Source organism: Giraffa tippelskirchi, chromosome 10 (assembly GCF_054371585.1).
Source record: "Giraffa tippelskirchi isolate mGirTip1 chromosome 10, T2T-mGirTip1v1.2.pri, whole genome shotgun sequence".
Classification (NCBI taxonomy): Eukaryota; Metazoa; Chordata; class Mammalia; order Artiodactyla; family Giraffidae; genus Giraffa; species Giraffa tippelskirchi.
Window position 1 is genome coordinate 21,383,829 of NC_137284.1, and position 72,089 is coordinate 21,455,917.

General features: G+C 37.4%; 5 protein-coding genes and 3 pseudogenes across 5 annotated transcripts; 4 read left to right on the forward strand and 4 right to left on the reverse strand.

Annotated features, from left to right (window-relative positions):
• Positions 1 to 1,428: 1,428 nt before the first annotated feature.
• Positions 1,429 to 2,407, reverse strand: LOC145522405 (olfactory receptor 8G3-like; annotated as a pseudogene).
• Positions 2,408 to 10,695: 8,288 nt separating this feature from the next.
• On the reverse strand, positions 10,696 to 11,613 carry LOC145523110 (olfactory receptor 8G3-like). The gene has a single exon (XM_081532896.1). It carries the CDS (start codon positions 11,611 to 11,613, stop codon positions 10,696 to 10,698), a length of 918 nt encoding a protein of 305 aa, XP_081389022.1.
• Positions 11,614 to 20,421: 8,808 nt separating this feature from the next.
• LOC145522360 (olfactory receptor 8B8-like) lies at positions 20,422 to 21,354 on the forward strand. The gene has a single exon (XM_081531123.1). It carries the CDS (start codon positions 20,422 to 20,424, stop codon positions 21,352 to 21,354), a length of 933 nt encoding a protein of 310 aa, XP_081387249.1.
• Positions 21,355 to 22,437: 1,083 nt separating this feature from the next.
• LOC145522406 (olfactory receptor 8B8-like) lies at positions 22,438 to 27,328 on the forward strand (annotated as a pseudogene).
• A 9,716-nt stretch (positions 27,329 to 37,044) lies between these two features.
• On the forward strand, positions 37,045 to 37,971 carry LOC145523094 (olfactory receptor 8B3-like). Its single transcript, XM_081532882.1, has one exon. The coding sequence runs from the start codon at positions 37,045 to 37,047 to the stop codon at positions 37,969 to 37,971; it is 927 nt and encodes a 308-aa protein (XP_081389008.1).
• Positions 37,972 to 45,585: 7,614 nt separating this feature from the next.
• Positions 45,586 to 46,525, forward strand: LOC145522407 (olfactory receptor 8B3-like; annotated as a pseudogene).
• A 7,724-nt stretch (positions 46,526 to 54,249) lies between these two features.
• LOC145523248 (olfactory receptor 8G3-like) lies at positions 54,250 to 55,185 on the reverse strand. The gene has a single exon (XM_081533209.1). The coding sequence runs from the start codon at positions 55,183 to 55,185 to the stop codon at positions 54,250 to 54,252; it is 936 nt and encodes a 311-aa protein (XP_081389335.1).
• Positions 55,186 to 61,320: 6,135 nt separating this feature from the next.
• On the reverse strand, positions 61,321 to 62,299 carry LOC145523122 (olfactory receptor 8G2-like). The gene has a single exon (XM_081532900.1). The coding sequence runs from the start codon at positions 62,254 to 62,256 to the stop codon at positions 61,321 to 61,323; it is 936 nt and encodes a 311-aa protein (XP_081389026.1). The 5' UTR covers positions 62,257 to 62,299.
• Between the last annotated feature and the right edge of the window lie 9,790 nt (positions 62,300 to 72,089).

The window sequence follows — 72,089 nt, forward strand, 5'->3', positions numbered from 1 at the left end:
AGGCAAGAATACTGGAGTGGGTTGCCATTGCCTTCTCCAGTGCATGAAAGGGAAAAGTGAAAGTGAAGTCGCTCAGTCATGTCCGACTCTTAGCGACCCCATGGACTGTAGCCTACCAGGCTCCTCCGTCCATGGGATTTTCCAGGCAAGAGTACTGGAGTGGGGTGCCATTACCTTCTCCGATATAAACACTACAACTTCTTATATCAGATCAATAAGACAGCACATTATCCAAAGAACATGATCTTAATGAGTAAGATGGTTTATTCGGGAAAAGACAAAAGACAATTGAGTGTTTAAAATATGTGAATTCATAGTTACAAGACAAGTATTCAGAAGCAGAAAAGCAATAATTCAAGTGGGGGAGAAGAGATGTTTCAAAGACAAAACCAACATGAAATGGCAATTATTTGTAAATTATGGAGCAAAAAAGCACTAATCATGTCCAAGTGATAGAACTTAGTGTATCAGCAGTTGCTCTGTAAGTAGCTACAGCATTATTGCTGAGAAAAGTCCAGGCTGTTGAGGCTGATTTTATAAAAAAGAAATTTCTATCAAATATAGTAATTTGTCTCTAATATGAGACTATAGTAAGTCTCCTTTTTTATTGTTTTGATTATGTATGTTAGAAATATTTTGATTATTTTTATGATACCAGATGAAATAAAAATTAAAATAGTATTTAGGAGATCTAGAGGAAAGCAACACAGTCTTATAGGGAGCTGAGGTTGCTTGAGTGTAGACGAAAATTCCTAGGGAGGCCTTAGTGCATGCATACTCATACTGTATCTGATTCTTTGTGACCCCATGGATTGTATCCAAACAGGCTCCTCTGTCTATGGGATTTTTTCAGGCAACGATACTGGAATGGGTTGCCATTTCCTCCTTCTGGGAATCTTTCCAACCCAGGTATTGAACACTTGTCTCCTGTATTGGCAAATGGGTTCTTTACCACTAGTGCCACCTCCAATAATTATATAGAGCCAAAAATCATCTTGAGAAAAATCATGGGTCTCGGAAATAAACACTCTAGATTCTACATTTGCAATGTTTAGGACCGTGGGAAAATAATCAAACTAAATTTGACTAGGGTTTACCCTGATATAAGGCTGTGAATATAAATAAAGTTATCCATTTCAAGTGCTGAAAATAGTGCATAATATATCATAAAATATTAATACCATAGATTACTAGGATTATCTTCAAAATCTTCATTCCTTCCTCTATGTTTTCTTCTTTACGTTATCATTGAAAATAAAAGTAAGACTCCTTTAACTCTCAAGTGTTTTTAAAATATTATTCATAATCACAGTTTCTGACTTTATATATAATAAATTTAATATATGCTGAAGAAGAGGCCTGAAGTAGAATTTTGGATATATTTTTTATATGTCACTAAATTTCCCAACTCAATAAACCCAATACATATTATATTTCAGGGAACCAAATGACTTCTATGTCATCATGATGTTGGTTCAATTCATGCACATTTTTCAATCTCCAAAATTTTTTCATGGCAACTTTGACATCCTTGTTATGCAGACTGTAGATCAGAGGATTCAGCATGGGTGCAATGCAGGTATAAAACACAGAGGACACTTTTCCTTGATCCATGGAGCTCACAGATGATGGCTGCAGGTATGTGAATGTTGCAGATCCAGAGAAAAGAGCAACAGCTGAAATATGAGAAGTGCATGTGCTGAAGGCTTTGGACCTGCTGTCGGTGGAGGGGATTTGGAGGATGCTGGAGAGAATGAAGACGTAGGAAGCAGGCTGGTTAAGGAAAGTGTTAAGATGTTAAATGCACTCAAGACTAGAACCAATAATTTGTTGATGTAGATGCTAGAACAGTATAGCTCCAAAAATGGAAAGAAAGCACAGAAATGATTAACAACCTTGTTCTTGCAGAAAAAGTGTCTCAACATAAAGCCTGTATGGATCATAGACCTGATGAAGCCCAAAATATAAACTCCCACTGTGAAGTGGAAGCAGCTGTGGTAAGACATGATGACATTTTAAACCAAGGGGTTACAGAGGGCAACATAGTTGTCATATGCCGTTGCAGCTAACATGTAACCCACTGCAATGATAAAAATGGTAAAGAAACAGAGCTGAAGTCATGCATTCAGTGTAGGAGATAATCTTCTCTGTCACAATGTTCACCAGCATTATGGGGGTTATGACAGTGGAATGACAGAAATCAATAAAGGACAGGTTGATAAGGAAGTAATACATTGGAGTGTGCAGGTGAGAATTGAGCCCAATCAGTGTGGTCATGCTCAGGTTCCCCACCATTGTGACCACATATTCCTAGGAAGAGGAAGAAAAGTGGCAGCTGGAGTTGTGGCTGTTTTGTGAGCCCAGCAAGGATTAACTCAGTCACCAAGGAGTGATTTCCAGGGTCCATTATTTTTTCAGTCTGTTCTAAGTTTATAAAAGAAAATCAATATACATTAGTGTGCATATGCGCATGCATGTGTGTGCACATGTACGTGTGCGTGTGTGTGTGTGTGTTATAGGGGAGAGTAATTCTGGCGAAATCGTTATTTGATCCCTCCACAGAAGAGATTCACAATGCAGGGATCTCTTGAGACTCTCTTGCTTCTCTGGGACAAAAAAAAAATGATCCTGGTTGAATCAGCGAAGAAAATATAAACTTTATAATTCAAGAACTTCATAACTTTCTCAGAGGCAACCCCAACTTCTGGATTTTTAAAATCATCGGAATGGGCTTCCATCATAGCTCAAATGAGTCTGACTACAATGCAGAAGATATGGATTCAATCCCTGGGTCAGGATGATCCCTTGGAGAAGGGAATGGCAATCCACTACAGTATTCTGGTCTAGAGAATCCCATGGACTGAGGAGCTTGGCGGCTACAGTCCGTAGGGTCTCAAAAAGTCAGACATGACTGAGCAACTAAGCACTAAGCACACACTGCCATTTCTGAGTACTTTTTCTTTCCTTCCATATTCTGTATGTATATATTAACAGATGCATGTCAAATGGTATAACATTCATTTCACTCACAATGAGTAATAGCAGTGCCTGTCTTCTATAATTAATAAAGAAGAGTCATAAATCTTTGAAAAGTAATTGCATTAGTCTCAGTTACTTTCCTTACTATAATCCCACTTCAAAATATCTGAAGCACAGGGCAACTACCAGTATCATTCCACCTGAGGGCTGCTGTTTAATATGGCAGCTTCCTTCTCCCTGGACCATGACCCCAGAGGGCAGAAACATAACTTCTTAGCAGACATCATGCTTATATCTCAATAGCTTTCCAACTCCAGAAACCATCCTCCCCTGTTCTAATGTAGATGATCTTGTGCATGTGTGTGTGCATGCTAAGTTGCTTCAGTCGTGTTTTTGCAACCCTATGGACCAGAACCCACCAAGCTCCTCTGCCCATGGGATTCTCCAGGCAAGAATACTGGAGTGGGTTGCCATGCCTTCCTGCAGGGGATCTTCCCAACCCAGGGATCAAACCCACATCTCTTGTGTCTACCTGCATTAGCAAGCTGGTTCTTTACCACTAGCACTATCTGGGAAGCCCTAGATAATCTCAGGGATTAGAATACAATGTCTTAAACGTAGGCCAGGTATTCCATCACTGTGATCGAGGTGGCAGTATACTCAGACTGATCAATGCAACTTGAACTTCATGGCCTATGGTAGAGGTAAGAGAAGTATCCATATTCAAAAAATATTAAAAAAAAAACAGTTTTTAAAGGCAAACAGAAGATTGTCTGCTGGTCCTTGTGTGTGTGTGTGTGTGAAACCATGTATTGTGCATGTGCTCTCTATAGAATTCAAAGATGGTAGAGATGTAGGTTAGGAGAGTACATGCAAAATACAATTAGAAATTTTAGTTTAAATGCATTTTTGGATAATATTGGTCAGCTGTGTGATTTTTTTAAGAGATCAATGTATGTTTAGTTTACATTTGCAAAGATGAGCAGATTCTAGAAAATGGAAATTTATATTCTTACTTAAAACTCAAACAGTAGTTGGATTAATATGTTCAGTTTGAGGTACAATACTTAATGTCACAGAGAAACTAGACAATTTCAGAAAATGACCTAGAAGCCTGTCATTTTAGAATGTCTGAAAAAAACTGAAGATTTGGAGAGAAGCAAAAATTCATACAGCACAGAACAGTTAACTCATGGTTCAAAATATTGCTTTACTTAAGACATATTGGTGTCATTTTATATGTCATTAAGAGACTGAAGTAAAACTAACTGCTTGAAGCTGCAGGAGAAATATTTGGGTTCAAACTGAAGTGAGTATTCCAACTCTCAGAGGTAACTAGATCTTAGTCAAGGTGTTGCTTTCAGCCTGAATAACTAGTTACTTAGCAGATATATTGTTAATGACATAAGCACTTGATGGCTGATTGGATTAAATAGTCTTTTGCGTCTCTTCCAGTTTCAATGTTCTACTTCTCTGAAGGTAAAAATATTCTGATGATGCCGCTGGATAGTTCTGAGTACCAACCTTGCAGGACTCTTTAGTGTTGAGGGTCATAGCCTAAAAGCATCTGTGGTAATAATTTTGTGTCACTGGTCAATCTCTGATGAAGTTGATGGCCCTCTGCAAAAGTTAGTTGATAGATGGTGATTTTATAACCTGGGTACTGATGCTAAGTATCTGATGAGGAACAAACAATGGTAATTATCTCACATTAGAATCTTACCCCACAACTATGGCTCTTGGAAAAATAAACGATTAGAATTTCCCCTTTACCCATTGGCTCTCAAGTGTTGAACAGTGTCATATAGCTCTGGTTAGTTTTTCTTGTTAGGTTATTTATCATAAACAAGGATGTGATAGATTTTGGTAGAGAGCAGTGAATTTCATGCCATACTAATTACAAGTTCAAAATTTCATGAAATTATAAAGACATGCACTAAAATAATGTTTCAAAGTGATATTTCACAAGGAGAAAATAAAAATTGAGGGAAACAAAATTTATATGTAAGATTTGAAATTTTTGTTTTCGTATATAATACTAACTATATTTATATATGATGCTACACTCCTAAAACATAAGTACTTGGATATTTTAACTTGGGGCTAACTAAAAGCATCTTTTAGATACTGCCATAACCCTGTCAGAAGTTCCTAACAAGTCTAAAATGGAGGGATGATGACTAATAATTTTATAATTCCCCCCATAACTATAAAAAATATGTTGAATAACAACATAGAGATATATGTGTTATAAAATTATTTTAGTTTTTATACTACTAAATAGTTTTATTTATTAGGAAATAAAAATTATATTAATATTTTTATTCAAAAGACTTGTGCAAATGTGGTACCTGAATTGACACACTATTCACCAATTGGAGATCTTTTGCTTGAGGGAAGAAGTATAAGTAGCAATTAAGTGAGTATGCTTAAAGTCCAACTGCTTCTGTTTATCTCCTGATCCACCATTTACTGCTGGTAAACTTGGACAAGTCACCTCACTATCTAATTAGTAGAGGTGTAGCACCTGAAGGGCTTCCCTGGTGTCTAGATGGTAAAGAATCTGCCTGCAATGCAGGAGACTTGGGTTCGATCCCTGGTTCAGGAAGATCTCCTGTATTCTTGCCTGGAGAATCCCCATGGACAGAGGATCCGATGGGCTACAGTCCACAGGGTTGCAAAGACTTGGACATTACTGAGCAACTAAGCACAGCATACAGCACCCTGAAAAATAGTAGCAATAATAATAATTGTCTTTGTTACTGTTGTTACAATATGCAATTAATTAGAAAGTAAGTGGTAATTACGGACCTCACAATACAAACAACAATTGTAATGTTTAAAACTTTCATCTCACTAAGAGATGTTGTTTTAAAATGAAGTAAAAGATGTTGTTTTATGACATTAAAAAAGTCATAAAATTAGGGGATACAGAATCATATATGCAGTACCCTATTCTGTTAGTAAATAGATTATTTTATCATTACATGCTTCAAAGTAAAATTTAAAAAGAAATTCACTTGATTAAAAATAAGACAATTTCACTTGATTAAAAATAAGAAAAGAAGAAACAGGAAATCTGAAATGTCTCAGTTCAGTTCAGTTCAGTCGCTCAGTCGTGTCCGACTCTTTGCGACCCCGTGAACTGCAGCACGCCAGGCCTCTCTGTCCATCACCAATTCCCGGAGCCCACCCAAACCCATGTCCATCGAGTCGGTGATGCCATTCAACCATCTCATCCTCTGTCGTCCCCTTCTCCTCCTGCCCCCAATCCTACCCAGCATTAGGGTCTTTTCCAATGAGTCAACTCTTCGCATGAGGTGGCCAAAGTATTGGAGTTTCAGCTTCAACATCAGACCTTCCAATGAACACCCAGGATTGATCGCCTTTAGGATGGATTGATTGGATCTCCTTGCAGTCCAAGGGACTCTCAAGAGTCTTCTCCAACACAACAGTTCAAAAGCATCAATTCTTCGGCGCTCAGCTTTCTTCACCGTCCAACTCTCACATCCATACATGACCACTGGAAAAACCATAGCCTTGACTAGATGGACTTTTGTTGGCAAAGTAATGTCTCTGCTTTTTAATATGCTATCTAGGTTGGCCATAACCTTCCTTCCAAGGAGTAAGAGTCTTTTAATTTCATGGCTGCAGTCCCCATCAGCAGTGATTCTGCAGCCCAAAAAAACAAAGTCTGACACTGTTTCCACTGTTTCCCCATCTATTTCCCATGAAGTGATGGGACCAGATGCCATGATCTTAGTTTTCTGAACGTTGAGCTTTAAGCCAACTTTTTCACTCTCCTCTTTCACTTTCATCAAGAGGCTCTAGTTCTTCTTCACATTCTGCCATAAGGGTGGTGTCATCTGCATATCTGAGGTTATTGATATTTCTCCCGGCAATCTTGATTCCAGCTTGTGTTTCTTCCAGCTCAGTGTTTCTCATGATGTACTCTGCATATAAGTTAAATAAGCAGGGTGACAATATACAGCCTTGACGTACTCCTTTTCCTATTTGGAACCAGTCTGTTGTTCCATGTCCAGTTCTAACTGTTGCTTCCTGACCTGCATACAGGTTTCTCAAGAGACAGGTCAGATGGTCTAGTATTCCCATCTCTTTCATAATTTTTCCACAGTTTATTGTGATCCACACAGTCAAAGGCTTTGGCATAGTCAATAAAACAGAAATAGATGTTTATACTGAATTAGCATTAAATAAATAAGTAAATAATAGACAAACAAAAACCTACAATTGCAAAGCTTTGAGGCAACATGAAACAACTAGAGAGGATATAGAGCTACCACTTTGGAAAGCTATACAGCCATTTTAGAAAGTCATGTATACACTTATATTATAACCTAACACCTCTACTTCTCGGTATTTTACCCGAGAGAAATGTACACATATATATACACCAAGACTTGTACAAAAATGAGCATGGAAGATTTGGTACTAAGAACCCGCTGGAAACAACCCAAATATTTAACTAATGAATAGGTAAATGAATTGTGGTATGTACTTGTATGACAGGGTGTAATACAATTTATTAATAAAAAGTAGTAAATCACAGATATACACATTAACATGGATTAATCTTTAAAATTGCATGTTGTCTAAAATGAGCCAAACATAAAAGAGTACCTACTATACAATTCCATTTATATGAGATTCTAGAAATCTAGAAAAGTAGAACTAATCTACAGAGGTAGAAATGAGGTCATTTCCAGACTGAAGTGGGGCAAGGGAGAATATCAGGGAAAGACCACGAGAGAGCCTTTTACAATGATAAAAATATTTCATATCATTACTGAGGTGCTTGGTTCACCAGTGCACAGTGTATGCAATTGTCAAAACTCTTGGTAGGAGGACTTTATTCTTAGAATGGGTATATACATTCTTGATGTAATCTTGATAAAACTGTATCTTGACATAGCCTTGATAAAATCTCATTATAGTAAAAATAGAATGAAATAAATCAATAATGTTGATTATAAGACAGAAAAATATAATAAAAATCAGCAAGGATAAGGAAGATCTGAACAAGATTTATATATTTGAATATATGTATATTTTCATAGCATGTAGCAACATTAAATGACACACATTCTTTTTAAAGGTAGATTTGGGGCTTCCCAGGTAGCACATGGAAAGAGGGCAACAAAGGATTAGATGATTGGATGGCATAAGTTTGAGCAAACTCTGGGAGATAGTGAAGGACAGGGAAGCCTGACATACTGTAGTCCATGGGGTTGCAAAAGGTCTTCTGACAACTTAGCAACTGAGCAACAGCAATAAGGTGGCACTAATGGTAAAGAATCCTCCTGTCAATGAAGGAGACATAAGAGACACAGGTTTGATCCCTCTGTTGGAAAGATCCCTGGAGGAGGGCATGGCAACCCAATTCAGTATTCTTGCTTGTAGAATCCCATGAACAGAGAAGCCTGGCAGGCTACAGTTTAAAGGGTGGCAGAGTCCAGCATGACAGAAGCAAGTTAGCATGCACCCATGAAGAACCTATAAAAAATTATTTGTATGGTGGTTCATAATACAAGCTGCAGTACCTTTCCAAATGTTTTCACTGCTCTTTGCATTTAAGAAATTAACAACACCAATCTTACAGGTTTTCTCATAAAATATTGAAAAAGAGGCAAAATGTAAGCCATGCGGTGGCCTGTTTCAGGTAGAGAAATATGAAATTTCTTTTTTGTTTTCTTTTATCTTCTCATTTCTTTTCCTTCTGTATCATCAGCCACTTAAGATGGTTGTTTTCTAGCTCTCTGTACATCCCCTGCCTGACCACACTTACTCCTTACGCACATGACTGATCTTCCTGTGTTCTTGCCCCAGGCCCCAGCTATTAGTTTTGTTTATTTGTTTGCTTTGTTTTTCCCTAGGGGTATTGAGAGATATGTCCCTCTGCTGGTTTCTCAGGTAACTAATGAGGTTATCTGAGGTCAATTTCCCTATAACTGGTAATCTCTTCCTTGCCCTGCACAGTTCTCTCTCCCAAGAGCAAAGAGAACCACCAAGTCCAGCCCACCCATGAGCCACACATGGTGGGGTGTCCTTTCAGCATCTTGCTTCAGAAGTGTATGATCCATTGAACTATTGATGTATTTATTGTTGTCTTTGAGCTCTTTCTTTGGTCTAAAGGTGGGAAAGAGCAGGCCTTGTAGGCCTGTGGGGTGCAGGCGAACACTTTCGTTCTTCTCTTTCTTCATTTTCATCCTCTTTTCCATCCTCTTCCTTCTTTTTCTCCTCTATTATTTAGCAAAAATTACTTAAAGAATTTTACCACTCAGTGAGGTCTGCTGTTGTTACGTCCTTAAGTGGTGTCCTACTCTTTGTGACCCGATGGACTGTAGCACAACATGCTTCCTTGTCCTGCACTATCTCCTGGAGTTTGCTCAAACAAATGTCCATTGAGTCAGTGATACTATCTAACGATCTCATCCTCTGCTGCTCCCTTCTCCTCTTTCCCTCAGTCTTTCCCCACATCAGGGTCTTTTCCGATGAGTTGGCTCTTCACATCAAGTGGCCAAAGTATTGGAGTTTCAGCTTCAGCGTCAGTCCTTCCAATGAATATTCAGGGTTGATTTCCTTTAGGATTGACCATTTTGATCTTTGTTGTCCAATGGACTCTCAAGAGCATTCTCCAGCATCACAATTTGAGAGAATATATTTTTCATCACTCAGCCTTCTTGAGGTCCAACTCTCACATCCATACATGACTACTGGAAGAAACAAAACTTTGGCTATGCGGACCTTTGTTGGCAAAGTGACGTCTCTGCTTTTTAATATGCTGTCTAGGTTTGTCATGGCTTTTTTTCCTAGGAGCAAGCATCTTTTAATTTTGTGGCTGCAGTCACTGTCCAAAGGGATTTTGGAGCCCAAGCAAATAAAATCTGTCACTGTTTCCTCTTCTCCCCATCTATTTTCCATGAAGTGATGGCACCAGATGCCAAAATCTTAGTTTTCTGGATGTTGATTTTAGAAAGCATTTTACCACTCAATGAGATTTAAACTAGAATATAAAAATTACAAAATCACAGTTACTGACCTCATGAAATTTGAAACTTCATATTAAGGAGGTCTAATATCTATCATAATGAAACACAATATGAAAGTAAAACTGGAGTAAAATCAGAGAGACATACTTTGGCCACCTAATGTGAAGAGCCAACTCATTGGAAAAGACCATGATGCTGGGACAGATTCAAGACAGCAAAAGAAGGAGACAACAGAGGATGAGATGGTTAGATGGCATCACCAATTCAATGGACATGTGTTTGAGCAAACTCTGGGAGATAGAGGACAGAGAATCCTGACATGCTGAGTTCATGTGGTCACAAACAGTCAGACATGACTGAGTGACTGAACAACAACAGAGAGACATACAAATTTGAATGGGTCTCCTAATGGATTCAGAATAGAGAATATTAGTTGCAACATCTTGGAATTTTTATTAATTTCAAATAGTCTTCTCTATTATTTATTAGTTCTGACCTAATCTCCAAAGAATCCACCTCTCAGAGTCTGAATAATATATTTGTTGGAAAACAAGTTACTAACACCTATTATGAAAGGATCAATTAAGGTTAGAGGTTTCTCTATTAAATATATTGTAGATAATTAAGAATTGGGGAATTCCTTGGCAGTCCAAATGACTGATATGCCATCATAATATTGACTTTGTTCATATATGTTTTTCACAGTCTAGAATTTTTTTTTCAGGGCAAATTTGACATCCCTATTCCGTAGGCTATAGATCAAGGGGTTTAGCATGGGCACAATGATGGTATAAAACACAGAGGACACTTTCCCTTGGTCCATGGAGCTGACTGATGAAGGCTGTAGGTACATGAATGCAGCAGATCCACAGAAAATAGCAACAGCAGAGATGTGAGAGCTGCAGGTGCTGAAGGCTTTGGACCTGCCCTCCATGGAGTGAATTTGGAGGATGCTGGAAATGATGAAGATGTAGGAAGCAAGAATAACTACAGCAGGAGTCAAAATGTTAAATGCACTCAAGACTATAACCAATAATTCATTGACATAGATGCTGGAACAGGATAGCTCCAAGAGTGGAAAGAGATCACAGAAATAATGGTTAACGATATTGGTCTTGCAGAAAAAGAGTCTCAACATAAATCCTGTATGGATTGTGGATCCAGTGATGCCCAAAATATAAACTCCCACTGTGAGGCAGAAGCAGATTTGATAAGACATGGTGATGTTGTAAAGCAAGGGGTTGCAGATGGCAACATAGCGGTCATATGCCATCACAGCCAATGTGTGACTTTCTGCAATAGCAAAAATGATGAAGAAATAAAGTTGAGCCATGCATTCAGGATAGGAGATAATATTCTTCTCTGTCACAAAGTTCACCAGCATTTTGGGGGTAATGACAGTCGACTGACAGAGATCAATAAAGGACAATTTGGTGAGGAAATAGTACATGGGGGTGTGCAGGTGAGAACTGAGCCCAATCAGTATGATCATGCCCAGGTTCCCCACCACCGTGACCACATAGATTCCTAGGAAGAGGAAGAAAAGTGGTAGCTGGAGTTGTGGCTGTTCTGTGAGCCCAGCGAGGATAAACTCAGTCACTGAGGAGTGATTTCCAGGGTACATTTTCTTCTCAGTCCCTTCTGTGTTTAAAGAGAAAATGAGAATATTTTATGCCTGTGTGTGCATGTGTGTGTCTGTGTGCACGTGTGTACGTGTGAGTGGGTGTTGGGGAGAGTAATTCTGGGGAAGTCATTGTTCGATCTCTCATCAAAGGAAACTCATAATGTAGTGATCTCCTGAGTCTCTCCGGCTTCTCTGAGACAATGATGCTAGTTGAACCAGAGAAGAAAATAAAATTAAAATTAATTATTTTATAATTAAGATACTTCATAACATTTTAAGAGAAAATACCAATTTCTAGATTTTTAAAATCAGAGTGAACATTACTACTGCTACTTCTGAGGACTTTTTCTTTCTTTCTATATTCTTTATGTATGTATTAATAATATTCATGTAAAATGGCATACATCATCGACTCGATGGACATGGGTTTGGGTGGACTCCAGGAGTTGGTGATGGACAGGGAGGTCTGGCGTGCTGCGGTTCATGGGGTCGCAAAGAGTTGGACAGGACTGAGTGACTGAACTGAACTGAAAATGGCATAGTATTTTTTTTCACTCAGAATATGTGAGTAGTGTGTGCTTTCTCTAGTAAATTAACATATAGTTCATAAATATGAAAAGTAATTGTATTCATTTCAGATATTTTCTGTACTAGAATCATAACTCAAAATATCTGAAGGACTGGGCAACTATCTGTATCATTTCACTTGAGATCTGCTTCTTTAATGTCTCAACTTCCTTCTCCCTGGACTATGACCCTAGGGGGCAGAAACATAACTGCATGGCAGACATCATCCTTATACCTCAATAGGTTTTCCAGACTCAAGGACCTTCCTCCTTTATTCTAATTTTGATAATTGGGAGTCAGAATATAATGACCTCAATATAATTCATGTATTCCGCCACTGTGACCAGGGGATCAGTGTACAAAGTTTAGTTCATGGAATTTGCACTTCATGGTTGATGGAAGAGATGAGAAAACTATAATCCCCCCCCCCTCAAATATGAGAAGCATTTTTGAACACAAATACTAGGTCCTGTTTATTCTGGTCTTTTTTATTAATATAATCTTGTATTTTGCAGATGCACTCTATGGAATTCAAAGATGATAGAAACGTGGATTAGGAGAGCACATGCAAAATACAATTAGAAATTTTAATTTAAACTCAGTATTTGTCAACTGTGGGATGTGTTCTTTGTTTAAAGACCAACTCACTTTTAGTTTATGTTTGTATAGGTAATGAGTAGATTCTAGAAAATGGAAATTCATAGTCTGAGTTGAAACTCAAGCAATAGTTGGATTAATGTGTTCATTCAAGATGCAATACTTTGTGATAGAGAAAAACTGGAAAACTAGTAAACTAGTAAAATGATCTAAACTCTGCCATATTAGAATGGTTAGAATAACTAAGGATGCTTTTCTAGCAAAATAAAAACCCATGTGACACCTGAAAGCTATAGTTCAACATATTGGTTTGTTTAAGAGTTATTGGGCTCATTTTATATGTCACCAATAGAGTGAAGTAAAAATAACTGCTTAGAACTATTGGAGAAATATTTGGTTTCACAACAAAACAAACACTCCATCAAAATACCCAGATCTTTCAGTCAAAATGTTGATTTCATCCTAAATAACTAGTTACTTAGCAAGCATTATTAATAACAGTAAGCACCTGATGCTTGGATTAAATAATCTTTAATATCTCAATTTCACTATTTCATGATTTTATAATTCTTAAAAATTCTGCCTGCAATGCAAGAGACAGAGGAGACTCAGGTTTGATCCCTGTGTTGGGAAGATCCCCCGGAGGAGGAAATGGCAACCCACTCCAATATTCTTGCCTGGAGAATCCCATGGACAGAGGAATCTGGTGGGCTATAGTCTATGAGGTCACAAAGAGTTGGATGTGACTTAGTGACTAAACACTCACACATAAGCCCTGATAGCAAGTTAGAATTAGTGGATTGAAGCATCTCTGAACTCCATACTTAACCACAAGACCTTGAGATAATCAGGTCTGCTCTCCAACGCTGAAAAAGCAAAAATCTGTTTCATGTGAAGATTAAGTAAAATGATTCTCACAAGGAGCTTAGCTCAGTCCCTGCTCTTGGTAAGAAAATGTCAATGTTGTTTTACTGTTAACCTACTCAGCTTCTCCTTATAATATGCTTTATTTGACCAGTATTTTTATTCTTTAATCATGTCCAGAGTTTTAAGTTTTCTTATCCTTAGCACATCTTCTTGTTGCTCTCTTCTACATTAATACATATAGTAATATAGAGATTTGAAATTTTTTACTGAATATTAACTTCTTAAATTACGAATATTTTCCATGGTCTCCAAATAAAGTCAAGCCAAATTATTTGTCATTCTAAGATTCGTATCATTTGACAAGAAAAGTTTTCTTTTTGATGTTCCAACAGGTATCACAAGTTTTAATTATTTCACAAAAGAACATAATAGGCTCTCACTTTTGACTCATCAAATTCCTTTAGCTAGTCTCACTCTATGCCCTTAATCTTATAAAATGTATTTGGTTTTAAAGACCCTTTAGTTAAGGACTTAACTGTGGAAGCCCCAGTTAATAAGAAAATTTTCTACGTGCCCATGAATATATTTTTTATATTATATTTAGTACATAAATAAATCTGCATCAATTATTATGGCTTATTTACTGGTTTTTCTTCAGCACTAGAGTGTTTACTCAATACAGTGTTTGGCATGGTGCCTTACATACAGCAAGTATCAGTAAACATGAGCTTTTAATAAAAATCACTTGAAAGATGCTTATCTATATGTTAATATAGACTCCACATGAGTGAACAAAACTTCTCACACTATCTCTGTCAAAGTGAGTAAAGAAGGAAGTGTTGGACACATTTTTATTCAGCCAGGGACAGCAAAGTGTCCTTTCTCCTAAGGTAGACTTTGCTCATTTGTTGTTGTTCAGTCGCTCGGTCATGTCTGATTCTTTGCAAGGACTGTAGCATGGACTGTACATGCTAAGCTTGTACAGCCCATGGATGTAGCATGCTAGGCTTCCCCGTCCTTCACCATCTTCCAGAGTTGCTCAAACTCATGTCCACTGAATCAGTGATGCCATTCAACCATCTCATCCTCTATTTGCTCATAATGTAGTGTAAATATTAGAGTGAGGACAGATAGCTATTAAAAAAAGAAAGAAAGAAAAACCCTCTGCATCTGTAATTGCACTTGGAGGCAGCTACAGAGGGCTTCCCAGGTGGTGCTAGTGGTAAAGAACCTGCCTTCCAATGCAAGTAGATGTAAGAGACGCAGATTCTATCCCTGGGTTGGGAAGATCCCCTAGAGCAGGGCATGGCAACCACTCCAATATTCTTGTCTGGAGAATCCCATGGGCAGAGGAGCCTGGTGGGCTACAGTCCATGGGGTCACAAAGAGTTGGATACAACTGAAGTGATTTAGCACAGAGCCACAGCTGAAGATCTAAAATCATAAAAGTCAGGACTGGGATTCAGACACACATTCCTTATTCCCTGAAATTTCAGAGTTATGTGTTTCTCCCCAATTTCTCTGAAGGGAAAAAGAAAATCTGATGTTGCTGGTGGATAGTTCCGAATACTAACCTTGCAGGGCTCTTAGGTGTTGAGGTGTCATAGCCCAATAGCCTCCATGGTAATGATATGTCACTGGTCCTGACCTCTGATGAAAGTAATGGCTCTCGGTAAAGATTGACTGATGTGAATGATAATTTTATACTGTGCATATTGATTCTTAGAGTCTAATTAGGAAAAATGAGAGTGAACTTCCACTAGGTTCGTATCCCACAAGTGTCATCTCTTGGGAAAAGAAGCAATTAGAGTTTTGCTTTTCCCCCTTTGGCTCTCATGTGTTTAACAGTGTCATGTAGCTGGGATTCAGTGCTCTTGTTGTATTCTGTATTGTAAACAAAGATGTGACAGACAGATTTTGTTAGAGCTCCAGTGAATTTGATGTCAACCTATCAATAAAGTAATTTCCCACTTGGTGAAAATGAGAAAATCGAGGGAAACAAACTTTATAGGTAAGATGTGAAAGCTTTTTCTTTTCATGTATAATACTAATTGTGCTTAAATATTGTGATGTACTCAGAAAACAAAAATACTTGTATTATTTTAGTATCCGTGAGGAACTGAAAGTGTACCTGAAAATAGAGTGATCAGAAATGGAGAATTAAATACTGGTATTTGGTTTTGAAAGGTGTGTGAGACTGAAAAAGGAGAATGGAGTCAAGAAGTCATTTGAGGATGGAAAAGCAGCATGTTGGGGTCACAGGGATGAACCCAGCAATGTTGAGATCTTACAGATACTACCTAAAACAATTTAAGAGCTTTGTAGTAGATACTAGCAGTTATGAAAATAGTAGTATATTTTATTTATGCCCTACACATTTTATTTTAACCAGTTTCATGTTGCCATCCTCCTCAGATGCACTGTTAAATTCAAATGTTGACTCTAGATGGAAAACATACAGTTGTTTAGGACCAAATGTAAATATTGAAAGAGTGCAGAAGATAGCTGGTTATTCCTAATTTTCATTCTCCCATTTTTCCTCAATAATACAGACATTTCTCCAAAGAAGGCATACAGATGGCTAACAAACACATGAAAAGATGCTCAACATCACTCATTATTAGAGAAATGCAAATCAAAACCACAATGAGGTACCATTTCACACCAGTCAGAATGGCTGCTATCCAAAAGTCTACAAGCAATAAATGCTGGAGAGGGTGTGGAGAAAAGGGAACCCTCTTACACTGTTGGTGGGAATGCAAACTAGTACAGCCACTATGGAGAACAGTGTGGAGATTCCTCAAAAAACTGGAAATAGAACTGCCATATGAACCAGCAATCCCACTGCTGGGCACACACACCGAAGAAACCAGAATTGAAAGAGACGCGTGTACCCCAATGTTCATCGCAGCACTGTTTACAATAGCCAGGACATGGAAGCAACCTAGATGTCCATCAGCAGACGAATGGATAAGGAAGCTGTGGTACATATACACAATGGAATATTACTCAGCCATTAAAAAAAAATACATTTGAATCGGTTCTATTGAGATGGATGAAACTGGAGCCCATTATACAGAGTGAAGTAAGCCAGAAAGAAAAACACCAATACAGTATACTAAAGCATATATATGGAATTTGAAAGATGGTAACGATAACCCTATATGTCAGACAGAATAAGAGACACAGATGCATAGAACAGTCTTATGGACTCTGAGGGCAAAGGTGAGGGTGGGACGTTCTGGGAGAATAGCATTGAAACATGTATATTATCATAGGTGAAACAGAACACCATTCCAGGTTCAATGCATGAGACAAATGCTCAGGGCTGGGGCAATGGGATGACCCAGAAGGATGGGATGGGGAGGGAGGTGGGAGGGGGGTTCAGGATGGGGAACACATGTAAACCCATGGCTGATTCATGTCAATGTATGGCAAAAACCACTACAATATTGTAAAGTAATTAGCCCCCAACTAAAATAAATAAATTTATTAAAAAAATAAAGAAAACAAAAATAAATAAATAAATAAATATGTAAAAGAGAAAGAGGTGACATTAATTATAATCATGTTTCCTGTAACTCAATAGCTCCAAAATATTATCACTTCAACATGCAACCAATATAAAAATTAAGGTACTTTTACCTTTTATTGTATTAACCTTCAAAACGTTCTCAGAACAGCCCAGATCAACGTGATAATAACCTTTTTAATTAAAAACACTTGATCTCCATTTAGATTTCATAAAATTTACAACTTAAGAGATAGATTCCCATACTTAAGTTGTGTCAAACATGTGCTCAGGCTATCTCTAGTTCTGATGAGTGGGGGTTGCTCTCAAGTTGCGGCTTGTGAGCTCGGTAGTTGTTGCACTTGGACTCTAGAGCATGGGCTTCAGTAGTTGTGGCCCAAGGGCTTAGTAGTTGTGGCGAACGGGATTAGTTGTCCCAGGACATGTGGCATCTTCCCTTACCAGGAATTGGACCCGTGTCCCCTGCATTGGCAGGTGGATTCTTTACTACTGTACTACCAGAGAAGTTAAATGGCCATACATTTTCTGTCATTTAAAAATAAAATATCTTCTTATTTAGTTAAATAGTAACTTTTTCATATTTTTACAGTTTTATTGAGATAAAATTGACTGTATATGTTTAGTGAAAGTGAAAGTCACTCAGTCGTGTCTGACTCGTTGTGGACCCATGGACTATACAGTCCATGGAATTCTCCAGGTCAGAATGCTAGAGTGGGTAGTCTTTCCCTTCTCCAGTGGATCTTCCCCACCCAGGGATCGATCCCAGATCTCCGGCATTGCAGGCAAATTCTTTACCAGTTGAGTCACCAGGGAAGCCCAAGAATACTGGAGTGGGTAGCCTATTCTTTCTCCAGTGGATATTCCTGACCCAGAAATTGAACCAGGGTCTCCTGCATTGCAGGCAGATTCTTTACCAACTAAGCTATCAGGGAAGCCTAGTTTTAGGGAATGTGGTTCAAGATGGTGACATAGGAGGATCCCGAGCTCACCTCCTCCCATGAATGCAGTGAATCTACAGCTACATATAAAGCAGTCATCTCTGAAAAAGATCTGAAAACTAGCTGAGCACCTTCTTCACATTGTAATGTGAGAAAAAGATCACACTGAGGTGGATAGAACAGGCTGAGATACAGTCTCACTACAAACTCAACTTCTGGTGCATAAACCAAAAATGGTGAAGGTACTCACAAACCTGAGTTTTTTGCTCTATTCTAGTTCTGATATAGAAGAAAATTGTTATTTTAGAACTGTTAAAATTATGAGAAAGCTTTCTCCTGATGACCTAATGTTCCTTTTCTCCTTTAATAAGATTTGTTTTCTAGACTGTGTAGAGAATTTATGGATTAGAAAATCTCAGAGGGAACATTTTTCCTATAAGTGAGTCATTGACAGGCCAGTTAATTGGGATTCCCTGGACCTCATCTGGTAAAGAATCCACCTGGAATGCAGAAGACCCCAGTTCAATTCTTGGGTCAGAAAGATCCCCTGGAGGAGGGATAAGCAACCCACTCCATATTCTTGGGCTTCCCTTGTGGTGCAGATGGTAAAGAATCCATCTGCAATGCGGGACACATGGGTTCGATCCCTGGGCTGGGAAGATCCCCTGGAGGAGTGCATGGCAACCCACTTCAGTATCCTTGCCTGGAGAATCCCCAAGGACAGAGGAACCTGGTGGGTCACAGTCCATGGGGCCACACAGAGTTGGACAAGACTAAGCAACTAAACATAGTACCAGCACTGATTTTCTAGAACTCATTTCTGAATCATATTGTCCAGAATTGCTCTTATGCCAAGCTTAAATATGTCTGGCTTCATGTATAAACTGGGTAAAAGACTCTCTTAACAAGTTTCTGAATTTCTTACGTATTTGCTACATAAATTGTATTTGCATCAGTTGTTTTTGTAGGAAAAAAAGAGACTAGGGCTTCCTCTTCATTTCTCTAATCTAAATGAACAGAAAATGACAGTTTTGGCTCTTCTTTGAGGCATGGAAAATCCCTAAGTGAAGGGAAAACTTGAGTAAACTATTGAATCTCTAAGGGACTAAGGACAGATTAAGGTACAGGATGCAAATGCAATCCCCCCGGTCCCTATTATACATAGACTGTTTCCCTGTGGTAGAGACTGAACAAGCTTCTGCCACATTTATAACTGAGTGCATTATACCATTACACTCACATTAAATCTTCTGTCACTTAGCAAGTGGCAAAAATAATAATCAAGAAGAATGTTTATTTTTCTCTGCTGCTTGAGTGGACTGAAAGCCATAAACAGAAATTATGACCTATATTTCTAAAAGATTTTGAAGTCAAATCAGAAAATACATGTGGGCTGCATTCTCTTAGAATCAAAGGAACCAAAGCTTCAGAACCTGAAATTGCCCTACTAAGACCAGAAGGTAAAACCAATGCTAAGAAAGCCCTGGGGTTTTCTGGAGAAAGGAAGGTGAGTTTCTGAATTCCATTTATTCATGTCCTTCTTGTTTGAAATGGAAGTCCAAGGATCTAAGACATGGCAATTTATTTCCCAGTTTAGCACCCTGAGACTCACATAGAACTTAGAAAAGTGTCTATTCAAAGCAGGGATCAGTGAATGCTCAGAGACACTAGAGGCCTAAAAGGATGCATTAGATCAGTCAGTAAGTTCCCTCTCCATGGATGGAAGTCTCACTCATCTACAGTTACATTTTTACTCTGTGATGTGGGGCAGAGAGTTAACCTCTTGTAGTCTCTGATCATGTAGTTTTAGTTAAGAAGCAATTTTTTTTGTTCTCACCCCACCAGGTCTAATCCGCTTTAAAGAGCAGCACTTAATCACTAGAGTCTCTGCCTGTAGTCTTACTGGTGAGGGGAGACTTCAAGTGAAAGGAGAAATGTTGAGATGTGGGAAGAATGAGTCGATCCTGGTCCATAACTCTCCTTTATCCACTCTTTGTTTTTTCCCAAGCAGTCAAGTCTGCACAGGGCAGTGGTTTCCTTCCTTCTGTAGGCTAATTTCTGATACTCTTTCCTACTTAGTTTATAAAGACCCCAAAAAGTGAAATTCCCTGTCACTCAGTTTCATGATAATGGTAACACAGTTCCATGAGAGAGTAGGTAAGACAATTTCATGAATCTAAGATGGGTTACTCTCAGATATTCCCAGTCCAAGCACCACACTTGTGAGAGGAGATACTGTGCAAAAATTGAGTCATTGTTGTCTATGTAACCATTTTCTTCTGTGCTCACAGGTCACCTTAGAGAAGAATGGCTCCTGGAAATGGCTCTTTTGTGACCAAATTCATTCTATTGGGATTAACCAACCAGCCAGATCTCCAACTCCCTCTATTCTTCCTGTTCCTAGGAATGTACATGGTCACTGTGCTAGGAAATTTGGGATTGATAACCCTAATTGCACTGAATTCACACCTACACACCCCCATGTACTTTTTCCTTTTTAACTTGTCTTTCATAGACCTCTGTTATTCTTCTATATTTACACCCAAAATGCTGATTAACTTCATATCAAAGAAGAATATTATTTCTTACATGGGGTGCATGACCCAGCTCTACTTTTTCAGTTTTTTTATCATTTCTGAAATCTATGTGCTTACATCAATGGCCTATGACCGCTATGTGGCCATCTGTAACCCACTATTATATAATACTGCCATGTCCCCTAAAGTGTGTTCCAGCCTTATGCTTGGTTCCTACTTGATGGCATTTTCTGGTGCCATGGCTCACACTGGATGCATGCTGAGACTGACCTTCTGTGATGCAAACACCATCAACCATTATCTCTGTGACATCCTCCCTCTGCTTGAGCTCTCCTGTACAAGTACCTATGTCAGTGAGCTGGAAGTGTTCATTGTAGTGGGCATCAATATCTTTGTGCCCAGTCTCACCATCTTTGTCTCTTATGGTCGCATCCTCACCAACATCCTCCACATCAGCTCCACAGAGGGCAGGTCCAAAGCCTTCAGCACCTGCAGTTCACACATCATTGCTGTTTCTCTCTTCTTTGGATCAGGGGCATTTATGTATCTCAAACCACCTTCAGCTGTGTCTATGGATGAGGGGAAAATCTCTTCCATCTTTTACACAAATATGGTTCCTATGATGAACCCATTAATCTACAGCTTGAGGAACAAAGACGTTAAACTTGCTCTGAGAAAAACCCTGAGTACGAGACAGTTTTAATTAGAACTGTCTGTGTGCATGAGTTACAGGACACTGGTATTGAGTGTTTAATTTTAATGACAATCTTCTTACCATCTTTTTATTATCTTTTTTACCTAGTATCTTAAAGAAATTTGAGTCCTATTTGTATAATTTATTTCCATTTTTATATATTTTTTCACTGTTTTCAAAATACATGTCATCTCTTTTTCTTGAATAGTAATAACGTTAAATAGTGAATATATTATCTCTTTTCATTATCATTTCGAAATTATTTTTCCACTGGGAAAGGATGAATGGTCTCCAAATAGTGAATTACATAGCACTAGACTGAAAACATATCACTAGGGTTGTTTTTATCTATCAACTTGCAATAAGAAGGATAAATAAGGATAAATACTCTGTTTCTACTCTTATCTTCCCATATTTCACTTGGCAATAATATATCTTCTTTAAATACCAGAGATTGATGGTTCTAAGAGCATCAAAGACAATCCATTTCCCATCCATAAGCTTCTTTTGGCAAAGAGTTTTATTTTTCAGCTTTGTAAGTCAAATTGACACATAGCCAATCATCAAAACACATGTTTTGCATGGGTAGGAATGTGAATCCAAGACTGGATAATAATTTACTTTAAGTCACACAGCTTTAGAAAGAAAAATTATAGGCTAAATTCTGATCATTCTGACTTCAAGTGTATTATTCTTCAGTATACTCTATACACTCTTGATTCTGTTATTCTATTTCAATGAACATGAAATATAAGAAAACATTCCTGATTTAACGGTGACTCTCCCCCGTCTGAGAATGACATATGAATTTTTCTCAAGCTGGGTATTCCTTTCTTTTCTTTTTAGCAAAATAGTTTGATTGTCTTTTGCTGTTGTTGTCAGAAAGAGAAAGCCTTTTGGGCTCATCTAGAGATGATTTGCTCAAAACCGGAAATTACTATTTCTGCAAAATTAAAAACCTGAATTTGGAATGCTTTCAAGTGTTTGTACTTCAGAGAACAGGGTATGAGTATTAAGGATGCTCAGAAACATGTTATTATGTCAGGACTCAAGGAGCATATAGTCGATAAATAAGACGTCCCAGTGTGGGACATGGTCGTGAGATTTAGGGACCCGGGATTCCCTTGTGGTTCGGTTGGTAAAGTATCTTCCTTCAGTGTGGAAGACATGGGTTTGATCCGTGGGTTGGGAAGATCCCCTGGAGAAGGGAACCCACCCCACTATTCTGACCTGGAGAATTCCATGCACTGTATAGTCCATGGGATTGCAAAGAATCCTACACGACTGAGCGACTTTCACTTTCATTCTGAAAGAGTTTCCTGTTTTTCAGAGTACTGTGAATATATTTCACTATTCATAAATCTTTGATAAAACTATTAGCATAATGAGCACACATTATTAGTGTTTTGGAGAATGAATGTGGAAGAGCTGTGGTCTCATTTGGGGAAGTGGGTAGAGAGAAGGCATCAGTTACAGGAGATAAATTGTGAGGAGTAATTGCAGCAAGAAAGGAAAAAGGAATTTACACAGAAAAGTGTTAGATAATGAAAACCTTTACCTATGGACTCACTCCTTGTGCAAGACCCTAGATACTATTGAGAACACAAGATTTCTCTAGAAAAGTTGAAAACTTAAGTTATTTATGATTTAAAATGTCAAACTAGGACTAGATGACCATTGAACAAGGAGATTATTTCCGGTTTTGCTGGATTCTGTGTGCAACATTCATATGGAGTTTTAGGCACAGAAACATCAAATTGCAGCTGGGAGAATAATGACAATGTGAAAGAAATATTTGGAGAATAAAGCAAGTTATGACAAGAATGTTGGATTATTTTTTGAAAGCAAAAATGTGCTACTTTAAAGATCCTCAATATGCTGTATCAGTGACCCTGTAATAATTTTCTAAGATATTTTGAATATTAATTAGTAAACGCTCTTCTTAATCTCCAGTCAGTATTTATATATTTTGAAATTTGGCAAAGCTGATTTTTTACTTTTTTTTTTTTTTGAGATGATCAGCATAGCTAAAATTGTTTTGAGATGTTCAGCATAGCTAAATGGCTGATATTTTTAAATGACCACTCATTTTCCATCTCCTGACTACAGTTCAGTTCAGTTCAGTTCAGTCACTCAGTCGTGTCCGACTCTCTGCGACCCCATGAATTGCAGCACGCCAGGCCTCTCTGTCCATCACCAACTCCCGGAGTCTACCCAAACCCATGTTCATCTAGTCGGTGACGCCATCCAACCATCTCATCCTCTGTCATCCCCTTCTCCTCCGCCCCCAATCCTACCCAGCATTAGGGTCCTTTGCAATGAGTCAACCCTTCGCATGAGGTGGCCAAAGTATTGGAGTTTCAGCTTCAACATCAGACCTTCCAATGAACACCCAGGATTGATCGCTTTTAGGATAGATTGATTGGATCTCCTTGCAGTCCAAGGGACTCTCAAGAGTCTTCTCCAACACCACAGTTCAAAAGCATCAATTCTGCAGCGCTCAGCTTTCTTCACCGTCCAACTCTCACATCCATACATGACCACTGGAAAAACCATAGTCTTGACTAGACGGACTTTTGTTGGCAAAGTAATGTCTCTGCTTTTAAACATGCTATCTAGGTTGGCCATAACCTTCCTTCCAAGTAGTAAGCGTCTTTTAATTTCATGGCTGCAGTCACCATCAGCAGTGATTCTGGAGCCCAAAAAAGTAAAGTCTGACACTGTTTCCACTGTTTCCCCATCTATTTCCCATGGAGTGATGGGACCAGATGCCATGATCTTAGTTTTCTGAACGTTGAGCTTTAAGCCAACTTTTTCACTCTCCTCCTTCACCTTCATCAAGAGGCTCTTTAGTTCTTCTTAACTTTCTGCCAGTCCTGTGACCACTGCTGAGTTGTCCAAATTTGCTGGCATATTGAGTGCAGCACTTTCACAGCATCACCTTTGAGGATTTGAAATAGCTCAACTGGAATTCCATCACCTCCACTAGCTTTGTTCGTAGTGATGCTTTCTAAGGCCCACTTAACTTCACATTCCAGGATGTCTGGCTCTAGGTGAGTGATCACACCATCGTGATTATCTGTGTCGTGAAGATCTTTTTTGTACAGTTCTTCTGTGTATTCTTGCCACCTCTTCTTAATATCTTCTGCTTCTGTTAGGTCCATACCATTTCTGTCCTTTATTGTGTCTATCTTTGCATGAAATGTTCCTTTGGTATCTCTAACTTTCTTGAAGCGGTCTCTAGTCTTTCCCAATCTGTTGTTTTCCTCTATTTGTTTGCATTGATCGCTGAGGAAGGCTTTCTAATCTCTCCTTGCTATACTTTGGAACTCTGCATTCAGATGAGAATATCTTTCCTTTTCTCCTTTGCTTTTCACTTCTCTTCTCTACCCAGCTATCTGTAAGGCCTCCTCAGACAGCCATTTTGCTTTTTTGAATTTCTTTTCCATGGGGATTTTCTTGATCCCTGTCTCCTGTACAATGTCATGAACCTCTGTCCATAGTTCATCAGGCACTCTGTCTATCAGGTCTAGTCCCTTAAATCTATTTGTCACTTCCACTGTATACTCATAAGGGATCTGATCTAGGTCATACCTGAATGGTCTAGTGGTTTTCCCTACTTTCTTCAATTTAAGTCTGAATTTGGCAAGAAGCAGTTCATGATCTGAGCCACAGTCTGCTCCTGGTCTTGTTTTTGCTGACTGTATAGAGCTTCTCCATCTTTGGCTGCAAAGAATATAATCAATCTGATTTCGGTGTTGACCATCTGGTGATGTCCACGTGTAGAGTCTTCTCTTGTGTTGTTGGAATAGGGTGTTTGCTATTACCAGTGTGTTCTCGTGGCAAAACTCTATTAGCCTTTTCCCTGCTTCATTCTGTACTCCAAGGCCAAAGTTGCCTGTTACGCCAGGTGTTTCTTGACTTCCTACTTTTGCATTCCAGTCCCCTATAATGAAAAGGACATCTTTTTTGGGTGTTAGTTCTAGTAGGTCTTGTAGGTCTTCATAGAACCGTTCAACTTCAGCTTCTTCGGCATTACTGGTCGGGGCATAGACTTGGATTACCGTGATATTGAATGGTTTGCCTTGGAAATGAACAGAGATCATTCTGTCGTTTTTGAGATTGCATCCAAGTACTGCATTTCGGACTCTTTTGTTGACCATGATGGCTACTCCATTTCTTCTAAGGAATTCTTGCCCACAGTAGTAGATATAATGGTCATCTGAGTTAAATTCACCCATTCCAGTCCATCTTAGTTCACTGATTCCTAGAATGTCAACGTTCACTCTTGCCATCTCCTGTTTGACCACTTCCAGTTTGCCTTGATTCATGGACCTAACATTCCAGGTTCCTATGCAATATTGCTCTTTACAGCATCAGACTTGGCGTCTATCACCAGTCACATCCACAGTTGGGTATCGTTTTTGCTTTGGCTCCATCCCATCATTCTTTCTGGATTTATTTCTCCACTGATCTCCATTAGCATATTGGGCACCTACTGACCTGGGGAGTTCATCTTTCATTGTCCTATGCTTTTGCCTTTTCATACTGTTCATGGGGTTCTCAAGGCAAGAATACTGAAGTGGTTTGCCATGCCCTTCTCCAGTGGACCACAATCTGTCAGACCTCTCCACCATGACCCATCCGTCTTGGATGGCCCCACACGGCATGGCTTAGTTTCATTGAGATAGACAAGGCTGTGGTCCGTGTGATCAGATTAGCTAGTTTTCTGTAGTTTTAATTTTAGTGTGACTACAATACAGACATGATTGATTTTTCCTTAACAAGATCTATTTACCTAAAGTTGTTGATCTTGGTTAGAGTTTTGTTTGTTTAAACTAGTATTTCCCTCTATAAACTTGTTTTTCAAATGGAAACAAATGTGTCTAAACAGGTGAAATTAACTGGGCCATTTGGAAACCTACAGAATACAGATGCGTGTACTCTATTACGTATTTTATAACAATTTGAGGATCCCCAAGAGTGAGTTAAGCCTGATCACTAATCTTTCATTTTGTGTGCCTCAAAATTAGAATGAAATCTGTTCATTAACATAAAAGAACTGCTCTTTATAATGAGTAATTTATAGCTTTGGTTAGTTTGAAAAAATACAAATAACTTAAAATTCAATTTTTAATAATTATGGGTGGTAACCTTGTAAAGGGGACAACCTTGCTGATTGTTTAGCAACAAAATCATGTTTTAGTTAGCAATGGAACTGTGCATCTCTCTAATTGGACTTCTTTTAAGTGGAGGGGGAATCAAGCCAGAGGATTTTAAATGTTCAGTTCAGTTGCTTAGTTGCGTCTGACTCTTTGTGACCCAGAAGAAGATCATTTCTTACACTGGGTGCATGACTCAGCTCTACTTTTTCTGTTTTCTTGTCATTTCTGAAATCTATGTGCTGACATCAATGGCCTATGACCACTGTGTGGCCATCTGTAAGCCACTTTGTATAACATTATGTCCCCTAAAGTGTGTTCCAGCCTTGTGCTTGGTTCCTACTTGATGGCATTTTCTGAGCCATGGCTCACACTGGATTCATGCTGAGACTGAAGTTCTGTGATGCAAACACCATCAACTGTTGTTTCTGTGAGATCCACCCTCTGCTTCAGCTCTCCTTCACAGGTACCTATGTCAATGAGTTGGTTGTTTTCACTGTGGTGGGCATCAACATCACTGTGCCCAGTTTCACCATCTTTATCTTTATGGTCTCACTTTCTCCAGCATCTTCCACTTCAGCTCCACAGAGGGCAGATCCAAAGCCATCAGCACCTGCAGTTCCCACATCATTGCTCTTTCTCTCTTCTTTGGGTCATGTGCGCTTTTATATCTTAAACCACCTTCTGCTGCATTTCTGGATGAGCAAAAAGTCTCTTCTCTCTTTTACACCAGTGTGGTTGCTATGATGAACCCCTTAATCTACAACTTGAGAAACAAAGATGTGAAAACTGCTCTAAGTAAAAATATAAGTATAATATAGTTTTGATTAGAAACCACACCTCTTTTTGCAAATAATCACAGAATAGAGATATTCTCTTTTTAATTTTAATGATTTTATTAGCAGTCTTATTATCCTATTGTGTACCATATTAAAAGAAATTTTTGACGTATCAATTTATTTATACTTATCAAATAGGAGACTTCTCTCATTTACCATTTTCATAATTTCCTTTCCTCACACGTTCCTATTTATTAATACTATTTAGAAGAACATTTATTATCTTATTTATCCTTCATTATAATAATTTTATTTATTTATTGTAATACATTTTCTGCATTAGTCTGGACTTAGCTATCCCTGTGAAAATATAAGACTCGCCAACAAATCATCAAGTCAGGGAACATTCAGTTCAGTTCAGTTCAATTGCTCAGTCATGTCTGACTCTGCACCATGCCAGGCCTCTCTGTCCATCACCAACTCCTGGAGTTTACTCAAACTCATGTCCATTGAGTCGGTGATGCCATCCAGCCATCTCATCCTCTGTTGTCCCTTTCTCCTCCCACCTTCAATCTTTCCCAGCATCAGGGTCTGTTCAAATGATCAGTTCTTTGCCTCAGGTGGCCAATGTATTGGAGTTTCTGCTTCAGCATCAGTCCTTCCAATGAATATTCAGGACTGATTTCCTTGAGGATGGACTGATTGAATCTCCTTGCTATAGAAGGGACTCTCAAGAGTCTTCTCCAACACCACAGTTCAAAAGCATCAATTCTTCAGCGCTCAGCTTTCTTTATAGTCCAACTCTCACATCCATACAGGACTACTGGAAAAACCATAGCTTTGATGAGACGGACTATTAGTGTGACATACTGTCACTGGGGATGTCTTATCTGCCAATTGCCATTAGAAGCATGAATCTGAGAATGTTTCCTCTTCCCATCTTTCCAGGCTTCATTAAGCAAGATTACATCACATTAAATTTCTGAGGTGGAAGACTTCATAGTGACTGTTAAGTGTAACCCACTTTGTATCTGTAAGCACTGTGCACACCTCCTTTGACAAAGGATTTTGTTACCTGAACCTAATGGATTGTCAAAATATATTCATTATATGGTTGGTCCATAAAGTGGTTAATGATTTATTTACAATCATATGTATTTTTCATGAAAAAGTCTAGAATAAGTTTAGGTTTCTGATTTCAAGTTTACTTCTCTCCTTAATATACTTGGCTTCTATTGTATCTCTTTAATTTTGTTTATGTAAATATGCCACAGGAGAAACTATTCTAATTTTTAATCTGAGAAATGTTTTGTTTCAGGGTGGTACATGAATTTCTCTCAGGGTGCATATTGCTCTTTTGTTATTTTATTTTATTTTATTTTTTGAGGAAAATAGTTTGTCAAGGGGTTTTTGTTGTGGTTGTTTATGGGAAAGATAATGCCTCTTGGGCTAGGATACTGGGGAGATGATTGATCATTAAGAATGCTCCTTCATTCACAAAATTCAAAAAATAGTTTTTGGAATGCTTGCAATGCTTGTAATTCAGAGGACAGAGCATGGGAGAGAAAGGAGCCCATAAGCCTCTCATGAGGCTGGACCTCAACAGACACATGGCCAAAAGACCCTGTGGAGAGTGGTCATCAGGCTTAGGACCTGTATTTTCATTTGGATGTTTATTCCGTTCCATCTGGTGAAGTAAATATATCCAGTCTATGAAGTTTTTCTAAACTTATATTGCACAGTGACCATACAGTAGTAGTATTCGGTGGAATAAAGGTGAACAAGCTGTGGCCAGAATTCCAGAAAACCAGATAGAAATAGGATACTTTTTCATAAGATAAAATGGTGAGTAGTAATTAAATCTCAAATTACAAAGATGGAATCTAGAAAATATGATGAAAAACAGAAACCTATATTTACGAGTCTCCTCTTTCTGGACAGCCATAGAAATATTATAGAGATCATGGGATTTTTCTGGATAGGATAAAAACGTAAACATTTGATATTTAAAGAAAAAAGTTAAACCCACGAACCTGCATTCATTTGGTGTAACCTGGGCACAACTAAATCACTCCTGCTTTTGTTGGCTTCCTTATGCTACTTCTTTATGGATTTTAAGACATGAAATCATAAATTATTCTGCAGTTAGAATTATAATAACTTGAAAGAAACATTGTGACAGTGTCTTTTCTGGAATAAAATATTGAATTGTTTTTCTTTTGAGAAAATAGGGGAACATGGTTACTAAAACGTTTGTCTTACTTGTGGCAATTTCAACATTCTTAAAGATAACTTTAACAATATTTTTTTTCTTGTTTTCTAATCTCCTGTGAAGAGTTAGATATTGTGAATTTAGCAACACTGATATGTTTGCTTTTTCGTGTTTTTACATGTTCAGCATTGACAGTTGTTAACTCCTTCTATATCCTTGATTTATACTTTTCAATGGCACTCATACCACATTCCTTGATCTCAATATCAACATATATTATTTTCACATACCAAGGCCTATATTTATAAAATAGTTGACTGAGTTGGCAATTTTTTTTTTATTTACATCTTAACCCTTTTTATAAACTTCTCTTCCTTATTGAGAAAAATGTGTATCTAAAGATGTAAATAATAATTACACTATCCGGGAACCTTTGTAGGCATACAGAAGAACAGCCATTCTGTTTTGTATTTTACCATTATTTGAAGTGCCAAAAATGGTTAAAGTGGGTCACAAGATTTCCATTTGAGAAGCCTCAAAATACAGTTTGTTTCATTTTTAGAAAAAAATAAACTTTCTGTCAAGTTAGGTTTCATTCTATCAGAATGTTGTGGATAAAATTATACAGAAGTTTAAATAGCACTTCTAAAGTTTGCCTTTGACAATGGCTTAAGGAATCAACTTAATTATTACATCTTGTTAGCAACTGAAGCTTGGTGTGCCTGTTTGGACCTCACGAAAAGGAGGGAAATCAAGTTAGGATGCTTACATGTATAATATGTAACATATTTTTGCAAAATGTGAACATTGCAGCATTTGAAAAATTACAGATAAAGAAATAAAGAGACTTGGAAGTAGGACTCTTATGGAAATATGTACACATAGGAAATGGGCATAGAGAGAGTATGAAGCAGTGTCCTAGCTTTCCCTTCAGAGGTGAAGATAATGAAGAGATGGGAATTTACTTTGGATCTACCTGAGGGATGTACAGTCCCCAAAGTAAAGCAAAAATGAGTAAAAGAGTAGGTCTATAAGAATTAAAGACAGATCACACACTGGGATCTATAATTTCCTTATTCCATTTATATATATATATACATATCTATATATATATATCTATATCAGTTCAGTTCAGTTTAGTTGCTCAGTCGTGTCTGACTCTTTGCGACTCCATGAATTGCGGCATGCCAGGACTCCCTGTCTATCACCAACTCCCAGAGCCTACACAAACCCATGTCCATTGAGTCAATGATGCCATCTAACCATCTCATCCTCCGTCGTCCCCTTCTCCTCCTGCCCCCAATCCTACCCAGCATCAGGGTCTTTTCCAATGAGTCAACTCTTGGCATGAGGTGGCCAAAGTATTGGAGTTTCAGCTTCAACATCAGTCCTTCCAATGAACACCCAGGATTGATCTCCTCTAGGATGGATTGGTCCTTGCAGTCCAAGGGACTCTCAAGAGTCTTCTGCAACACCACAGTTCAAAAGCATCAATTCTGCGGCACTCAGCTTTCTTCACTGTCCAACTCTCACATCCATACATGACCACTGGAAAAACCATAGCCTTGACTAGACGGACTTTTGCTGGCAAAGTAATGTCTCTGCTTTTAAATATGCTATCTAGGTTGGCCATAACCTTCCTTCCAAGGAGTAAGCGTCTTTTAATTTCATGGCTGCAATCACCATAAGCAGTGATTTTGGAGCCAAAAAAAATAAAGTCTGACACTGTTTCTACTGTTTCCCCACCTATTTCCCACGAAGTGATGGGACCAGATGTCATGATCTTAGTTTTCTGAACGTTGAGCTTCAAGCCAACTTTTTCACTCTCCTCTTTCACTTTCATCAAGAGTCTCTTTAGTTCTTCTTCACTCTCTGCCATAAGGGTGGTGTCATCCGCATATCTGAGGTTATTGATATTTCTCCCAGCAATCTTGATTTCAGCTTGTGTTTCTTCCAGCCCAATTATGTATATATATGGAAATTATATAATAATATATTTTGTATATATATGGAAATTATATAATTATATATAATTATATAATTTCCATATATATACATAATATATACCCCAGGGAAGAGACTTACAAAGCTTCTACCCAGTTTTTAACCAAGAGCATTACATCATTATACTCACATTAAATCTTCTGTTTCTAATTACTAGCAAGTGTGTAATTAAAGGCTTTGTTTTTTTTTCTACTCCTTGAAAGGACTTAATATAATCAGAAATTACACTATATCATAAACCTTTCCTAGGCATATGTCTAGGCTGTCTCCTCTTAGAATCAAAGAAATCAAGCCTCAAGAACCTGAAATTACATTTCCAATACCAATACAATGGCAATCAATGACAAAGGAACCAGCTCTGTGGTTTTCTGAACTAAGAAGGGTGAGTTTCTGAATTCAACTTACATATCTAATTCAATTTACAATACTTATTCCTTGTTTTGAGGTGAAATTTGAGGAACTTAATATATACCTATTCTTTCTCATTTTGTGTAGTTCTGAGACTCAAGTGAACCCAGGGAATCTGTTGGAGAGGGATCAGAGAATGTTCCAAGACATGAGTGGGCTCCAAACATATCAGTCAGGAAGTTTCCTCTAAGAGGATAAAACTCTCACTCTTTCACTTTTACGACTGTTACTTTGTGACAGGGGAAGTTACTTAATTCTCATAGACTATCTTCTTGGATTAGAAACAGAATTCTCGGTTCTGACCACATGAAGTCTAATGTGGGTTAGAAGCCAGCGCCAGGCTGCTAGGGTCACTGAAAGAGGAAATGTTGAGATGAGAGTAGAACAATAGTGTCCTAATCCACCCTTCTTCTTCCTTGGTTTTCCAAGCAGGTTTTTTTGTGTATGGTAGCACGAGCCTTCCCTCTGTAGGCTGTCTGTGATTTCCTTTAGGATGGACTGGTTGGATCTCCTTGCAGTCCAAGGGACTCTCAGGAGTCTTCTCCAACACCACAGTTCAAAAGCATCAATTCTTCAGTGTTCAGCTTTCTTTATAGTCCAACTCTCACATCCATACATGACCACTGGGAAAACCATAGCCTCGACTAGACTAGATATGCTGTCTAGGTTGGTCATAGCTTTTCTTCCAAGAGCAAGTGTCTTTTACTTTCATGGTTGCAATCACCATCTGCAGTGATTTTGGAGCCCCCAAAAATAAAGTCTGCCATTGTTTCCACTGTTTTCCCATCTATTTGCCATGAAGTGATGGGACTGGATGCCATGATCTTAGTTTTCTGAATGTTGAATTTAAAGCCAACTTTTTCACTCTCCTCTTTCACTTTCATGAAGAGACTCTTTAGTTCTTCTTCACTTTCTTCCATAAAGGTGGTGTCATCTGTATATCTGAGGTGATTGATATTTCTCTTGGCAATCTCAATTCAAGCTTATGCTTCATCCCGCCCAGATTTTGCATGATGTACTCGGCATATAAGTTAAATAAGCAGGGTGACAATATACAGCCTTGACGTACTGCTTTCCCAGTTTGGAACCAGTCTGTTGTTCCATGTCCAGTCCTAACTGTTGCTTCTTGACTTGCATACAGATTTCTCAGGAGGCAAGTTAGGTGGTCTGGTAGTCCCATCTCTTTAAGAATTTTCCACAGTTTGTTGTGATCCACACAATCAAAGTCTTTGGCATAGTCAATAAAGCAAAAGTAGATTTTTTTTTTGGAACTCTCTTGCTTTTTCGATGATCCAGCAGATGTTGGCAATTTGATCTCTGGATAGGGATCAAAACAGCCTAGTACTGGCACAAAACATATGTCGATCAATTGGACAGAATAGAGAGTCCAGAAATGAACCCACACTTGTCTGGTCAATGAATCTATGACATAGGAATCAAGAATACAAAGTGTGGAAAAGATAGCCTCTTCAATAAAGGGTTTTGGGAAAACTGGACAGCTAAATGCAAAAGAAACTGAACCACTATCACACCGCATACAAAAATAAACTCAAAATGGATTAAAAAAGTAAAGGTAAGATCTGGAATAATAACATTTCTGGAAGAATACATAGACCAAATGCTCTTTGACATTAGAATTAGCAGTATTTCTTTGGCTGTGTCCTCTTAGCCAAGAGAAACAAAAGCATAAATAAATGGAACTGCTCAAACTGAAAAACTGTTTCACAGTAAAGGAAACTGTCACCAATATGAAAAGACAGGGCTTCCTTGGTGGCTCAGTGGTAAAGATCTGCCGGCCGATGCAGGAGACATAGGTTCAACCTTCATCTGGGAAGATGCCACATGCCGCAGAACAACCAAGCCCATGTGCCACAGGTACTGAACCTGTGCTCTAAAGTCTGGGAGCTGCAACTACTGACCCAAGTGCTGCAATTGTTGAAGCTCTCATGCCATAGAGAACCCTGATCCTCAATAAGAGATGCCACTGCAATGAAGAGTAGCCCCCACACTCCACAACTAGAGAAAAGCCTGCACAACAGCAAGGACCTGACACAGCCACAGTTAAATAAATAAATAAAATTATTTTAAAAAATGAAAAAGCAGCATACTGAATGGAAGCTTTTCAAGTGACATAGCTGATAGTTGATTTCCAGAATATAGAAATAACTGATAGAAGTCAATATCAAGAAAATAAACCAGCCAATTTAAAAATGGGCAAAGAAACTGGATAGACATTTTTCCATAAAAGACAAATAGATGCTCAACACACACATGGAAAGATGTGCAGCTTACTGATCTAAGGGAAAGACTAATCAAACCCCAGTGAGATATCACTTCAACCCTCTGAATGTCTATTATCAAAAAGAAAATGGAGTATTAATTAGGATGTGGAGAGAAGGGCATGTTTGTGCACTGGTGGTGGCAATACAATGGAAAACATTATGAAGATTCCTCAAAAAATTAAATTTAGAATACATACATATTTCTAAAATGGCTTGAAGCTCTCAAGGCAATTCAAATTTAAGCAGCCTCCAACATCCTTTCTTATATTTTTGAGAAGGCCAAAAGTTTGTTCAATGTTTAATCTGTGTAAAATATACTCCTATCAATCAAAATGGTATTTTCATGGCTTCTCATCAAAGATAATTCTGACTCAGTTTCTTCATTTGTTTTAGCAAAGACTTAATCATCATTTTAAGACTGTATTTTTACTCCGTAGTTTCAGTTTTTAAGTGGGTAATGGAGAAACATTGAAAATTCTTGAACTAGGGAAGGCCAGAGATATAATTTCAGACCTTATTCTAGCAGCAGTGTCCATGACTAAATAAGAGTAAATAGCTAGGAAAATGCTAGAATAATAATGGCCACAGTAGTTCAACATTATAGTTCAGTTTAAACATGAAATCCAGAAGTCATGTGGTGGCTGAGGGACATGGATGAAGGACACTGTGATTGTAGATGGTGTGCTTAGCATAAGAGAAATGTTGAATATATTCTGGAGGGTTTCAGGCAAAAAAGAACTTGCTTTTCAGAAAGAGCCATTGAGTTTTTTCTATGTACTCTGCACTGTTCTGAGATTCATTAGCAAAATAGTAAACACGAGAGGATAAATGTTTGTCCTTAGAGAATTTACCATTTATAGAGGAACACAGGAATTAAAGGAAGAAGTCTGTTGAATGTTATAAGGGAGATGCTACTGGAATTTATGATAATATAAATAATGACAGCTGACACTTACTGATTATTCACCATATGCCAGGTACAGTGCCAACCATTTCACTTAGGTATTTTTCATCTATTAATACAACAGCCCAATGAAAGAGATGTTCTCTTTACCACCCCTATTTTAAACATTTGAAAGGAGAGATTAAGTAAATTGTTCCAAGTGTTGTAGCTAGTAAGAGTGGAAGAAGGAAGGCAAGATTCACAACACTCTCTCCGATTCCATAGGCCCCTGCTCTTTTCTATGATGAGAAAAGATTGGTAACTTCAGTTATTGAAATGTTACAGAAAATGACCCAGCAGGAGAATTAGGTAGAAATTTCGGGTGTATACTAAGAGGATAAACTCTGGAAAGAATATACAACATTACCAATAATTTCAGAAATTTCCTGAGAGAGAACAGCAGAAATGAGTTACTTCAACATTTGAAACATTTTAGAAAAAGAAATAAAGAACTCTGGAATTAGGACCCTTGCAGAAAACATGTCCACTTAGTAAATGGGCATAAAGAGAGAATGAAGCAATATAGTAACTTTCCCTTCAGAGGTGAAGATAATAAGGAGATCGGGAATATACTTTGATCCACCTGAGGGATGCACAATCCCTAGAGTAAAGTGAAAAATGAGTAAAAGAGAGAGTCCATTAGGAACTAAAGACAGATCATGAACGGGGATCAATAATCTCCTTATTCCCTGTTTTCATCTAATCTGCTTCCTGGGGAAAAGACTCGGCAAGCGTCTAGCCTGTTTTTAACCAAATGCATTACATCATTACACTCACATTAAATCTTCTGTGTCCAGTCAAGTAGCAAGTGGAAAACAAAAGGCTTAATTTTTCTATACTGCGTGAAAGGACTGAAAACGATTACCAGAGATCACAGTAATTCACAGAGATTTCGAGGGCATATGTCGATGCCATCTCATCAGAGAATCAAAGAAATCAAGCCTTAGGAACTGGAAGTTGTATCGCCAGTATCAACTGGGTAAAGACAACTGATAAGGGAGCCAACCTTGAGGTTTTTCTGAACTAAGGAGGGTGCATTTCTGAATTCGGTTTATAGTAATGTATTCCCCTTTTTGAGAGAAAAGTCTAGGGACCTGATATATTCCCACACTTTCTTATTTTGCCCAGTTCTGTGAGCGAAGTGAAACTAGTGGAAGCATCTGTTGGAGAGGGATCAGAAAATGTTCAGAGACAGGAGGGAGCACAAATGATATATAAGCCAGGAGGTTTCCTCTAAGTAGGTGTGACTCCCTCCTACCTGTATGGCTTTTGCTCTGTGACAAGGGAGTAACATATTTCTCATAGATTCTGGTTCCCTCATCTTGGTTTAGAACAGTGCTCTTGGTTCCTACCACATCAAGTCTAACCTGCATTACAAGAAAACACCAGGCTGTTGTTAGGATCACTGCTTCCAGTTATCCTGGTGCCGGAACAGTTCAAGTGAATGAGGACGTGTTGAGATGACAGTAGAAAGATGGTATCCTAATCCATCCCTCTTCCCCTTGGATTTTCCAGTAGGTATGCTTGCATAAGACAGGACTGGCCTTCCGTCTGTTTGTGATGTACTTTGCTAGATTTAGCCTATAACAGCTCTAATAAAGGCATCTCTGGTGGCTCAGTCGGTAAAGAATCTGCGTGCAATGCGGGAGAACAGGGAACAATCCCTGGGTTGGGAAGATCCCCAGGAGAAGGGCATGGCAACCCACTCCAGTATTCTTGCCTGGGACATTCCATTGAAAGAGGAGCCTGGCAGGCTGCAGTCCATGAGATCCCAAGAGAACTGGATAAAACTTAGTGACTAAACAAGAAAAACAACAGTGCTCTTTTGTAGGATGCGATACTGTGGACGAGCCGAGTTGTTCTTTAATGTAACGCTTTCTCTTGTGTCCACAGATTTCCTTAGAGAAGAATGGCTCCTAGAAATTACTCTCTTGTGGCTGAATTTATCCTGTTGGGATTAACAGACCAACCAGATCTCCAACTCCCTCTATTTTTCCTGTTTCTAGGAATGTATATGGTCACTGTGTTGGGAAATTTGGGATTGATCATCCTAATTGCACTGAATTCACACCTGCATATCCCCATGTACTTTTTCCTCTTTAATTTGTCCTTCATTGATCTCTGTTATTCTTCTGTATTTACACCCAAAATGCTGATTAACTTCACATCAAAGAAGAATATTATTTCTTACATGGGGTGCATGACTCAGCTCTACTTCTTCTGTTTTTTTGTCATTTCTGAAATCTATGTGCTGACATCAATGGCCTATGATCGCTATGTGGCCATCTGTAAGCCACTTTTGTATCATGTTGTTATGTCCCCTAAAGTGTGTTCCAGGCTTATGTTTGCTTCCTACTTGATGGCATTTTCTGGTGCCATGGCTCACACTGGATGCATGCTGAGACTGACCTTCTGTGATGCAAACACCATCAACCATTATTTCTGTGATGTCCACCCTTTGCTCAAGCTCTCCTGCACAAGTACTTTTGTCAATGAGCTTGTAGTTTTCATTGTGGTGGGCATCAACATCATTGTGCCCAGTTTCACAATCTTTGTCTCTTATTGTCTCATCCTCACCAACATCCTCCAAATCAAGTCCACAGAGGGCAGATCCAAAGCCCTCAGCACCTGCAGTTCCCACATCATTGCTATTTCTCTGTTCTTTGGATCATGTGCATTTATGTATCTCAAACCATCTTCTGCTGGGTCTATGGATGAGGAAAAAGTCTCTTCTGTCTTTTATACGAATGTGGTTGCCATGATGAACCCCTTAATATATAGCTTGAGAAATAAAGATGTGAAAACTGCTTTGAGAAAAACTCTGAATAGGAGATAATTTTGAATAGACTAGAGTATCTCTCTGTGCAGTTGGTCAAAGGCAGAAAGGTTTTGTGCTTAATCATGGTAATTTTATTGACAATATTCTTAATTCTTTGCCACCATGTGGCAGGATATCTGAGTCATCTCTCAATTTATTTCCACTTTTTTAGAATAGGTCTCTTTTTTCCTACCCACTAGCACAATTTCCTTTCCTCATTTTCTCCCCTTTATTAATACTATTCAAAAAATTTATTAAACTAGTTTTTTCTTTCAGTTGAATGTTTTTCCCTGTAGAAATAGAAGACAGGTCTACTGATGATCAAATCAGGGAACTTGAGATTAACATGGTGTCTTCATGGATATCTTATATACAACTTGCCATTGGAAGCATGAATCAGACAATGTTTTCTCTTCTCTTCCTTCCTGTCTTCCTTGAGCAAGAATATATTTCATTTAATCCCTGAGATATAAGGTTACATAATGACTATTACATAAATACTTAACAAAATTGTTAAGTATAAACAATTTTGCTTTTGTTAACAGTACACATTTTGCTTTCTTGACAAAGAATTTTCTTACTTTTATACAGCCAGTCCTTCACATAACAGATTATTAACATATACTGCCTGGATGGGAAAGTATAGCTCGGGGTAGTTATTACTTCATTTACAGTTGCATATCTTTTAACAAAAACATTTAGACTAAATTCAATTTTATGATTTAAAGTCTACTAATCTCAGTATACTTTGCTTATACTTTATCTCATTATTTTTGTTCCAGTAAACATGGCATAGAAGAAAATATTCTAATTTGAAATTTGACTGTGTTTTGTCCCTGGATGGTACATGAATTTTTCTCAGGATGGGTATTTTTTAGTTGTTTTTTTTTGTTTATGAAAATAGTTTATTTTGTTCTTGTTGTTGTTGGGAAATGAGAGGCCTTATGGATCTGAATATTGGGGAGATGACTGGCTTAAGTAAGGATGTTATTTCTTCCAAAAAAATAAGAAAAATAAATGGAACACCTGCAAGTGTTTGTAATTCAAGGAACAGGGCTTTGGGCGATTAAAGAGTCCAGAATCCTGTCATGAGCCCAAGGTTTAACAAGCCACATTGCCAATAAATAAGAGGTTTTTGTGGGGAGTTCTCATGAGGCTTAGGAATTGCATTTGAACAAGGGTTTTTACCTAATCCATCTAGTACATTAACTATTTAGTCCATAAAGCTTTCATAAACTTATGATACACAGCGACCAATCAATAGCAGTGTTTTCTGCAATGAGGGTAGAAAAGTTGTGGTTACATGTGAGGAGAAAGTTAGAGGACTTTTTCAGAAGATAAAATAATTATTAAATAATTATTAGTGATTAAAACTCAAATTAGGGGTAAGGAATCTAGGAAATAAATTTTTGAAAATAAAAGGCTCTTTTTTATGATTCTCTTTTTTCTGAAGACCTAGAAATACGAAGGAGATCACAGGATTTCTATGCGTAGGATGAAAACTAATTTGATAATTAAAAATTTAAACTCATTAACCTCCATCACTGTGTGTGACGTGGGCAAAACTAAATCACTTCTGCTTTTGCTGGCTAATTCCTCATGGATTTTAAGGTATAAAGTCCTCAAAGTACTGTTAGAGAATGATAATTTGAAAGAAATATTTGGAGACTAGCTCAAGTTATGACTGTCTTTTAGGATGTTGGATTACTTTCCTTTTGAGAAAATATGGCGAAATGGTTACTCTAAAATGCTTCAGTGACTAGGTGCACAGTTGATCAGTTGTGTCCTACTCTTTGTGACCCGATGGACTGTGGCCTGCTGACTCCTCTGTCCATGAAATTTTCCAGGCAAGAATACTGGAGTGGGTTGCCATAGGTTCATTGCATATGGCTTTTATTATGTTGAGGTATGTACCCTCCATACTCACTTTCTTGAGAGTTTTTATCATAAATGGGTGCTGAATTTTGTCAAAGGTTTATTGTGCATTTAATGAGATGATCATATTGCTTTTATTCTTCAATTTGTTGGTGTAGTGTATCACATTGATTGATTTGTGGATATTGAAAAATCCTTGCATCCCTGGGATGAATCCTACTTGATCATGGTGTATGACCTTTTTAAAGTATTGTTGGATTCAGATTGCTAGGATTTTGTTGAGGATTTTTGCATCTATTTTTCATCAATAATATTGGCCTATAATTTTATTTTTTTGTGGTATCTGTCTAGCTTTGGTAGCAGTTCTTGGTGGCCTCATAGAATGAGTTTGAAACTTTTCCTTACCTATCAAACATTCCTCTGAAGAACTCAGTCTTCTCAGAGTGAGATAAGAGGAGGTGAAAGTAGATTGTAAAATAATTACCAATTTGTTCTCCCATAGTATTATAAAGTTTTCTGCAATTAAAAATGTTGGGCCTATATTTCAAGGATCTTAACCTGATTTTTAGAATTTTTCTTAAGAGCTCTCATTTGGGAAATTCCTTAAAGCAATTTTTTTTTAATTATTTCAAATCTTATCCAAGTCAAAAATTCCCACCAATGGGAGCTGGTTACTTAGATTATCTTGAAAACATTTTAAAATGCTTCCAAAACATTTCCAAGTGATAAAATCCCCATTCTCTGACAAGGACCGACTCAGAGACAAATAACGTTCCTCCTTAATTCACAGGAACAGTTATCAGACATTGATTTTTTGCACTGTGGTAGTTTTCATTCAGAAGAATATTGTCACTTCTAGGACAGATGAAATTAGTAAGGCTTTCTTTTCCCCTTTAGGAAAAAGATCTTTAGACCCAATGTTTTTCTCATCTATCATCTATTATGTTGTAGACTGTTTGGAGAATTTATGATCTAACAAATCTCAGAGGCAAGAAACTTGTCCTGTAAGTGGTTCATTGATAGGATAGTTAATACCCTAAATAGTGTAAACCCTAGATTAATGCACTTCTCTTCAAATAACGCAGGTACTGTTACACTGTGAAATTTGTTAAGACACATTTCTGCATCCTATTTTTCATTCTTTCATTTGTTCAGAAATTTCTGGCTATGAAATTTTTTTTGAAGAAATGAAAGGGCACTCAAATATGGCCACTTGGTTCTAAAGAGGACATGAAAACTGAGCACTGATCCCATGAATCATGGGTTGACAGATCCTCTTTGTGCTTCATTATCTTAACTTAGGGTCTGAGAAACACAGTCAGCTTAGTCAGCTTTTAATACATCATAACTTCCATTGGGATCTTTACTGTGTATAATCAGACTTTCTTTGAGATGGAGAGCCAGGACTGGTACAAGCATTTCCCTGAAGAGAGCCTAGTGTCTCTTAATATTAATATCATAAGCATTTGCGAAGTTTCCTGGGATATTTCTAACCTCTGTTCATATAATTAGTAATTTTTTCTTTACATTGGATTATTTTCCAAAATGCTACATCATGTATCATATCTTCTATTACCTAATTTAGTTAGACTAGTCAATTTAAATATTATACAATATATTAGAAAGATTCTAAACAAGAAGTAGGGAGCTATGAAAAAATTTCTAAAAACCCCAAATTTTTAAATGGCATGCTCTTAATTTGTATTCATTGGAAATTCAGTGCCTATTGGTCATTTCCATCCCTCTCTTAGAAGTTGTTATGAAAATAAATGAATAAATCACTTAATTTTGGTAGTACAAGTCACTGTTTTGTGTGTGGGGAAACTAATTTTTTTTTTAGCAATTTGAAGATTTTTTTTGAGAGTTTGATGCTTTTCTAATAATAAGAGAAGCCTCTTATATTGTAAAATTATAATCTTCCCCTCCTTCCACTAAATGTAAGCAATGTGTGTATATAGACTTATAAATGCTTATTTTTCACATACAAACACAAATATATTTCTAAAATAGGTTGAACTTCCCAAAGCAATTGCATTGTCTCAGAAAAGTAAACATCCTCCAATTTTCTTTTTTTAGGTTTTTGAGAAGGTTAAATTTTGTACAATAGCTAATTTGTGCAAAATACTTCATAAATCAAACTGGTCTTTTTATGGGTTCTCATCAAAGATAACTCTGACTTAATTTCTTATTTAGGTTTAATCAAGATTTAATCATAATTTTGAGAAGTATATCTTTATTACATTGCTTGAATTTTCAAGTGAGTATGGAGAACTGAAAGGTTGTTGCTGAACCACAAAAAACACCGGGATTCTTGGCCTCCGGAGGAGAAGAATTCAATCCGAGGCCAGAGACGAGGCTTGATCGCTCAGAGATTTTGTGTAATAAAGTTTTATTAAAGTATAAAAGAGATAGAGAAAGTTTCTAACATAGACATCAGAAGGGAGCAGAAAGATTACCCCCTGCTAGTCTTTAGCCTGATGTTTAGCTACTAGCAGTCTGCTAATTAAAGAAAGGAAATGACTCAAAACTCAGAGAATGTCACCAGGCCCCTCACCCACAACATGCATTAAGATAACAATGGGACCAGGTGAGTCATCCCTGGCCATAAAATGATTGACGTGAATCTTGAAGAAAGGTAGATTTCCATACAAATATATGGTTTCATTAACATAGATTAGGAGAACAATGTATGAGTATAACATACTGGTTTGTCAAGTGGAACCAACTTGAAGACACAGTAAATGCATAGTACAATAGCATAGCTTAAGACAAACATTTCCATAAGAAAAATGCATTGGTTAGCTCAAGGTCAGAAAAGTTAATTTCAGGTGGAACCAGGTGTCATTATGGCAACACAAAATTTTAAGAGAAACCTCTTTTTATATTTGTATACAGAAGGGGAAAAAATATTACACTAGTTTGTTTCCTCCTACTGCTTGAGAGAGAGATAAAAAGTGTGACACTTGCATCCTATTTCCTCCATTTGGAGACTCCTGGCCTTCCTGCCTGTTACCCTCTCAGAACCATAGAAGGTACTTGAACTAGAGAGGGATAGAGCAATGATTTCAGAATTTGGTGTTTATAGCTAAATAAGAGTGAGTTTAATGACAGTGTTTATGGCTAAATAAGAGTATGTTGGAAAATGCTAAAATAATCATTAGAAGCCACTAAAGTTCAATATTACAATAGTTCAAACATCAAAAGCCAGAAGTTGTGTGGTGGCTAAGGGACATGGGTGGAGGTCATTGTGGTTGTAGATGTTGTGATTTGGTGTAAGAAAAATGTTGAATGTGTTCTGATGGCTCTTAGAGAAAAATAACATGATTTTCAGAAATATTTATTGAGTTTCGTCTGTGTATTCTGCATTGTCTTAGATCTAGGAGCCATATAGTAAACAAAATAGGAAAAATGTTTTTCCTTATACAATTTACAGTTTCTAAAGAAACAGAGGTATTTAGGGGGCAAAAAAGTCTGATGAGTGTTATGGTGGAAAATCTAGTGGCATTTATGAGCATGGATAATGACAGCTGACATTTATTGAGTATTTACCATATTCCAGATACATTCTCAACCAGTTCACTTAGGCTTCTTCCATTTAATTAACACAGTAGCCCAATGAGAAAGAGGCTATCTCTACCACCACTATTTTACAGGATGGAACAGAAAGAGAAATCACTTGCCCAAAGAGTTACAGCTTGTAAGTAGGAAATTAAGATTCACAACCCTCTAACTCCATAGTCCCTACTCTTTTCTGTGATGAGAAGAAATTGATAACTTCAGTTACTGAAATGTTACAGAAAACGACCCAGTGGGAGAATCAGGTAGAAATTTCAAGTAAGTTTTTTTTTTTTTTAAGTATAAACTATAGAAGGAATATGTTGAGCTGCTAAGTCATGTCCGACTCTTTGTGACACCACGGACTGTAAAGCACCAGGCTTCTCTCTCCATAGGATTTCCAGGTAAGAATACTCGAATAGGTTGCCATTTCCTTCCAAGGAGATCTTCTGACCCAGGGATCAAACCTGTGTCTCTTGAATTGGCAGGCAGTTTCTTTACCACTGAGCCACTGGGGAAGCCCCATAGAAGGAATATGCAACATTGTAAATTATTTCAGAGATATTCTAGAGAGGGAAGAACTGAAATGAGCTGCTACAACACTTGAAAATTTTCAGATAAAGAAATAAGGAAACCTGGAAATAGGAGCCTTAAAGAAAATATATACATTTGGGAAATGGGAATAAAGGGTGAAAGAAATAATTTAGTAGCTTTTCCTTCAGAGATTAACGTAATGAGGAGATGAGAATTTACTTCAGATCTACACTAAAGGATGTACAATACCTAAAATGAAAAGGAGTAAAAGAGTGAGTACTCAAGGAACGAAAGACAGATCATGATCCAAGATATATAAATGCCTTATTCCCATTTATACATATAATCTATACCCTGGAAAAATGACTGAACAAGCTTCTAGCCTATTTTTAACCAAATGCATCACATCATTACATACACACTAAATCTTCTGTGTCTAATCAGGTGAAAGTGAAGTCGCTTAGTCGTGTCCGACTCTTTGCGACCCCATGGACTGTAGCCCACCAGGCTTCTCGGACCATGGGATTTTCCAGGCAAGAATATTGGAGTGGGTTGCCATTTCCTTCTCCAGGAGATCTTCCCGACCCAGGGTTTGAACCCGGGTCTCCCACGCTGTAGGCAGACGCTTTACCATCTGAGCCACCAGGGAAGTTACACAAACTGTCTAATCAGGTAGCAAATATAATAATAAAAAAGCTTCTTTTTCCTCTCCTGCTCGAAAGGACTGAAAATAATTATCAGAGCTTGTATTAGTTAAGAAAAATTTCCAAGGAATATGTCGACATAAGTCTAGGCTGTCTCCCTTAGAATCAAAGGAATTAAGCCTCAAGAATCCGAAAACGAATTTTCAATATCAACTGGGTAGATACCACTGATAAGAGAGCCAGCCCTGAGGTTTTCTGAACTAAGGAGGGTAAGTTTCTGAATTCAATTTACAACACATAATCCTTGTTTTGAGGTGAAAATCCAGGGACACAAATATACCTGTTTTTTTCCCATTTTGTGTACTTCTGAGACTCAAGTGAAGCTTGTGGGAAAATCTCTTCAGGGAATTGGTCAGAGAATATTCAGAGTTATTCAGGGGCCCAAAGAGTATCTCAATCAGGAAGTCTCCTCTAAGTAGGTGGAACTATCAGTCTTCTACCTTTGCAGATTTTACTCTCTAACAGGAGAAGTAACTTAACCTCAGGAGGATTCTGGTGCCTTCATTTTGTATTAAAAGCAGTGTTCTTGGTTCCTACCAGTCAAGACTAATCTGCGTGGGAAGCTAGCAGTAGGTTGCTAGGATCACTGCGTCCAATTTTACTGGTGAGGGAAGAGCTGAGGTGAATGAGGAAACGTTGAGAGGAAAGTAATACAACCCTGTGCTGATCAACAGTTCTTGTCCCTTGGTTTTTCCAGAGTCATCTTTACCTGTGGGCTTCCCTCTATAGGCTAAGTTTGTGATGTCTTTGCTATGTTAGCTTATAAAAGCTCTGATAAAATGAAAGTCCATTTCACTCTGTATCATGATAATGGTTAAGTGTAAACTTATGGGTCTAGGTAAGGTATAAGCTCATGCATTGCCAGTGTATACACTCTATTGTAGGATGAAATACTACGAGAAGAACTGAGTTGTTTTCTAATGCTACCCACTTCTCCTGAGTCCACAGATTCCCTTAGAGTAGAATGACTCCTGGAAATTACTCTTTTGTGATCGAATTCATTCTGTTGGGATTAACAGACCAACCAGATCTCCAGCTCCCCCTGTTATTCCTGTTTCTGGTTATGTATATGGTCATTGTGATGGGAAATTTGGGGCTGATAGTTCTAACTGGGATAAGTTCACACCTACACACCTCCATGTACTTTTCCCTCTTTAACTTGTCCTTCATAGATCTCTGTTATTCTTCTGTGTTTACACCCAAAATGATGATTAACTTTGTATCAAAGAAGAATATTATTTCTTCATGGGGTGCATGATTCAGCTTTACTTTTTCTGGTTTTTGTTGTTGTTGTTGTTGTATTCCTGAGATCTATGTGCTGACATCAATGGCCTATGATCACTATGCGGCCATCTGCAACCCCTTTTGTATAATATTTTTATGTCCTCTAAAGTATGCTCCAGACTTATACTTGGTTCCTACTTGGTGGCATTTTCTTGTGCCACGGCTCACACTGGATGCATGTTGAGACTGACCTTCTAAGATGCAAATACCATCAACCATTATTTCTGTGACATCCACCCTCTGTTCCTGCTCTCTTGCACAAGCACCTACATCAACGACCTGGAAATTTTCATTGTGGCAGGTACTAGCATCATTACACCTAATCTCAACATCTTTATCTCTTATTGCCTCATCCTCACCAACACCCTCCACATATGCTCCATGGAGGTAAGAAAGCCTTCAACAACTGCAGTTCCCACATCATTGCTGTTTCTCTGATCTTTACATCATGTATATTTATGTATCTCAAACAATCTTCTGCTGGGTCTATGAATGAGAGAAAGATCTCTTCTCCCTTTTACACCAATGTGGTTGCCATGATGAATCCCTTAATCTACAGCTTGAGAAATAAAGGTGTGAAAACTTCTCTGAGAAAAAATCCAAGTAGGAGACAGATTTGATTAGAAACTATCTCTCTGTGCAATTAGTCACAGGGCAGGAAGGTTCTGTGTTTAATTAAAATAATTTTATTGACAATCTTATTTCTTTCTCACCATGTTGAGGAAAATTTGAACCTTCTCAATTTATTTTCAGTTTTTGTAGAGTAGATCTTCTCTATTTTCACACCATTTGCACAATTTCCTTTCCTCTTTTCCCACTTAATATACTAGTAAGTGGGAGATGAACTCCCCACGTCTGCAGGAGCTCAACATGATACCAGAGAACAGTGGAGAAATAACTTCAGAAAGAATGAAGAGATGGAGCCAAAGCAAAAATAACACCCAGTTGTGAATGTGACTGGTGATGGAAGTAAAGTCTGATGCTGTAAAAAACAACATTGCATAGGAACCTGGAATGTTAGGTCCATGAATCAAGGTAAATTGGAAGTGGTCAAACAGGAGATGGCAAGAGTGAACATCGACATTCTAGGAATCAGCTAACTAAGATGGACTGGAATGGGTGAATTTAACTCAGATGACCACTATATCTACTACTGCGGGCAGGGATCCCTTAGAAGAAATGGAGTAGCCATCATAGTCAACAAAAGAGTCCAAGATGTAGTACTTGGAGGCAATCTCAAAAACAACAAAATGATCTCCGTTCATTTCCAAGGCAAACCATTCAATATCACGGTAATCCAAGTCTATGCCCCGACCAGTAATGCTGAAGAAGCTGAGGTTGAATGGTTCTATGAACATACAAGACCTTCTAGAACCAACACCCAAAAAAGATGTCCTTTTCACTATAGGGGACTGGAATGCAAAAGTAGGAAGTCAGGAAACACCTGGAGTAACACGCAAATTTGGCCTTGAAGTACATAATGAAGCAGGGCAAAGGCTAATAGAGTCCTGTCAAAAGAACACACTGGTCATAGCAAACACCCTCTTCCAACAACACAAGAGAAGACTCTACACATGGACATCACCAGATGGTCAACACCGAAATCAGATTCATTGATAAGCTCTAGTAATTTTCTGGTGGTGTCCTTAGAGTTTTATATGTAGAGGATCATATCATCTGCAAAGAGTGAGAGTTTTACTTCTTTTCAAATCTGGATTCCATTTATTCCTTTTTCTTCTCTGATTGCTGTGGCTAAAACTTCCAAAATTATGTTGAATAGTAGTGGTGAGAGTGGGCATCCTTGTCTTGTTCCTGACTTTAGGGGGAATGCTTTCAATTTTTCATCATTGAGGAAAATATTTGCTGTGGGTTTACCATATATGGTTTTTTATTCTGTTGAGGTATGTTCCTTCCATCCCTGCTTTCTTGAGGGTTTTTGTCCTAAATGGATGTTGTATTTTGTCAACGACTTTCTCTGCATCTATTGAGATAATCATATGGTTTTTATCTTACAATTTGTTAATGTGATGTATCACATTGATTGATTTGCAAATATTGAAATCACTGCAGATGGTGATTGCAGCCATGAAATTAAAAGATGCTTACTCCTTAGAAGGAAAGTTATGACCAACCTAGACAACATATTAAAAAGCAGAGACATTATTTGTCAGTCTAGTCAAGGCTGTGGTTTTTCCAGTAGTCATGTATGGATGTGAGAGTTGGACTATAAAGAAAGCTGAGCGCAGAAGAATTGATGCTTTTGAACTGTGGTGTTGGAGAAGACTCTTGAGAGTCCCTTGGACTGCAAGGAGATCCAACCAGTCCATCCTAAAGGAGATCAGTCCTGGGTGTTCATTGGAAGGACTGATGGTGAAGCTGACACTGCAATACTTTGGCCACCTCATGCGAAGAGTTGACTCATTGGAAAAGACCCTGATGCTGGGAAGGATTGGGGGCAGGAGGAGAAGGGAACGACAGAGTATGAAATGGCTGGATGGCATCACCGACTCGATGGACATGAGTTTGGGTAAACTCCGGGAGTTGGAGATGGACAGAGAGGCCTGGTGTGCTGCGATTCATGGGGTCACAAAGAGTCGGACACGACTGAGCGACTGAACTGAACTGAACTGAAGAATCCTTGCAACCCTGGGATAAAGCCCACTTGGTCAAGATGTATGATCTTTTTAATATGTTGTTGGATTCTGTTTGCTAGAATTTTGTTGAGGATTTTTGCATCTATATTCATCAGTAATATTGGCCGGTAGTTTTCTTTTTTGTGTGTCATCTTTGTCTGGTTTTGGTATTAGGGTGATGGTGGGCTCATAGAATGAGTTTGGCAGTTTACCTTCCTCTGCAATTTTCTGTAAGAGTTTGGGTAGAATACGTGTTAGTGCTTGTCTAAATTTTTGGTAGAATTCACCTGTGAAGTCATCTGGTCCTGGGCTTTTGTTTGTTGGAAGATTTTTGGTACATTTTCAATTTCTGTGCTTGTGATGGGTCTGTTAAGATTTTCTATTTCTTTCTGGTTCAGTTTTGGAAGGTTATATTTTTCTAAGAATTTGTCCAGTTCTTCCAAGTTGTCTATTTTATTGGCATATAGTTGCTGATAGTAGTTTCTTATGATCCTTTGTATTTCTGAGTTATCTGTTGTGATTTCTCCATTTTCATTTCTAATTCTGTTGATATGATTCTTCTCCCTTTTTTTCCTGACGAGCCTGGCTAAAGGCTTGTCTATTTTATTTAGTTTCTCCAAAAACCAGCTTTTAGTTTTGTTGATTTTTGCTATAGTCTCCTTCGTTTCTCTTTCATTTATTTCTGTCCTAATTATCTTAATGTTACTAGGACAACAGATTGGGAAAGACTAGAGATCTCTTCAAGAAAATTAGAGATACCAAAGGAACATTTCATGCAAAGATAGGCTCGATAAAGGACAGAAATGGTATGGACCTAACAGAAGCAGAAGATATTAAGAAGAGGTGGCAAGAATACACAGAAGAACTGTACAAAAAAGATCTTCATGACCCAGATAATCACGATGGTGTGATCACTCACCTAGAGCCAGACATCCTGGAATGTGAAGTCAAGTGGGCCTTAGAAAGCATCACTACGAACAAAGCTAGTGGAGGTGATGGAATTCCAGTTGAGCTATTTCAAATCCTCAAAGGTGATGCTGTGAAAGTGCTGCACTCGATATGCCAGCAAATTTGGAAAACTCAGCAGTGGCCACAGGACTGGAAGAGGTCAGTTTTCGTTCCAATCCCAAAGAAAGGCAATGCCAAAGAATGCTCAAACTACCACCCAATTGCACTCATCTCACATGCTAGTAAAGTAATGCTCAAAATTCTCCAAGCCAGGCTTCAGCAATACATGAACCGTGAACTTCCAGATGCTCAAGCTGGTTTTAGAAAAGGCAGAGGAAACAGAGATCAAATTGCCAAAATCCACTGGATCATCGAAAAAGCAAGAGAGTTCCAGAAAAACATCTATTTCTGCTTTATTGACTATGCCAACGCCTTTGACTGTGTGGATCACAATAAAATGCGGAAAATTCTGAAAGAGATGGGAATACCAGACCATCTGACCTGTCTCTTGAGAAACCTGTATGCAGGTCAGGAAGCAACAGTTAGAACTGGACATGGAACAACAGACTGGTTCCAAATAGGAAAAGGAGTACGTCAAGGCTGTATATTGTCACCCTGCTTATTTAACTTATATGCAGTGTACATCATGAGAAATGCTGGGCTGGAAGAAACACAAGCTGGAATCAAGATTGCTGGGAGAAATATCAATAACCTCAGATCTGCGGATGACACCACCCTTATGGCAGAAAGTGAAGAAGAACTAAAGAGCCTGTTGATGAAAGGTAAAGAGGAGAGGGAAAAAGTTGGCTTAAAGCTCAACATTCAGAAAACTAAGATCATGGCAACTGGTCCCATCACTTCATGGGAAATAGATGGGGAAACAGTGGAAACAGTGTCAGACTTTATTTTTTGGGGCTCCAGAATCACTGCTGATGGTGACTGCAGCCATGAAATTAAAAGAGGCTTACTCCTTGGAAGGAAGGTTATGGCCAACCTAGATAGCATATTTAAAAGCAGAGACATTATTTTGCCAACAAAAGTCCGTCTAGTCAAGGCTATGTTTTTTCCAGTGGTCATGTATGGATGTGAGAGTTGGACGGTGAAGAAAGCTGAGCGCCGCAGAATTGATGCTTTTGAACTGTGGTGTTGGAGAAGACTCTTGAGAGTCCCTTGGACTGCAAGGAGATCCAATCAATCCATCCTAAAAGAGATCAATCCTGGGTGTTCTTTGGAAGGTCTAATGTTGAAACTGGAACTCCAATACTTTGGGCACCTCATGCAAAGGGTTGACTCATTGGAAAAGACCCTAATGCTGGGTAGGATTGGGGGCGGGAGGAGAAGGGGACGACAGAGGATGAGATGGTTGGATGGCATCACCGACTCGATGGTCATGGGTTTGGGTAGACTCCGGGAGTTGGTGATGGACAGAGAGGCCTGGCGTGCTGCAATTCATGGGGTCGCAAAGAGTCGGACACGACTGAGCGACTGAACTGAAGTACTAGGACAACAGATTTTAAAATAATGATGTAATATTAATTAACCTTGAATAAAAATGCAATTAATTCTTTTGATTGTAAATAGGGAATACAAATATTGATTCAAAAGTAAAACCTATATATAGTTGGATTTAAAGTTTTGGTGTAAGATTTCAGATTATTGATATAATTACTAATTTTTTGAGATCTTAACTGTTAAACCTTCTAGTTGCTAAGTTACATGTATAAAGAAACATTTTATTAGGCACTTATTCCTTCTGTTTTCATATTCCTTCTGTTTTTGTGTTTTCTTGTATATTTTTATTTTTTGTTCCAAAATCAGAAAATTGCAAATAATCTAACATGTAACTGAATCAAAGTAAATTGGACACTCAAGTGAGAATAGATACTATAAAATGTAGTTAAAACATATCAGTTCAATCATTATTACCAGTTTTCACTTGCATGTGTTAGTCTTTCTCAATTTTGGATATTCATTTCAAGTAAACAAGGGAGTTTATTTTATTATTATTTCAATACCCAGGGTACACCCTATGTCAATAAAGTCAAAATTTTAGAGGATAATGTAAGATATCAGTACTTTTTGAAAACTTCTAAACCTTTAATGTGCACAGGAATAACCTAAGGATCTTGATGAAAAGCAGATTCTGATAGTAAGTCTTATAAATGGATTGAAATTATGCATTTTAGATAAAATCTCTCAGATCTTGTCACTGCTACTCATCTATGGACCACTTGGAAAAAACAAAGGATAAAAGATCTCTTGTTTTGATCATCTTCCCTAGAGTTCTTTCAGATTCAAGCAAGATGCCCCACGTCTATGCATTAAACGGTTTATTTAGCATTGGATTTGCCGTGGCTGCAGAATTCTGGGATATTTGAAGGGGAATATGTGTGTCTGGATTTCTACCTTATAGGTGAGCAGACTATGATTTACAGCCACTTCAGTGTGCTTAGTAAAAGAAGCAAGAAAGAGAGTTGGAGTTTGGTAAAGGTCAAGGCTGTATATTATCACCCTTATTTAATTTATATACAGAGTATATCATGCGAAATGCTGAGCCAGATGAAGCACAAGCTGGAACCAACATTGCTGGGAGAAATATCAATAATCTTAGATATGCAGATGACACCACCCTCATGGCAGAAAGAAGAACTAAAGAGCTTGTTAATGAGGGTGAAAGAGAAGAGTGACAAAGCTGGCTTAAAATTCAACATTCAAAAAGCTAAGACCATGGCATCCTGTCCAATCACTTCATGGCAAATAGATGGGGAAAAAATGGAAACAGCAACAGACTTTATTTTCTTGGGCTCCAAAAACACTGCAGATGGTGACTGCAGCCGTGAAATTAAAAGACACTTGCTTTTTGGAAGAAAAGCTATGACCAACCAAAACAGCATATTAAAAAGCAGAGACATTACTTTGCTGACAAAGTCCATCTAGTCAAAGCTTTGGTTTTTCTAGTAATCATGTATGGATGTGAGAGTTGAACCATAAAGGCTGAATGCTTTTGCTTGATGCTTTTGAACTGTGGTGTTGGAGAAAACTCTTGAGAGTCCCTTGGACTGCAAAGAGATCAAACCAGTTAATCCTCAAGGAAATCAATCCTGAATATTCATTAGAAGAAATATATGTATATGTATATACATACATATATACATGTATTACATGTATATATATATATATATATTCTAGACTATATATATAACAGAGTAGGAATTATGCCTATGATAGGAGTTCTTTTAATCTTTTTTAAAATTTATTTTAATTGAAAGGATAGGAATTTTAATTGTAGCCATTTGCCTTCTTTTATAGTACTGATGAAAACTAAGTCAAATAATATGAGACCACTTGGAAAATGAATGTCTGACATCCACGAATGAATGGATAATTAAATACAAGGGTAGTAAATAATGTTATGTTATATGTGTTTTTGTTCTATAATTAGACACTACAGGTGAATAAGTTTGAACACTATCCAAAGAACATTGACCTGTCAGTAATGAGTACAATGGTTTGAGACAGAAAACAGCTGTGTATTTAGAATTTCATGAGAATTTATAGTTGTTGTTGCTTAGTCTCTAAGTCATGCCGGACTTTATTTTGATGCCCCTGGACTGTAGCCCACCAGGCTCTTCTGTCCATAGAATTTCCCAGGCTAGAATACTGGAGGGGATTGCCATTTCCTTCTCCAAGGGATCAGGGATTGGACTCACTTGTCCTGCATTGGCAGGCAGATTCTTTACCACTGAGGCACCAGAGAAGACCCAGATTTATAGTAACCCAATGACAAAATGCTCAGAAGCAAATAAGGAATCATATGAAAGAAAAGAAGAAATGATTTTAAGATGAAACTGACATGAAATGGCAATTGGTTGTAAATTATGGTTTTTTGGCTACTATAAGTAGCTGTTTCATAAATAATACAGCATTACTAGTATAAAGATAAAAAATGTGTTGGGCCGCTTTTATAAAAATTGTTGATGTTGAGCATAGAAATTTGAATCTCTTTAGTGAGACTCTATCATAAGATTCTGCAGTAACTCTCCAACTGATTTTTTTTTTCCTTTGATCAAGACAGGTTTGAAATATTTGTATTATTTTCATTATATCAAATGAAACAAAAGTGATACTAGGATTGGAGAGAGAGAAGAAAGCAACACAATCTTATAAGGAACTGTAGATTAAAGTGTAGAAGAAAATCACTGGATGGGCCTTAGACTTACCCATGATTACTTGGGGCCAATATATCACCTTGAGTAAAATCATGGGTCCTCGAGCCAGACATTCTAGATTCTTGTCATTTATTATGTTTGGGAACTTGGACATTTACTAAAACTAAATAAGTGTCAGTTTATTCCGCTTTCAAAATAAAATAGTACTAGGGCTTGCCCTGAGAGAAAACTATAAATACTAAATGAAGTTATCTACTTTAAAGTGCTGGGCTTCCTGCTTGATATTTTATACTATCTTAATCATGTATGTTATTATTTTATGATGATCTTCATAGTTGTTGATGCTTGTATTTTTTTTAATCAAACTGAAGCGTCTTTAACTCTTAAGAATCTCTGACTTTATTCTTGTTATTTCTCCGTACATAGTCACTGTAACACAGTTTCAACGGAAGTGTCCCAGAGAGAATTTGGGAAAGGTATTATATGAGAAAATGATTCTGAATTTCCAAAACTTTGAACAATAAAACTAAAACATTGCCTATCTCAGAAAACCAAAGGCATATTTCTGATATGACACTATGACATCGAGTCTATTCACCTACATTTTCCACTGTCCAGAATTTTCTTCAGAGAAAATTTGACATCCTTATTCCGCAGACTGTAGATCAGAGGGTTTAGCATGGGCACAATGCAGGTATAAAACACAGAGGATACTTTCCCTTGGTCCATGGAGCTCACAGATGAAGGCTTTAGGTACATAAATGCTGCAGATCCATAGAAAACAGCAACAGCTGAGATATGGGAGCTGCAGGTGCTGAAGGCTTTGGACCTGCCTTCAGTGGAGTGAATTTGAAGGATGCTAGAGAGGATGAAGATGTAGGAAGCAAGGATGGTTAAAACAGGAATCAGGATATTAAAAGCACTAAAGACTAGAGCCAATAATTCATTCATGGAGATGCTAGAACAGGATAGCTCCAAGAGTGGGAAGAGATCACAAAAATAATGGTTAACCACCTTAGCCTTGCAGAAGTAGAGTCTAAACATAAAGCCTGTGTGTATTCCAGATTCAATGATGCACAAAATATAAACTGTCACTGTGATCTGGAAGCACCTATAATAAGACATGATGACATTGTAAAGCAAAGGGTTACAGATGGCAACATAGCGGTCATATGACATTACAGCCAACATATAACATTCTGCAATAATAAAAGCGATAAAGAAATAGAGCTGAGTCATACATTCGGGGTAGGAGATGATATTTTTTTCTGTCATAAAGTTCACCAGCATTTTGGGGGTAATGACAGTGGAATGACAGAAATCAATAAAGGACAAATTGGTGAGGAAATAGTACATGGGGGTGTGCAAGTGAGAACTGAGCCCTATCAGTGTGATCATGCCCAGGTTCCCCACCACCGTGACTAAGTAGATTCCTAGGAAGAAGACCAGAAGGGGAATCTGGAGCTCTGGTTTCTCTGTGAGCCCAGCGAGGATGAACTCAGTCACTGAGGAGTGATTTCCAGGGTCCATTTTCTTCTCAGCAGGTTCTAGGTTTAAAAATGAGAAAATGAGTGTACTTCTGTGTTAGGGTGTGTATGAGAGAGAGAGAGATTTATGGACATATGTATGTGCGTGTGTGTGCGGCAGAATGTAACCCTATCGAGATCATTCTTTAATGGTCATCAGAGGACATACATAATGTGGGGATTTCTTTAGCATCTATTGCCACTCTAGGACAAACTGTGATTCTGGTTGAACTAGAATAGAAACTATAAACTTCAAGAATCTTATAATTGAGATATTTCCTAAAGTTTAAGAGAAACACTGATTTCTGGAGTTTTAAAGTCAGTCAAAATGAACATTTCTACTATTCATTTGAGCACTCTTCTTTCCTCCAAATTTCTGGATTCCAACCTATTTCAAGTCAGAAGAATTTTACATCGAGGCCAAGATTTTAAGTTTATGAACATGAACATGATATAGACACAACTTATCATCACTTCACATAGTCAAGTGGAACTGGATCTCATGATATGCTTGTGGGTAAGATGGAGTTCTGTGAGCTGGTCACTTTATATTCAGATATAAAAGAACATATCTGAACACAAAGAGTGTCTGTTGATTCAGAGATTCCCCAATATGGTTGATCATCAGAGTCACCTAGAGAGATTACAATATTTATAAAAATAATGAATGTAAAAATGTAAATACATTATAATTAAAACTGCAAGTCCTGAATCATCATCCTTAACATTCTTTACTTCAGGGATAGATTAAACTCTGTAGAACAGCTCTGAAATGACTTTTGTTTCTGTCTATTCTTCAAAAGATTGCCTCTACAGCTCTAAATAATTCATAAATCTTGGTACTTCCAGAATTATCAACCATGAACATTTTATCAAATTTCTATTTTGTTATCTATGCTGTTACTTTAGTTAACTTGTTGGCATTTTTAGTGCAGCAATTTCACAGCATCATCTTTTAGGATTTGAAATAGTTCAACTGGAACTCCATCACCTCCACTAGCTGTGTTCGTAGTGATGCTTCTTAAGGCCCACTTGACTTCGCATTCCAGGATGTCTGGCTCTAGGTGAATGATCATACCATTGTAATTATTTGCGTCATGAAGATCTTTTTTGTATAGTTCTTCTGTGTATTGTTGCCACATCTTGTTAATATCTTCTGCTTCTGTTAGGTCCATACCATTTCTGTCCTGCCGGAGTCCAGCTCCAGCAGGTCAGGGTTCCCTCAGAATGGACGGCATCGGCGATACGAATGAGAAGACACAGCGAGTCATGGTGTTTCCAAGTGTCTTCTGACTTTATTGTTTTTAAGACAGCTTTTATATTTTTAGTGGTACATAGAAACAAATGTAAAGTATAGAGTCATGCCAGATCAGCTCAATGGATCAGCAGTTTTTGATCCATATCAGAACCAGAACACTGTTTGTGTTTCTAAGTTATAAAAGGTTTAAAATTGTTTACATCATCTTCTGGCCCAGAGGCCTGCTAACATCTTGTGACTCTTTTATTGATAAGTGTTGATCAGCCAGGACACTTTTGTATCAGGCACAGCAGGAAAGAATTCATTAATAGAAAGTTTCAAGGTAAAACCTGTTTTCGGTAATTTACTCTATGCCTTGAGCTTAACAGAAAAGAATGTGGTTCCATAAAGTCATAGTACAGCAAGCTGAAACAATATAGCACAAAGGTCAGTTCTTAGCAAAATCACCAGCTGAATTAACGATTGTCTTATTATTTGTATTAAAGCTAAACTTTTATTTATGCAAATTTCTAATTGTTATGTTTTCATTATATAGGCTAAATACATTAAGAGTAGAAAAGGCATAATGAGTAAGTATAGACTAAGTTACAGTTTTATAAAGCAACATTTCTTATATTTTCTAACAAGCCTTTCTTTCCTACAAAGGGCTCTGTGCCCATTGGGGCTTTCTGTGTGGAGGCTCTCAATGCTGTTTTGTTGTTAAGGGGCAGTCAAACACATTAGCTCCAAAGGCACAGGTACATTTATTAAACAAACCAATATGCTAGCAAGAGGAATTTAGATTAGCATATTTTATATCCCAGATAATTTTATTTAGGGTGCTACCGTTCAGGGGCCTTGTCGATTGAGATTTTAGATTGATCTATTTTAGAAGAGAATCAGGAAAAGCCTTTTTTCTAAGTCACAGAAAATAAGAAGAGGTTTATTGTAGCAAACATCAGAAAGACAGATATCATCTTTAAGGTGAGTGCTGGGGGCAGCCTTCCGAGAATTCCTGAGGGCTGAGAAGCCGTGCTCAATCAACCCTTTACCTCATGACTCTGTCATGGGTGGGATCTCGTGAGCTGGCTCCCGGCACTGTCCTTTATTGTGCCCATCTTTGCATGAAATGTACCCTTGGTATCTCTAATTTTCTTGAAGAGATCTCTAGTCTTTCCCATTCTATTGTTTTCCTCTATTTCTTTGCATTGATCACTGAAGAAGGCTTTCCTATCTCTCTTTGCTATTCTTTGGAACTCTGCATTCAAATGGCTATATCTTTCCTTTTCTCCTTTACCTTTCACTTCTTGTCTATTTACAGCTATTTGTAAGGCCTTCTCAGACAGCCATTTTGCCTTTTTGCATTTCTTTTTCTGGGAGATGGTCTTGATCACTGACTCCTGTACAATGTCATGAACTTCCATCCATAGTTCTTCAGGCACACTAACAAATTTAATCCCTTGAATCCATTTGTCACTTACACTGTATAATCATAAGGGATTTGATTTAGATCATACCTGAATGGTCTAGTGGTTTTCCCTACATTCTTCAATTTAAGTCTGAATTTGGCAATAAAGATTCATGATCTGAGCCACAGTCAGCTCCCAGTCTTGTTTTGGCTGTATAGAGCTTCTCCATTTTTGTTTCAGTCAGTCTGATTTCGTTATTGACCATCTAGTGACATCCATGTCAGTTTTGGTTCCAAGCCCAAAGAAAGGCAATGCCAAAGAATGCTCAAACTACAGCACAATTGCACTTATCTCACACGCTAGCAAAGCAATCCTCAAAATTCTCCTAGCCAGGCTTCAACAGTACATGAATTGTGAACTTCCAGATGTTCAAGCTGGATTTAGAAAAGGCAGAGGAACCAGAGATCAAACTGCCAATATCCGTTGGATCATTGAAAAAGGAAAAGAGTTCCAGAAAAACATCTACTTCTGCTTTATTGACTATGCCAACACCTTTGACTGTGTGGATCACCATAAGCTGTGGAAAATTCTTAAAGAGATGGGAATATCAGACCACCTGACCTGCCTCTTGAGAAATCTGTATGCAGGTCAGGAAGCAACACTTAGAACTGGACATGGAACAACAGACTGGTTCTAAATTGGGAAAGGAGTATGTCAAGGCTGTGTATTGTCACCCTGCTTATTTAACTTCTATGCAGAGTACATCATGAGAAATGCTGGGCTGGAAGAAACACAAGCTGGAATCAAGATTGCCGGGAGAAATATCAATAACCTCAGATATGCAGATGACACCACCCTTATGGCAGAAAGTGAAGAAGAACTAAAGAGCCTCTTGATGAAAGTGAAACAGGAGAGTGAAAAAGTTGGCTTAAAGCTCAACATTCAGAAAACTAGGATCATGGCATCTGGTCCCATCACTTCATGGCAAATAGATGGAGAAACAGTGAGAGACTTTATTTTTTTTTGGTCTCCAAAATCACTACAGATGGTAATTGCAGCCATGAAATTAAAAGACACTTGCTCCTTGAAAGGAAAGTTACGACAACCTTCCCTGGGTAGGGAAGATCCCTTGGAGAAGGAAATGGCAACCCACTCCAGTATTCTTGCCTGGAAAATCCCATGGACCGAGAAGCCTGGTAGGCTACAGTCCATGGGGTCGCAAAGAGTTGGACACAACTGAGCTACTTCACTTTCACTTTCACTTTCAAATATGCAGATGTCACCACCCTTATGGCAGAAAGCAAAGAAGAACTAAAGAGCTTCCTGATGAAAGTGAAAGAGGAGAGTGAAAAAGTGGCTTAAAACTCAGCATTCAAGAAAATAGCACACATCTGGCACATCATAGCAAGTTTAAAAACATGGTTTATGAATAAATTGATAATTATATAAACGAAGATGTTGTGGAATATTTGCCTGAATGCCAATGATTATTACTTTCATAATTGAAGTCTCAAATACCAAGTACATAATTAACACACTCACCTTTCTTTGTTTCTGGAAATCTCAATGCCAAATCGATTTCACAATGTGCTCTCAGAGAAGAATAGCACTAGTGTTAATGTGGGGAGTGATACGAACCCAGCATTCTGCTGTCTTTACTGCTGGGAGAGCGGGTCTGACAGCCTTGGTCTCAAGAGTCACTTTTGAAGCTGTTCTGCATCACAGATCAGCATCTCCAATTCTGTCTTCAGTGTTGCTTCTTCAGCTTCAGGGTAACAAACATCCTGACCTTTCTCAGTTCTCCCCTGAGCTCTTGTGATCACCAGACTATGAAGGTTTGTACTGGATTTAGATATACCAGACAATAAATAACATGAAGTCAAATACTCTCCAAGGATTTTCATTTCTCAGGAGCCAGTCTCTCGAGAAAAGAGGCAATTGCAGGTGACGTGTCCCCAGTTATCCAACATTTTCTTTCAAAAGGTATAATTTGTCAATCCTGAACTTACCAATTAGTGATAAAAATTTGTTCACGGGATCTCCTGAGGATTTTGTAAAATGCAGATCCTGATCCAGCCGGTCTAAGTTGGATCCGAAATTCTGCATTTTTTACAAGCTCCTACCAGTGCTGTGGCATCATAGTCTAGACTGCAAATAGCAGATTTAGAGTATCAGGACATATTCTGACAATCTATCTTACTGTTAATAAAGCCAGAAATTTTTAATAATGAATTAAAATCATTTTTCATGTAGTGAATGTATTTAATTTTTATAGAAATAAGTGATATAAATAATTGAGTAAAAAATGAAATCTATATATAATTGAATTTTAGAGTTATGCGGCAAGAATTCAGAATACTGATGTAGTATTTGTTTTTTAAAAAAAAGATAATTTAGGTGGGTGGGGGGTCCAGGAAGGGGAACACATGTAAACCCATGGCTGATTCATGTCAATGTATGGCAAAAACTATTACAATATTGTAAAGTAATTAGCCCCCAACTAAAATAAATAAATTTATAAAAAAAATAAAAAATAAAAAAATAAAATAAAATAAAAATAAAATAAAATAAAAGTCTAGAAAAAAATTTCACTAACAATAATAATTAATAATAATAATATCACTAATAATAATTTTACTTGTTAAATCGTATATTTAATGAAATAGTTTGTTATTAGGCAATTATGTTTCATAAACCTTCTTTTTTTTATATACTTTTGCTTTTTTTCCAAAGCTGGAATAACTGGAAGCAGTCTTAGATTTTAGCATGATGTAAGACAAATTGCAAACTCACCTTAGGGAACACTTATAAAATACAATTAAATGTATTCGGTTCAATTGTTTTTGAAAGATTTACAATTGGGTGACACAGTGCTTCTCAATCATTTTTCCACATTGAGACTGTCAAAAAACTCAATCATTTACTCAAGTGAAATAAGCTTCAATTATAATAGAGCTTGCCATGAGGGAATATAGTATTTACCCATTCGAAGATAGGGCATAGTGTTTATATTTCATAAATCTTTCATTATTTGCTATTTTTATTGAAGTGTAATTGCTTTACAATGTTAGTTTTTCCTTTACAACAAATGATATTTGTTTTTCTCTTTCTGCCTTATTTCACTCTATATGACAGATTCTAGATCCTTCCACATCTCTACAAATAGAAGCATAATGAAATATATTACTATAATTTTCTTCATCATCATCATCATTGCTGTAGTTCTTGCTTTATTGTAGTTCATTAAAAATAAAACAAAGGCTCAGAAAAAATAAATAAAATAAAACAAAGGCTCTGTTAATCCTCAAGAACATTTTATTTTATTCTTCCATTTCTCCATACATAATCTTTGTAATATATCTTTGAAGAAGTGTCCAGGAAGAGAATGTTGGAGATGAGTTATATGGGGAAGTGTCACTGAAACTATAAATATTTGAATAACAAATCTAACTCATGGCAAATTATTACTATGACATCATGGTACAGATTCTATTCATGAATGTTTTCTACTGTCCAGAATTTTCCTCAGAGCAAATTTGACATCTTTATTCCGCAGACTATAGATCAAGGGATTCAGCATGGGCACAAGGATGGTATAAAACACAGAGGACACTTTCCCTTGGTCCATGGAGCTCACAGATGATGGCTGCAGGTACATGAATGATGCAGATCCATAGAAAATAGCAACACCTAAGAGGTGGGAACTGCAGGTGCTAAAGGCTTTAGACCTGCCCTTGTTGGAGCAGATTTGGAGGATGTTGGAGAGGATAAAAATGTAGGAGGCAAGGATAGTTAAGGCAGGAGTCAGGAGGTTAAATGCACTTAAGAATATGACCAATAATTCATTGACATAAATGCTGGAACAGGATAGCTCAAAGAGTGGGAAGAGATCACAGAAATAGTGGTTAACCACATTGTTCTTGCAGAAAAAGAGGCTCAACATAAATCCTGTATGGATTATGGATCCAATGATGGCCAAAATATAAACTCCCACTGTGAGGTGGAAGCAGATGTGATAAGACATGGTGACCTTGTAAAGCAAGGGGTTACAGATGGCAGCATAGTGGTCATATGCCATTGCAGCCAACATGTGACACTCTGCAATAACAAAAACAATGAAGAAATACAACTGAGTCATGCATTCAGGATAGGAGAGGATGTTCTGCTTTGTCACAAAATTCACAAGCATTTTGGGGGTGACAACAGTGGAATGACAGAGGTCAATATAGGATAAATTGGTGAGGAAATAGTACATGGGGGTGTGCAGGTGAGAACTGAGCCCTATCAGTATAATCATGCCCAGGTTCCCCACCACCGTGACCACATAGATTCCTAGGAAGAGGAAGAAAAGGGGCAACTGGAGTTGTGGCTGTTGTGTGAGCCCAGCGAGTATGAACTCAGTTACTGAGAAGTGATTTCCTGCAGCCATTTCTCTCTGGTTAGTTTCTGAAGGGGAGAGAGTAAGGGACAGTTTTTGGACTCATGACTAGGCTATGCCCCCTATTAATGGTAAATTACATAGGAAATTAATCATTTGAATATTCTCTTGGTTTCTGTGAATAATTTTAACTCTGGATAAGTTTACCTAAGTAATACTTTCTTAATTAAATGTTTTTGCACCTTTATAATAAAGGTATTAAGTTATCTAATTTAAAAGTATTTCAGCCTTCTGGCTGATTAACAGTTTAGGTTTTTGAGTGATTACTCCCTAGTTTGAACATTTTATTTATCTTTAAATGTTTTTTTTCTAAAGTGTGGTTTGCAGACTTGAAAACTTAGAAGACCTATTAAAAATGACAGAAGCTAACTGAGCATCAACCTAGAGAGAGCAAATCCCATATAAGTGCAGAATCTTTTATTCACCAGCAACTGATTTCTGCCAGGGGTGAAAAGAGACAACTATTACTGGATTTCAGAATTATTTTTCTGAAAATCAAAAATTTGGGTTTCTACATAAAATCATCAGATTTTTAATATTGTTCTTGAATTAAAATAACACAGACAACATTCACTGTGCAGATGCGATACCCGAATTGTCTCACTGTTAGCCTGCTTGTGGTCCAAATGCCTCTGTCTTTGCTTGAGAGAAGAAATATTGTGCTTAAGTGAATATGCCTTCAGGTCCAAGTGTATGTGTTCTTCTACTGACCCATCGTTTACAGTTGATAAACCTGGAAAAGTAAAATAACTTCATTATTTAATTAGCAAGGTTTAACACTCTGAAAATGGTAATAATTGTTGTTACAATATGTTATCAATCAAAAATAAGAGATAATTATACACTTCAAAATACATAGAAAAATCAATTATAATGTTTAAGCCTTTTTATCTTTCATTAACTAAGAGGGTATAAAAACAGTCACAAAATTAGAGGATATAGAATAATAGATGCAGTTACCTATTCTATTAAATAATAAACAGATTAATTTATCTGTTTATGGATCAAAGTAAATTAAAAATAATTTCCACTTGAATAAAAATTAAAAAGAAGAAACAAAATCTAAAATGTTGTACCTCACAGCTAAATAAAAATATAATTGAAATGAATCTTAAGTCTACCCAAAAAACTAAACTATTAAACTTCTGGAAAAAACACTAAAGTTACTTTAAACTGTAGTTTAATCACTAAACTATAATATTGTATAGTTAGCATGTATTCTAATACATACTAACTATACAATATCGATCAATTCTGTTATATCCAAATTAAAAATTGTTCTTCAAAGTGTATTATTAGAACATTAAAAGCAAGCCACTGACTACAGACTGTTATTGAAAATATAAATTAATACTGAAAAGAAAATAATATGAAGACAATCAAGTGAAGTAAAAAATAAGAAAACTATTTGAACAGATATTATCACAGAAGATAAAAGAATAATTAATAAGCATACAAAAAGATACTGAAGTTACTATTCATCAGGGAAATGAAAACTAAACTAAAACACGACTGAAAAAACACTACACATCTACCAAAAAAAGAGAGAAGAAAGGAAACAGAAATGAAAGCTTACAACCCAAAGTTTTGAGACAATGTGAGGCAACCAGAGGTCTCAAATACAGATAGCTAAAAAAGGTATAAAATTGTCCAACGAATTTGGAAAACAGACAATTTTTATAAAGCCAAGACAACACATAATTTAATAACTCTAATCTTTGGTATTTTACCCAAGATAAAAATAGACATATGCCTACATAATGACTTGTACAAAAATGAGCATAGTATTTGTTACTAACAACCAAAAACACGAAATAAGGCAAGTATTCAACCAACTAAAATGAATTGTGATACGTATGCACACAGAGTAGAATACTACTCAACAATAAAATGCAACAAATCACAGATACATGCAGATTAATCTTGAAAATATTATCTTGAGTAAAAAGAGCCAATATGCATAGAAGAGAAGATGCATATTTCCATTTATATAAAGTTCTAGAAAAGGAGACTAATCTATGAGGAGATAAAAATAGATCAGTAACTGACAGCATGGGTCATGGGAGAATAACTGGCAAAGGCCATGATAAAAGATTTTAGGATGATTAAAAACATTTCATGTCATTACTGAGATGTTGCTTTCACCAGTGCACAGTGTATGCAACTATCAAAACTCCTGTAGGTGAAATTTATTCTTAGAATGGGTACATAATTCTCTAAGTAATCTTGATAAAGTTGTATCTTGATATGAGTGTGAAAAAATATTAATGTACCAAAATATGATTTAACATAAATTAATAATATTAATTTAAATAGAAAATCTAACCAAAATTGGCAAGGATTAAAGAGGATCTCAGCAAGATTTGTAAATTTGTATAAATTTTTAATTTATGCATAATTCCATTGCATGTAGCAATTAAATGACATGTATTCTTCTTAAGGGCACATAGAACTTTTAAAAAATTATTTGTATGCACTTTACAAAATCATTTTGTATGCAGGTTCATTATTCAAGCTATAATACCATTTCAAATGTTTTCACTGGTCTTCAATTTAAGAAAGGAACAACAGTAATTTTACAGATTTCTGTCTAAAATATAGAAATGGAAACAACATCCAATAGTAATAATAACCTTGTAGAAAATGCAGAATAGATAATGAGTTCTAAAATCTGTTTAAAGAACAGGCATAGCAAGTAACAAACTTAATAGTGGAATATGACATATGTCCTCTGGTACTGTGAAAGTGACAAAGATAATTACTGTCTCCATTCCTATTCATTATTTTACTGAACATACTAACAAATTCAATAAAGCAGTCAGAATAAAGTAAGGGTTGGAAAGGAAGAAATAAATCTCTTATATATAGGTGATATGACTGAGTAGGTAAAAAAAGTGATAGAGATAAGTCTTAGAAATTAATAAATTACATACAAATTCTAGACATTAAGTTGAATGCTTGAAAGTAGATTTTTATAAGAAAATATTTCATTTTATAATTTAAATATTGGTGTATGTCTAAAATAAATTCACTTTTTCTGTGTGCCGTATGATGTATATGTATGTGGACGTGTGTGTATGGCTAGATTCAAATTGCTAACATTAAATTTCCATAATCGTAAGAAAGATGGATCTCTAATATTTCTTGTTTGCAATGTTCTTGCTAGAACTGTTTTTAAAACCTCTTGATCTCATAAGAGATTTAAAAAATGACTGTTCTCTTTCTATTCTTCGAATATAAAAAGTACCTTAAATGTTTGGATGTGTTTCCAGTGACACAATCTAGACCTATGGTGTCCTTTGAAAAGTAAATGAAAGTCTCTCAGTCGTGTCCAACTCTTTGCAACCCCATAGACTATACAGTCCATGTCATTCTCTAGGCCAGAATACTGGTGTGGGTAGCCTTTTCCCTTCTCCAGGGGATCTTCCCAACCCAGAGATCAAACCCAGGTCTCCTGCATTGCAAGCAGATTCTTTACCAGCTGAGTCACAAGGGAGGTGCAAGAATACTGGAATGGGTAGCCTATCCCTTCTCTGGTAGATCTTCCCGATCCAGGAATCGAACCAGGGTCTCCTGCATTGCAAGCAGATTCTTTACCAACTGAGCTATCAGGGAAGCCTCTGGTGTCTTTTATGGTCAAGTTTTTAATAACAGGTTGAAATTGTTGAACAACTATCAGTTTTTCAGATTTTTTTATTTCCTTTTTGTTCTACTTAACTGAAATTGCAAGCCATTTACCACTTTGAAAATTGTCAGACGGTTTTTTATTTTTCTTTTTTATCTTCCACGGAACTAAAATGTCATGAACAGCTTATAACAGTGCTGAGGTCTTGGTCTTCATCATTAAGGGAGTCAGGTTGAGTCTGTCACATCCATAGACTCCTAGGTGGTCACCACTGGACACATTGTCTTGTCCACTTAACCTGTTACCTCATACAAGTATGACCATATTCTGAGAGTGCCATAAGATTAGGAAGCACTGTGCTACACTTAAATTACATCTGTAGTTCTGGGTTTTGTTATAGATATTCTTTTTTAAGGAGGAACATTGACTAAATGGAAGGCAAATACAAACTATTGAACTTGGAAAATATTTGAGGGCTTCCATGGTGCTCAGACAGTAAAGAAATTGCTAGCAAATCAGGAGACCTGGGTTCTATCCCTGGGTTGGAAAGATCCCCTGGAGAAGGAAATGGCAACCCACTCCAGCATTCTTGCCTGGGAAATCCCATGGACAGAGGAGCCTGGTGGGCTACAGTCCATGGGGTCACAAAAGAGTCAGACACGACTGAGCAATTATCAGGGGGTATTCTTTTTAAAGAGGAGCATTGACAAAATGGAAAGAAAATAAAAAGTATTGAACTTGGAAAATATTTTACGGTAATGGCATAATTAGCAGATATCATCATATATCTCAAAAGAATCTAAAGAGAAGAGAATAAAACTAATGTATAGTATTAAAAAGATCTAAAAAATATACCCTTTGTGAAATAAAAGGAAAATATTATAACAATTTGAATTCTTAGAAATAAATGAGGCACTTTTTCTTAATAACTGAATACACTCAACCATACTTCAGAATTTGATCCACTTCCAGAGACAGTGGAGAAAAGATTTCCTCTGCTGCATTTAAGATAGTGTGAATATGTACCCTACTTCTTGCCAGACTCAGCTCACATTTGGTTCTGTTTATGTTTTAGAAACTTTACTTCCCACTTCAGAAAATGTTCATTTTCTGAAATGGGTTACATTCTCTCAAACTATCTGTATTTTATTTGCTCTTGTTGTCACATGAAATAATAGACTTACCAACCTCATTTATCTCTGTTTTCTGGTAAATATTTTTTTCTTTTTCAATTTCATTTATATTTGCTGACATAATGGGAACCTCCAATTCCTTTTAAGTGACAGGACCTTCTTACTGCATGCTCAGAAAACTCATTTCTGTGCCACAGTGTTAAGATTTGAGCTGCACTGTAAGCCAGTGTGTGTGTGCTAAGTCGACTCAATTGTGTCCAACTCTGTGACGCTATAGACTGTAGCCCTCTAGGCTTTCTGTCCATGCGATTCTCCAGGCAAGAATACTGGAGTGGGTTGTCATGCTTTCCTCCAAGGGATCTTCCCAACTCAGGGGTAGAATCCGTGCCTCTTTTGTCTCCTGCACTGGCAGGTGGATTCTTTACCACTAATGCTACCTGTAAGCCAGAGGATGGGCCAAATCAGACTAAACTGTCCTCTGCATCCAAGTAAATAGCACACATCCGGCACGTCATAGCAAGTTAAAAAATATTTCATGAAGAAATGAATAATAATATGGATGAGTGAAGATATCATGAGACATTGCCCTGAATTCCCAAGGTGATTGCTTCCAGACTTAATAATCTTATAACACAAGTATGAAATCAAAGCACTTACCTTTTTTACTCCTGGACAACTAAACATCAATTTTTCTTTTCTCTGGCTTTCTGCTCTCAGAGGAAAATAGCATTAATGTTTTGTTTGGAGTAATATGAACCCAGAATTCTTTGTTCTTAGTGCTGGGAGAGCAGGCACAACCTTGGTGTCAGAGCCATTTTTGAAGCTGGTCTGCATTGCAGGTCAGCATCTCCAATTCTAAGTCTTCATTGTGTGTTTCTGCAGCTTCAGTGAAGCAAATATCCTTAGGACAGTCCCCTGAGAAGTTACGACTGCTATGCTGTGGAGGTTTGTCCTGGGTTTAAATGTTCAAGGCAATAAATAAAATAGAGTCAAATACCCTCCAGGGATTTCAATTTCTCAGGGAACAAGCTCTTGAGAAAAGAAGCAATTGCAGTTGGCATTTCCCAAACTGTTAAAATTTTTCTTTCAAGAGGGAATCTTTGTTAATCCTGAACAATTCATGTTACAGATTAGTTCACAAGGTCTCCTGAGGATTTTTCTTTTTTTTTTTAGTGCAGATCCTGATCCAGCAAGTCTGAAGGGGATTTGAGATTCTATTTCTTATAAGCTCCTAGTCAATGCTTTCCCTTCAGTGTCAACAGTGTGAATAGCAGGTTTTAGAGGATCAGGACATACCCTGACAAGTCATCTTATTGTTAATAAGGCTAAAAATGTCAAAGAATTAAATATTCCTTCATTGCAAAAAAAATATATTTAATTTGCCTTATGTACAGGTAACATGGGGCTTCCCAGGTGGCCCTAATGATAAAGAACATGCCTGCCAATGCAGGAGATATAACAGACGTGGGTTAAATCCCTGGGTTGGTAAGATCCCGTGAAGGAGGGCATAGAAACCCACTTAGGTATTCTTGCCTGGAGGATCCCATGGACAGAGGAGCTTGGTGGGCTACAGTCCATGGGGTTGCAAAGTCAGATACAACTGAAGCAACTTAGCAGGCAAACATAAGTAATGTAAATAATTGATTCAGAAGTCAAATCTATATAAAACTGGAATTTGGGGTAGTGGGGTAAGAGTTCAGAATATTAATCAAATATGTGATTTTTTTTCAGGTAGTCACTTAAAATAATTCTACTTGTTAAACTATATATTTAATGAAATATTTTCTTTTTAGGGACCTATGTTTCAAGTTCCTTTTTCTTTCTTGTATATTTTTATTTTTTCCCTAAAACTGGAATAATTGGAAATAATCTTAGATTGCAACATGAGTCAAACAAGTTAAATTGCAAACACACATCAGGAAGTTCTTATGAAACATGGTTAAATGTATTTGCTTGGTCCTTTTCAAAGGACTTTACAGTTTACTTTTATAGTGTTTCTCAAATATGGCTGTATATTTTAAATCATCAAGGGATATTTTTAAACCTCAATAACAAGGGGATGACAGAGGATGAGATGGTTGGATGGCATCACTGACTCAATGGACATGAGTTTGAGTAAACTTCGCGAGTTGGTGATGGACAGGGAGGCCTGGCATGCTGCAGTCCATGGGGTCACAAAGAGTCGGACATGACTGAGCAACTGAACTGAAGTGAACTGAACCAAGTTGTACCCCATATCAATTGATTCAAAATCTTAGATTCAAAACCTTAAATTTTGTCTGAGAAGAGATATATTTTTAAAAACACTTAAACTTTAGTGTGCACAGGAATAACCAGGTGATCTTGTTTAAATGTAGATTCTGTTTTAGCCAGTTTCATATATCACTTGAGATTATGCAGTTTTCACTAGCTTTCAGTTTTTACCTTGCTAGTACATGAACACTCTGAGAAACAAGATTGCATATGACCTCTTATTTTTAATCCCTCCCACTATAATTCTTTCAGATTCAAGAAGGGACTCCATGTACAAACATCAGAAAGTTTCTTTTAGGTTTGGAATCACAGTGGCCACAGGATTCTGGGACAATATTAAGGGTTCTAGGTTTCTGGGGTGATATCTTATAGTAAAGGAGTCTGTGATTGACAGTTACTCCATTATGCTGAATAAAAGAAGAGAGAAAGAGAGCTGGGGCTTGGGTAAGGACAGAAATGGAAAGAATATAAACTGGCCTTTATAAATTATTATATGATCATAAAAATTATTTAGAGATTCATAGAAGGTATTGTGACAATTCTATCAGTGTATATGTATTGACAGGAGAGAAATGTATATATATATATTCATTTATTTATCATGTATATATAAACATATGAGAACACAAACACAAAGATAAAGACAGTCATAGAGTTTGAGTTTTACTCTATGACCCATTTCTTCCATGGCTTCTATTCTAGAGTTAGTGAGCTTCATCATAAGAGTTCCACTGTTATCCATTCTTTTATTTATTATTGTAAGCTAGGCACTTGCATTTATCCTCACGGTTTCTTGAAACTTCAACTCACTTAACTTTGTCATGTCTAAATAATCCAGTTTTTCAAGAATCTCCACTATCACAGTCATGCAATATCTTGCTTAGAATAAAGAAAGTGGCTGCTACCTGGTTTCCTTGAATTCAGCCTGTTGTTTTTCTATCCGTCCTCTACACAACCTAAGAGTGATATTATTGACATTCAACACTGTGTCACTTCCCTATTTAAAAAAAACATTTAGTAACTCCCTTCACACACACACACACACACACACACACACACACAAAGGGTGACGTCTTACAATGATCCACACGCAATTAACGAATGGTCTGCTATCTACTTTTCAAGCCTGGTAGAATGATCATATCATGTGAAATATAACCTCTTTTTTCTGGGTCTGAATAGGCTTTTCTTCTCAAGTGTGACCACTTCCTGTCACTTAGTCAATGTTTTATTTAGGAGCCTAAGCCTCAGTAGTTCAAGGGTCTATCCACCAGAACCCTTAGTATTTGTCCTCTGTTAATCCATTTGTGCTTGTTGGGAAAAGCACTGGACTAGGAATCATGCCTATGACAGGAGTTGTGATTGTAGCCATCTCGCCTCTTTTATATGAATGGATTCCCAGGTGGCTCTAGGGGTAAGGAATCCCCCTGCCAATGCAGGAGACAGAGATGAGGGTTTGGGAAGATCCCCAGAAGTAGAAATGGCACCTCACCTCACTATTCTCGCCTGGAAAATTCCATGTACAGAGGAGCCTGGTGGGCTACAGTCCACGCGGCTGCAAAGAGTCAGATATGACTAAGCAAATGAGCCCATATGACTGATGAAAATTAAGTCAAATGATAAATATGATTGTTCCTTGAAAATGATTATCTGATACTGAATGAATATTTAATAAAATACAAGGAGGTAGTTATATTTATGGGCTTCCCTTGTAGCTCAGCAGTAAAGAATCCACCTGCCAATGCAGGAGACATGCATCTTCCAATACATTGGGAATATCCTCTGGAAATATCTTCTGGAGAAGGAAATAGTAACCCACACCAGTATTCCTGCCTGGGAAATCCCATGGGCAGAGAAGGCTGGCAAACTACAGCCCATGGGATTGCAAAGAGTTGAGGAGAACCTAGTGAGTAAAAACCAACGAAGTTATATTATATATTTTGTCCAATATTTGGATTCTATAAGTAAACACTGCAACATGTTATATCAGGTGAATAGACAGCACACTATCTAAAGGATATTGATATGGCAATAATGAGTAGGATCGTTTGAACTAGGAAAAGACAGAAGATAAATGAGTATTTACAATAACATGAGAATTTATAATTATAAAGACCCACAATCAAAAAGCAATAGTTTGAGGGGAAAGAAGAGATGTTTTAAAGAGAACATAACATGAAATGGCAACTCTATAAGTTATGGGACAAAAGACCATTAACAACATGAAAGTGATATAACACAGCAAGATTTTTGGCTTTCATGAACACTTGCTTTATAAATAACTATAGCATTATTGGTATAAAGGTAAGACAATGTTGTTTTGGCTGCTTTTATAAATATGTTCAACAGTTTAGTTCAGTCAGTTCAGTCGCTTACTCATGTCCAACTCTTTGTGACCCCAGGAGCTGCAGCACACAAGTCCTCCCTGACTAACACCAATTCCCGGAACCTACCCAAACTCATGTTCATTGAGTTGGTGATGCCATCCAACAACCTCATCCTCTGTTGTCCCCTTCTCCTCCTGCCCTCAATCTTTCCCAGCATCAGGGTCTTATCAAATGACTCAGCTCTTCACATCAGGTGGCCAAAGTATTGGAGTTTCAGCTTCAACATCAGTCCTTCCAATGAACACCCAGGACTGATCTCCTTTAGGATGGACTGGTTGGATCTCCTTGAAGTCCAAGGGACTCTCAAGTGTCCTCTCCAACACCACAGTTTAAAAGCATAAATTCTTCGGCACTCAGCTTTCTTTATAGTCCAACTCTCACATCCATACATGCCCACTGGAAAAACCATAGCCTTGACTAGACAGA

Bases quoted from the DNA above. Each gene is read 5' to 3' on its own strand.
- LOC145523110 (XM_081532896.1), bottom strand. From the start codon at position 11,613: ATGTACCCTGGAAATCACTCCTCAGTGACTGAGTTTATCCTCGCTGGG.
- LOC145522360 (XM_081531123.1), top strand. From the start codon at position 20,422: ATGGCTCCTGGAAATGGCTCTTTTGTGACCAAATTCATTCTATTGGGA.
- LOC145523094 (XM_081532882.1), top strand. From the start codon at position 37,045: ATGGCTCCTAGAAATTACTCTCTTGTGGCTGAATTTATCCTGTTGGGA.
- LOC145523248 (XM_081533209.1), bottom strand. From the start codon at position 55,185: ATGGACCCTGGAAATCACTCCTCAGTGACTGAGTTCATCCTCGCTGGG.
- LOC145523122 (XM_081532900.1), bottom strand. From the start codon at position 62,256: ATGGCTGCAGGAAATCACTTCTCAGTAACTGAGTTCATACTCGCTGGG.